A 72,089-nucleotide genomic window follows, 5' to 3' on the forward strand; every position below is an offset into this window, starting at 1 on the left:
ACGTATTTGTATTGGAAATACCATAAAAAGAGATAGAGAAGTATTTAAAGCACTTATGGCTGAGAAGTTTTAATAAGCAGTGACAAACCACAACGCTCAGGAAAGCCACAGATTCAGGAAACTTAGGGAAGACCAACAAGATAAATACTAAAAGTGTACAATTAGGCATATTATATTTGAATGGCAGAAAGTCAAAGACAAGTAAAAAAAATCTTGAAAGAAATCAGGTGCTATGATCTGAGTATTTGTGTACCTCTCCCAAAATTCATATGTTGAAACTTAACCACCAACATGATAGTGTTATGAGGCGAGACTGTAGATGATTAGGTCATAAGGGTAGAGACCCCATGGATTAAGAAACTTATAAAACAGACCCAGAGAGAGCATTTTTTACCCTTCTACCATGTGAGAACGTAGCAAGAAGTTGCCGTCTGTGAACCAGAAAGTAGGCTCTCACCAAACACTGAATCTGATGGCTCCTTTGATATGGGGATTCCCAGGCCCTAGAACTATAAAAAATAAATTTCTGTTGTTCATAAGCCACTCTGTATTTTATAATTCCAGCCTGAACAAACTAAGGCACTAGAAATGGGAACTTTGCCTACAGATGAACAAAAATGTTTAAAGAAGTTTTTCATAAAGAAAAAATATAGTAAAGTCCAAAACTCACATCTCTGTTTAAAAAGAGCATTAGAAAAGGAATAAAGGAAAGTAAATTAATCCTAATGGATGTAATAGAAAATCATTTGTCAAAATAATAGCAACAATTAGGTTATTATAACTCATGGACAAATGAAATAAATGACAGCAATATGATAAGGGACAGGTTGGAGGGAGGAATTTAAATATTCTGTTATAAGGAACTTGCACTACTCATGAAGTGGTATGTTATATGAAAGTTGACTTGGATTGGTTGTAAACATATATTGCAAACTATAGGGCAAATAATAAAAATAAATGAGGAAGTACAATCAGTATACTAATACAGGAGAAAAAAATGAAATCAGCTAAGTATATAGTTGAACTGAACAGTGCCATTTTATGAGTCAGAGTTCTCTAGAGAAACAACAAATATATGTCTATATGTACACACACAAAATCATGTGCTGTATAACGACATTTTGGTCAATGACAGATAACAGATCACACACATATATGACAGTGATCCTATAAGATTATAATGGAGCTGAAAAATTCCTATCACCTCATGTCCTCATATTCATTGTAATGAAGTAGTGAAACACATGACATAACTCACATGTTTGTGATGATGCTGGCGTAAACAAACCTAATGTGCCTCCAGTTATATAATATAAAAGTATAACACATACACTTATGTGTAGTATGGTAATATTAACAATAATACATGAATATGTTACTGGTTTATGTACAGTTGACCCTTGAACAATATGAGGGTCAGGGACTCCAGCCTCTCTTTTTCATAGTTGAAAATGTATGTATAACTTTTGACTACCCCCAAACTTAATGACTAATAGCTTGCTGTTCACCACAAGCCTGCTGATAATGTAAGCAATTGATTAGCAAATATTTTTGTTATATGTATTATATGCTATATTCTTAAGACCAGCTGGAGAAAAAATGTTATTAAGAAAATAATAATGTACATTTGGAATCTTCACAGAAAAATTCATAAAGGAAAAGAAAATATATTTAATATTCATTAAGAGGAAGTAGATCATCACAAAAACTTCTCATTGACCTCAAGTTTTGTAAGTTGAGGAGGAGGAGGAAGAGGTCTTGCTCTCTCACCGGTAGCAAAGATTAAGGTGGGAGAGATAGAAGAGGCTGAAGGGGAGGCAGGAGAGGCAGGCGTGCTCTGTGTAATTTCATGCAAATACATTGTAAATTTTGATCTTTTTGTTTTTCAATTGTTTAAAAATATTTCTATATAGTGCCAACCCTTCTTCCACCATCAGATTCAGTGGCAGTATCCATAAAAGTGTGCATGTTATTTAAAAAAGGCAAAAAGAATCTTGAATAATCAGGACCTTCATGCCAGATTGTCTAATGTCAGTTTGTTTTCTGGCACTGCTTCTCCTGTGTTTTTTCCTCCTCATCCAGCACTGGTTCAGAAGCACTCATCTCTTTCAAGTTGTCTTCTATCTTTTTCTTCTGATCTACTAGCTTCTGATTTTCTGCAAGATATGTATTTTGAAACCTTTCATATAACCCCTCACATAGTTAATTTGGCCATATCCACAAACTCTTTTAAAATTTCTTTGATTGGCCCTGCTATAATGCACAATGTCTGGACACAGTTTTCTCCAGCAGGAATTTGTTGTTTGGAGCTTGATGGCTTCCATGGCTGTTTCTACAACAATGATGACATCTTCAATAGTGTAATCCTATTAGACTTGCTTGATTCTGTCTCTATTGGGGTCATTTTTCATGGAAATGTCAATCTTTTTTCATAGAGTATCATGTGTAATGAGCCTTAAAGCCTTGTTATCCTTATTATCTCATTATCTAGAGACTGAATTAGAGATGTTGTGTTTGGCAGCAAGCAGACCATGTTGACATCCACTCAAAGGCTTATGGTGGCTAGGGTCGTTTTCCAATATCAAAAGAACTTAAAAGACAGTTTCTTACTGGAAAGATGCTTCTTGGCTACAGGGACAAAGCATCAATTGAACTAATCCAGAAAAAGGATTATTGCCCTGACATTCTTGGTGTACAACCAAGAGAGTGTCAGCCGGTATTTATGTTTTCCGTTTAAGTCTCTGAGGCTAGCAGCTTTGTAGATAAGAGCAGTCTTGGTTATAAATCTGACTATCTGCACAAGATAGGAGTTAGCTTATTTCTTCCTGCCTTAAATCTTTGTGCTTTCCTCTTCTCCTTATTAATATGTCTTTTCCGGCCTTCCCCTCCCCCCAGAATAGAGGACTTTCGTTTATAGACAAATATCCTTTCTCCTCAATGATTTTCTCAATGGCATCTGAGAAATTATCTACTGCCTCTTAGTCAGCAGAATCTGCTTCTCCTGTTATCTTGACATTTTTTAAAGCCAAGTCTCTTTTCAAAATTATCAAACCATCCTTTGCTAATATTAAATTCTCCCAGATTCGATCTTTCACCTTCTTTTAGCTTTATGTTGTCATATAATGACGTTGCTTTTTCTCAAAATTATGAGTTGATAGGCACGTCTTTCTTACAGCAATCCTGCAACCACATAAAAATTACATTTTTAATACAAGATTAAAAGATATTTTGCAAAAAGTGCAAGATATTTAATACTTATGCCTGCTGGCATATCTGCAGCTACAGATGTGTGAATTTCCTTTTTATTTTTTGCAATGGTCCTTATGCTGGATTCATTTGCCTTGAAATGGTAGGCAGTTGCAACTGCAGATCTCAATCTACAGTACATATGAAGGAATTAAACTTATTCTTGTCATGTTATGACTTTTTTCTGCTTCTTAGGAGCACTTCCAGCATCATTAATGCCACTTCATATGGGTCCTATGGTGTTATTGAAGGTTTACGGTATTGTACTAAATATGATGAGAAATAGGCAAGAGCTGCCAGAAATCAATTATTTTACTGCAATACAGAACTTACTGAGGAGACAAACTGTTCATTTGGAGATGATAAGCATCATAGGACATTTGAATTGAATGTTGGCAACACTTGAGCTCACTGCAATAGCATCAAGAGGTAGTTATGAAATGTTTACAGTAGTATACTACAGACTAGACTTAATGTTACCCAGTTACGATTTAATACTGCATCTTTATGTTTGTTTACATTTTTCTTGACTGTGAATGGAACATTTCTCTTGATTGCGAATGGCAGTATGTATATCTGTGCACAGTTTTTTTTGTTTTGTTTTGTTTTGTTTTTTGAGACAGGGTCTTGCTCTGTCACCCAGGCTGGAGTGCAGTGGCAAAATTTTGGCTCACTGCAAACTCTGCCTCCCTGGTTCAAGTGTTTCTCTCACCCTAGCCTCCTGACTATAGGAAGTGTAGGTGTGCTGAGACTATGGGTGTGCACTACCATGCCTGGCTAATTTTTGTATTATTATTTTTTTTTTGTAGAGACAGGGTTTCACCAAGTTGGGCAGGCTGGTCTTGAACTACTAACCTCAGGTGATCCACCCAACTCGGCCTCCCAAAGTGCTGGGATTATAGGTGTGAGCCACCATGCCCGGCCGTAAGTTTTGATAAATTTTAACTTTAATATATTTGTGTACATTTTATGGTAACAAAAAATAAAATAGACTAATATCTACTTATATTTTATGCATTTATAGCATATTAAACTTTTAAAAAATTTTTGATATATCTAAGCCGTGCCTTAAAAATTTTTGCCTTAAAATTTTTTCAATATATTTACTACAAATGTCTGTGTATAAACGAACCTGCACAGTTTAAACCTATGCTATGCAAGGGTCAACTGTATTTACTACAATCTACTTTTCAAAATTATATAACCATATACTCCTTCTACTTTAAAATAGTAGTTAACTGTAAAATAGCCGCAGGCAGATCCTTCAGAAGGTATTCCAGAAGAAGGTATTGTTATCATAGGTTTTAACAGCTCCATGCTTGTTACCGCCCTCAAAGACCTTCCGGTGGGACAGGATGTGGAAGAGGCAGACAGTGATTTCGACAGGTTTTACCTTATGTTGGCCTATATCAATGTGTGTGTTTGTGCCTTAGTTTATAACTACAATTTCAAAAATTAAAAGACTAATTGTAAAAATAGAAAAAAGCTTATACAATAAGAATATAAAGAAAATAATTGCTTTATTTAAAAAAAAATTTATGAGTACATAGTAGGTGTATGTATTTATGGGTTACGTGAAATATTTTGATACAGGCATGTAATTCGTATTAATTTCATCAGAGTAAGTATTCATTACTTCAAGTATTTATCCCTCATGTTTAAAACAATCTTGTTATAGTCTTTTAATTATTTTAAAATGTACAGTTGGATTATCTTTTTACCATAGTCACCCAGGTTGTGCTATCAAATACTAGGCATTTATTCTTTCTATTCATTGTACTCATTCACAATCTTTCCTTCACCCCCACCCCTCCAGATACCCTTCTAAGCCCCTGATAACCATCCTATTCTGTCTCCATGAGTTCAATTATTTTTATTTTTACCTGGCACAGATAATGTGAGAAAATGTGATGTTTAGCTTTATGTGCCTGGCTGATTTCACTTAACATAATGACCTCAATTTCTATCCATGTTGTTGAAAACATCAGGATCTCATGCTTTTTTATGGCTGAATAGTACTCCATTGTATATATGTACCACATTTTCTTTATTCATTTGTCTGTTGATTTATAAGCACTAAGGTTGCTTATAAATTTTGACTATTGTGAATAGTGCTGTAAAAACAAAGGAGTAGAAATATCTCTGTAATATACTAATTTTCTTTATTTTGGGTATATACATAGAACTGGGAGTGCTGGATCCTATGGTAGCTGTATTTTTAATCTTTTGAGGAATCTTCAAATTGTTTTATATAGTGGTTGTATAATTTTCATTCCCACCAACAATGTATGAGGGTTCCCTTCTCTCCACATCCTCACCAGGATTTTTTGTTATGTGTCTTTTGGATAAAACCCACTTTAACTGGCGTAAAATGATACCTCAGTTTAGTTTGTGATTTACATTTTTCTGATGATCAACGATGTTGGGCACCTTTTCATATACCTGTTTGTCATTGATATGTCTCCTTTTGAGGTATGTCTATTTAGATTGTTTATTCATTTTTATTTATTTATTTATTTATTTATTTATTTATTTATTTATTTATTTTGGTGTAAAATTCTTTTATTTATTTATTTATTTATTTATTTATTTATGTTTATTATACTTCAAGTTCTAGGGTACATGTGCATAACGTGCAGGTTTGTTACATATGTATACTTGTGCCATGTTGGTGTGCTGCACCCATCAACTCGTCAGCACCCATCAATTCATCATTTATATCATGTATAACTCCCCAATGCAATCCCTCCCCCCTACCCCCTCCCCATGATAGGCCCCAGTGGGTGATGTTCCCCATCCCGAGTCCAAGTGATCTCACTGTTCAGTTCCCACCTATGAGTGAGAACATGCGGTGTTTGGTTTTCTGTTCTTGTGATAGTTTGCTAAGAATGATGGTTTCCAGCTGCATCCATGTCCCTACAAAGGACGCAAACTCATCCTTTTTTATGGCTGCATAGTATTCCATGGTGTATATGTGCCACATTTTCTTAATCCAGTCTGTCACAGATGGACATTTGGGTTGATTCCAAGTCTTCGCTACTGTGAATAGTGCCGCAATAAACATACGTGTGCATGTGTCTTTGTAGTAGAATAATTTATAATCCTTTGGGTATATACCCAGTAGTGGGATGGCTGGGTCATATGGTACATCTAGTTCTAGATCCTTGAGGAATTGCCATACTGTTTTCCATAATGGTTGAACTAGTTTACAATCCCACCAACAGTGTAAAAGTGTTCCTATTTCTCCACATCCTCTCCAACACCTGTTGTTTCCTGACTTTTTAATGATTGCCGTTCTAAATGGTGTGAGATGGTATCTCATTGTGGTTTTGATTTGCATTTCTCTGATGGCGAGTGATGATGAGCATTTTTTCATGTGTCTGTTGGCTGTATGAATGTCTTCTTTTGAGAAATGTCTGTTCATATCCTTTGGCCACTTTTTGATGGGGTTGTTTGTTTTTTTCTTCTATATTTGTTTGAGTTCTTTGTAGATTCTGGATATTACCCCTTTGTCAGATGAGTAGATTGCAAAAACTTTCTCCCATTCTGTAGGTTGCCTGTTCACTCTGATGGTAGTTTCTTTTGCTGTGCAAAAGCTCTTTAGTTTAATTAGATCCCATTTGTCAATTTTGGCTTTTGCTGCCGTTGCTTTTGGTGTTTTAGACATGAAGTCCTTGCCCGTGCCTATGTCCTGAATGGTACTACTTAGATTTTCTTCTAGGGTTTTTATGGTATTAGGTCTAACATTTAAGTCTCTAATCCATCTTGAATTAATCTTCGAATAAGGAGTAAGGAAAGGATCCAGTTTCAGCTTTCTACTTATGGCTAGCCAATTTTCCCAGCACCATTTATTAAATAGGGAATCCTTTCCCCATTTCTTATTTCCCTCAGGTTGGTCAAAGATCAGATGGCTGTAGATGTATGGTATTACTTCTGACGACTCTGTTCTGTTCCATTGGTCTATCTTTCTGTTTTGGTACCAGTACCATGCTCTTTTGGTTACTGTAGCCTTGTAGTATAGTTTGAAGTCAGGTAGTGTGACGCCTCCAGCTTTGTCCTTTTGACTTAGGATTGCCTTGGCAATGCGGGCTCTTTTTTGGTTCCATATGAACTTTAAAGCAGTTTTTTCCAATTCTGTGAAGAAACTCATTGGTAGCTTGATGGGGATGGCATTGAATCTATAAATAACCTTGGGCAGCATGGCCATTTTCACGATATTGATTCTTCCTATCCATGAGCATGGTATGTTCTTCCATTTGTTTGTGTCCTCTTTGATTTCACTGAGCAGTGGTTTGTAGTTCTCCTTGAAGAGGTCCTTTACATCCCTTGTAAGTTGGATTCCTAGGTATTTTATTCTCTTTGAAGCAATTGGGAATGTAAGTTCATTCATGATTTGGCTCTCTGTTTGTCTGTTACTGGTGTATAAGAATGCTTGTGATTTTTGCACATTAATTTTGTATCCTGAGACTTTGCTGAAGTTGCTTATCAGCTTAAGGAGATTCTGGGCTGAGACGATGGGGTTTTCTAAATATACAATCATGTCATCTGCAAACAGGGACAATTTGACTTCTTCCTTCCCTAACTGAATACCCTTGATTTCTTTCTCTTGCCTGATTGCCCTAGCCAGACCTTTCAACACTTGTTGAATAGGAGTGGTGAGAGAGGGCATCCCCATCTTGTGCCAGTTTTCAAAGGGAATTTTTCCAGTTTTTGCCCATTCAGTATGATATTAGCTGTGGGTTTGTCATAAATAGCTCTTATTATTTTGAGGTACGTTCCATCAATACCGTATTTATTGAGCATTTTTAGCATGAAGGGCTGTTGAATTTTGTCAAAAGCCTTTTCTGCATCTATTGAGATAATCATGTGGTTCTTGTCTTTGGTTCTGTTTATATGCTGGATTACGTGTATTGATTTGCGAATGTTGAACCAGCCTTGCATCCCAGGGATGAAGCCCACTTGATCATGGTGGATAAGCTTTTTGATGTGCTGCTGAATCCGGTTTGCCAGTATTTTATTGAGGATTTTTGCATCGATGTTCATCAGGGATATTGGTCTAAAATTCTCTTTTGTTGTTGTGTCTCTGCCAGGCTTTGGTATCAGGATGATGTTGGCCTCATAAAATGAGTTAGGGAGGATTCCCTCTTTTTCTATTGATTGGAATAGTTTCAGAAGGAATGGTACCAGCTCCTCCTTGTACCTCTGGTAGAATTCAGCTGTGAATCCATCTGGTCCTGGACTTTTTTTGGTGGGTAGGCTATTGATTGTTGCCTCAATTTCAGAGCCTGCTATTGGTCTATTCAGGGATTCAACTTCTTCCTGGTTTACTCTTGGGAGAGTGTAAGTGTCCAGGAAATTATCCATTTCTTCTAGATTTTCTAGTTGATTTGCGTAGAGGTGTTTATAGTATTCTCTGATGGTAGTTTGTATTTCTGTGGGGTCGGTGGTGATATCCCCTTTATCATTTTTTATTGCATCTATTTGATTCCTCTCTCTTTTCTTCTTTATTAGTCTTGCTAGCGGTCTGCAATTTTGTTGATCTTTTCAAAAAACCAACTCCTGGATTCATTGATTTTTTGGAGGGTTTTTTGTGTCTCTATCTCCTTCAGTTCGGCTCTGATCTTAGTCATTTCTTGCCTTCTGCTAGTTTTTGAATGTGTTTGCTCTTGCCTCTCTAGTCTTTTAATTGTGATGTTAAAGTGTCAATTGTAGATCTTTCCTGCTTTCTCTTGTGAGCATTTAGTGCTATAAATTTCCCTCTACACACTGCTTTAAATGTGTCCCAGAGATTCTGCTATGTTGTATCTTTGTTCTCATTGGTTTCAAAGAACATCTTTACTTCTGCTTTCATTTCGTTATGTACCCAGTAGTCATTCAGGAGCAGGTTGTTCAGTTTCCATGTAGTTGAGCGGTTTTGATTGAGTTTCTTAGTCCTGAGTTCTAGTTTGATTGCACTGTGGTCTGAGAGACAGTTTGTTATAATTTCTGTTCTTTTACATTTGCTGAGGAGTGCTTTACTTCCAATTATGTGGTCAATTTTGGAATAAGTATGATGTGGTGCTGAGAAGAATGTATATTCTGTTGATTTGGGGTGGAGAGTTCTATAGATGTCTATTAGGTCCGCTTGGTGCAGAGATGAGTTCAATTCCTGGATATCCTTGTTAACTTTCTGTCTCGTTGATCTGTCTAATGTTGACAGTGGAGTGTTGAAGTCTCCCATTAGTATTGTATGGGAGTCTAAGTCTCTTTGTAAGTCTCTAAGGACTTGCTTTATGAACTGGGTGCTCCTGTATTGGGTGCATATATATTTAGGATAGTTAGCTCTTCCTGTTGAATTGATCCCTTTACCATTATGTAATGGCCTTCTTTGTCTCTTTTGATCTTTGATGGTTTAAATTCTGTTTTATCAGAGACTAGGATTGCTACCCCTGCTTTTTTTTGTTCTCCATTTGCTTGGTAGATCTTCCTCCATCCCTTTATTTTGAGCCTATGTATGTCTCTTCATTTGAGATGGGTCTCCTGAATACAGCAGACTGATGGGTCTTGACTCTTTATCCAGTTTGCCAGTCTGTGTCTTTTAATTGGAGCATTTAGTCCATTGACATTTAAGGTTAATATTGTTATGTGTGAACTTGATCCTGCCATTATGATATTAACTGGTTATTTTGCTCGTTAGTTGATGCAGTTTCTTCGTAGCCTCGATGGTCTTTACATTTTGGCATGTTTTTGCGATGGCTGGTACCGGTTGTTCCTTTCCATGTTTAGGGCTTCCTTCAGGGTCTCTTGTAAGGCAGGACTGGTGGTGACAAAATCTCTAAGCATTTACTTATCTGTAAAGGATTTTATTTCTCCTTCACTTATGAAACTTAGTTTGGCTGGATATGAAATTCTGGGTTGAAAATTCTTTTCTTTAAGGACGTTGAATATTGGCCCCCACTCTCTTCTGGCTTGTAGAGTTTCTGCCGAGAGATCTGCTGTTAGTCTGATGGGCTTCCCTTTGTGGGTAACCCGACCTTTCTCTCTGGCTGCCCTTAAGATTTTTTCCTTCATTTCAACTTTGGTGAATCTGGCAATTATGTGTCTTGGAGTTGCTCTTCTGGAGGAGTATCTTTGTGGCGTTCTCTGTATTTCCTGAATTTGAATGTTGGCCTGCCCTACTAGGTTGGGGAAGTTCTCCTGGATGATATCCTGAAGAGTGTTTTCCAACTTGGTTCCATTTTCCCCCTCACTTTCAGGCACGCCAATCAGACGTAGATTTGGTCTTTTTACATAATCCCATACTTCTTGCAGGCTTTGTTCATTTCTTTTTCTTCTTTTTTCTTTTGGTTTCTCTTCTCGCTTCATTTCATTCATTTGATCCTCAATCGCTGATACTCTTTCTTCCAGTTGATCGAGTCGGTTACTGAAGCTTGTGCATTTGTCACGTATTTCTCGTGTCATGGTTTTCATCTCTGTCATTTCGTTTATGACTTTCTCTGCATTAATTAGTCTAGCTGTCAATTCTTCCACTCTTTTTTCAAGATTTTTAGTTTCTTTGCGCTGGGTACGTAATTCCTCCTTTAGCTCTGAGAAGTTTGATGGACTGAAGCCTTCTTCTCTCATCTCGTCAAAGTCATTCTCTGACCAGCTTTGATCTGTTGCTGGTGATGGGCTGCGCTCCTTTGCAGGGAGAGATGCGCTGTTATTTTTTGAATTTCCAGCTTTTGTGCCCTGCTTTTTCCCCATCTTTGTGGTTTTTATCTGTCTCTGGTCTTTGATGATGGTGATGTACTGATGGGGTTTTGGTATAGGTGTCCTTCCTGTTTGATAGTTTTCCTTCTAACAGTCAGGACCCTCAGCTGCAGGTCTGTTGGAGATTGCTTGAGGTCCACTCCAGACCCTGTTTGCCTGGGTATCAGCAGCAGAGGTTGCAAAAGACAGAATATTGCTGAACAGCGAGTGTACCTGTCTGTTTCTTACTTTGGAAGCTTCCTCTCAGGGGTGTACTCCACCCTGTGAGGTGTGGGGTGTCAGACTGCCCCTAGTGGGGGATGTCTCCCAGTTAGGCTACTCAGGGGTCAGGGACCCACTTGAGCAGGCAGTCTGTCCATTCTCAGATCTCAACCTCCATGTTGGGAGATCCACTGCTCTCTTCAAAGCTGTCAGACAGACTCGTTCGCGTCTGCACAGGCCTCTGCTGCTTCCCCTTTTGTTTTTTAGCTCTGCCCTGTCCCCAGAGGTGGAGTCTACAGAGACTGGCAGGTTTCGTTGAGTTGCTGTGAGCTCCACCCAGTTCGAGCTTCCCAGCGGCTTTGTTTACCTACTTAAGCCTCAGCAATGGCGGGCGCCTCTCCCCCAGCCTCGCTGCTGCCTTGCGTTTAGATCGCCGCAGACTGCTGTGTTAGCAATGTGGGAGGCTCTGTGGGTGTGGGACCCTCCCAGCCAGGTGTGGGATATATTCTCCTGGTGTGCCCGTTTGCTTAAAGCGCAGTATTGGGGTGGGAGTTACCCGATTTTCCAGGTGTTGTGTGTCTCAGTTCCTCTGGCTAGGAAAAGGGATTCCCTTCCCCCTTGCACTTCCCAGGTGAGGCGATGCCTCGCCCTGCTTCAGCTCTCGCTGGTCCGGCTGCAGCAGCTGACCAGCACCGATTGTCCGGCACTCCCCAGTGAGATGACCCCAGTTCCTCAGTTGAAAATGCAGAAATCACCAGTCTTCTGTTTCGCTCACGCTGGGTGTTGGAGACTGGAGCTGTTCCTATTCAGCCGTCTTGCTCCGCCCCTGTTTATTCATTTTTAAATCAGATTATTAGATTTTTTCTTATAGAGTTGTTTGACCTACTTATATATTCTGGTTATAAGCCCCTTGTCAGATGGGTAGTTTGCAAATATTTTCTCTTTCTGTGGGTTGTCTCTTCACTTTGTTGATTGTTTCATTTGCTGTGCAGAAGCTCTTTAACTTGAGGTGATCTCATTTGTCTATTTTTGCTTTAGTTCCCCGTGCCTGTGGGGTATTACTCCAGAAATCTTTGCCCAGTCTAATGTCCAGGAGAATTTCCCTAATATTTTATTTTAGTTGTTTTATAATTTGAGGCCTTAGGTTTATGTCTTAAATTCATTTAGATTTTATCTTTTTGTATATGGTGAGAGATAGGTTTCTAGTTTCATTCTTCTGCATATGAATATCCAGTTTTCCCAGCACCACTTATTGAAGAGACTGTCCTTTTCCCAGTGAATTTTCTTGAAACTGTTTTTGAAAATGAGTTTACTGTAGATGGATGGATTTATTACTGGGTCCTCTGTTCTGTTTCACTGGTCTTTGTGTCTGTTATTATGCCAGATCCATGCCCTTTGGTTTACTAAAGTTCTGTAGTATAATTTGAACTCAGGAAATGTGATTCCTCGACTTTTTCTTTTTGTTTAGGATAGTTTTGGCTATCCAGGGTGTTTTGTGGTTCCGTATGAATTTTACGATAGTTTTTTTCCTATTTTTGTGAAGAATGTCGTTAATATTTTTATAGAAATTGCATTGAATCTATAGATTGCTTTGGGTAGTAGGAAAATTTTAACAATATTGATTCTTCCAATCTGTAAGCATGGAATATCCTTTTTTTGGTATCCTTTTCAACTTTTTTCATCAATAATTTATAGTTTTCTTTGTAGAGATCTTTCACTTATTTGGTTAATTCCTAGGTATTTTATTTATGTCTAGCCACTATAAATGGATTATTATTTTTTTTCAGATTGTGTGATGTTGGCATATACAAATGCTACCAGTTTTTCTATGTTGATATTTTATATTTCAACTTTACTGAATGTATCAGTTCTAATAGTTTTTTGGTGGAATCTTTAGGTTTTTCCAAATTTAAGATAATATCATCTGCAAACAATTTGGCTTCTTCCTTTCCAGTTTGGACATCCTTTATTTCTTTCTCTTTTCTGATTGCTCTAGCTAGGACTTTCACTAATATATTGAATAACAAAAGTGAAAGTGGGCATCCTTGTTGTGTTCCAGATCTCAGAAGAAAGGCTTTCAGTTTTTCCCCATTCAGTATGATACTAGCTGTAGGTCTGTCATATATGACTTTTATTACATAAAGGCATGTTCCTCCTATCTCAAGTTTTTAAGTGTTTTTATTATGAAGGGACATTGAATATTATTAAATGCATTTTCAGCATCAATTGAAATGATCATATGATTTTTGTCCTTCCTTCTGTTGATATAATGCACAATGTATCATATTAACTGATTAGTGTACTTTGAACCATCCTTGCATCCCTGGGATAAGTTCCACTTGGTCATGTTGAATGATCTTTTTAATGTGTTATTGAATTTGGTTTGTCAGTTTTTTTTTTGCTGAGAATTTTTTATTAATATTTATTGGAAATATTGTCCTGTAGTTTTCTTTTGTTCATGTGTCTTTGTCTGGTTTTGTAATTGGAGTAGTATAGAATTAGTTTGGAAGTATTTTGTGTTCATATATTTTATGGAATATTTTCAGTTGGATTGGCACTACTTCTTTAAATGTTTGGCCAAATTCAGTAGTGAAGTCATTGAGTCCTTGGCTTTTGTTTTTTTAGAAGACTTTTTATTTTGGCTTCAACCTTATTACTTGTTATTAGTGTCTTCCTTATGTTTTGGATTTCTCCATGGTTCAATATTGGTAGACTTTATGTGTCTAGGAACTTGTACCTGCCTTCTAAATTTTCTAGTTTGTTGGCATGTAGTTGCTCATAATAGCCTCTAGTGATCCTTTGAATATCTGTGGTATCAGTTATGATATCTCTTTTTTCTTCTCTAATTTTATTTGTACCTTCTCTCTGTGTTTCTCAGTCTGGTTAAAGGTTTGTCAATTATGTTTATCTTTTCAAAAAAAAAAAACCAAGCTTGCTGTTTCATTGATCTTTTGTATTTTTATTTCATTTCAATTGCATTTATTTCCACTCCAATCTTTATTATTTCTTTTCTTCTACTCATTTTCAGTTTGGTTTGCTTTTGCTTTTCTAGGTATTTAAGGTGCATCGTTAGGATGAATATTTGAAGTTTTTATTCTTTTTTGATGTAGACACTGATAGCTGTGAACTTCCCACTTAGTATTGCTTTTGCTCTATACTATAGCTTTTGGATGTTATGTTTCTATTATCATTTGTTTCAAGAAATTTTGCAATTTTCTTCTTAATATCTTCATTGACCCTCTGGTTATCTAGCAGTATATTATCTAATTTATGTGTGTTCATATAGTTTTAAAATTTCCTCTTGCTATTGATTTCTAGCATTATTACATTGTGCTCTGAGATGATCTTTTATATTATTTCAATTTTTTCAATGTTTTAAGACTTCTTATGTGATCTAACATATGGTCTAACCTTGATCATGGTCTGTTTGCTAAGAAACAGAATGTGTATTCTGCAGCCATTGTTTGAAATGTTCTGTAAATATCTATTAGGGCCATAGTGTGAATTAAGTCTGATGTTCCTTCATTTGTTTTGTGTCTGGAAGATATGTCCAGTGCTGCAAATTGGGTGTTGAAGTCTCTAACTATTATTGTATTGGGGGCTATCTCTCTCTTTAGCTCTAATAATATTTGCTTCATGTGTCAGGGTGCTCCAATTTTGGGTGCTGATATATTGAAAATTGTCTCTTTATATAGTTTTTGTCTTGAAATATATTTTGTCTCATGTAGGTATAACTACTTCTGCTCCTTTTTAGTTTCCATTGGCATGGAATATCTTTTTTCCATACATTTATTTTCAGTCTATGCATGCATTTACAGGTGAAATGTGTTTTTTGTTGGCAACAGGTCTTTTTTTTTTTTTTTTTTTTTTTTTTTTTTTTTTTTTTGCTATTCAGCCACTCAGTGTCTTTTGATTGGGAAGTTTAGTTCACTTACATTCCATGTTATTGATAAGCAAGGACTTCCTTTTACCATTTTGTTATTTGTTTTCTGGTGATTTTGTGGTCTTCACTTTCTTCTTTCTTTCCTTCCTGTCTCTTTTTAGTGAAGGTGGTTTTCTCTGGTGATATGATTTAATTCTTTGACTTTTATTTGTTGTGAATCCGTTGTATGTTTTCGATTTGAAGGTACCATGAGACTTGCAAACAGTATCTTATAACCCATTATTTTAAGCTGATAACAACTTGACACTGCATAAACAAAGAAACAAACAAGGAAAAAAAAAACTAATAAACACCTTATGTGTTAATTTCATCCCCCTTTTAACTTTTTGTTGTTTCCAATTATATTTTATTTTACTGTCTTTGTCTTGAAAAGTTATTGAAGTTATTGTTTTTATTATATCATAATTCAGCCTTTCTACTTAAGAGTGTTTTACACACCACAGTTACAGTGGTATAATATTCTGTATTTCTCTGTGTACTTACTATTACCAGTGAATTTTGTATCTTCAGGTGATGAGTTATTGCTCATTAATATTCTTTTCTTTCTGATTGAAGTACTTCCTTTGGTGTTTCTTGTAGATTGAATCTGGTATTGATGATATCCCTCAGCTTTTGTTTGTCTGGGGGATAACTTTATTTTTACTAATAATAATTTTAATAGATGTATTATTTATTTATTTACGAGTCTTTATTTTTCCTTCCTGTTTGAAAGACATTTTCACTGAATAGACTATTCTATGCTAAAGGTTTTTTGTTTGTTTGTTTGTTTGTTTTGGTTTCTTTAACGCTTTAAATATGTCATACTACTCTCCTCGATCTGTAAGGTTTCCACTGAAAAGTCTGCTGCCAGACATATGACAGCTACATTGTGTTATTTATTTTTATTCTCTTTGTGACTTTAGGGCATTTCTTTATCTTTGTCCTTTGAGAGTTTTATTAAATGCCTTGAGGTAGTCTTCTATGGGTTACATCTGCTTGGTGTTCTAAAATCACCTTGTACTTGGTTGTTATCTTTCCCCAGGTTTGGAATGCTCTCTGTTATTATTTATTTGAATAAATTTTATACCTCCAAGCTCCTCTTGAAGGTCAGTAACTCATAGATTTGCCTTTTTGAGGCTGTTTTCTAGATCTCGTAGGTGTATTTAATTGAATTTTATAATGTTTTTGTCTCCTGTATTAGGTCCTTCTTGCGTTGTTATAAAGAAATTTCTGAGACTGGGTAATTCATAAAGAAAAGAAGTTTAATTGGCTCATGGTTTTGCAGACTCTACAGGAAGCACAGATCTACCATTTGTTCAGTTTCTGAGGAGGTCTCAGGAAGCTTACAATCTCAGTAGGAAGGTAAAGCAGGAGCAGGCACTTTATATGGCAAAATCAGGAGCAAGAGAGAGAGAGAGTGAGGTGGGAAGTGCCACACACATTTCTATGACCATGTCTCATGAGAACTCCTTACACAAAGACAGCACCAAGTCATAAGGGATTAGCCCCAATGATCCAAACACCTCTCACCAGCCCCACCTCCAGCATTGGGAATTAAAATTCAACATGAGATTTGGGTGGGAACAAATATCCAAACTGTATTATTACACCCCTGACTCCTCCCAAATCTCATTTCCTTCTCATATTGGAAACTACAAGCATGCCTTCCCAACTGTCCTCCAATGCCTTAACTCATTCCAACATTAACTCAAAATTTCAAAGTCCCATTTGAGACAAGATAAATCTCTTCCGCTTTTTAGTCTATTAAAAAAAAAGTTACTGACTTTCAAGATATGATGGGAATATACACATTGAGTAAACTTTTTCATTCCTAAAGGGAGAAATCAGCCAAAAGATAGGGGATACAGGCTCCATGCAAGTTCAAAACCCAGCAGACAAGTTATCTGAAAGCTCTAAATTAATCTCTTTTGACTCCATGTCCCACATCCAAGGCTTATTGCTCGCACCCTTTGAAGCAGCAGCCCGAACTGTACCTGGGCACCATTGAGCCACAGCTGGAGCCAGAGTAGCTAGTATATGGGAAGCAATGTCTCAAGACTGTACAAGGCCATGGAATCCTGGGTCAGGTCCCCCAAAACCATTATTTCCTTCTAGGCCTCTGGGCCTGTGATGAAAGGGGCTCTCACAAAGGTCTGTGAAATGCCTTTGAGGCCTTTTTCTCATTGTCTTAGATATTAACACTTGGCTCCCTTTTAGTTGTGCAAATATTTCTAGTAAGTAGTTCCTCCACAGTCCACTTGAGTTTCTTTCCCAAGGAAGCATTCTCTTTCTCTGCCATGTGGCCAGCCTTCAAATTTTTCAAACTTTTATGCTCTGCTTCCCTTTTAAATATATATTTTAACTTTAAATCATTTATTTGCTCCTGCATTTGAGTTTAGGTTGTTAGAAGCAGCCAAGGGACATCTTGAATAGTCTGCTGCTTAGAAATTTCTTCCACCATACACCCTGGGTCATCAATCTCAAGTTCAAACTTCCACAGAACCCTAGGGTATGGACACAATTCAGCCAAGTTATTTGTTACTGCATGGTACTCATGACCTTTTCTCCAGTTCTCAGCAAGTTCCTCATTTCCATCTGAGACCTCCTTAGCCTGGATTTTGCTGTCCATGTCACTAACAGCATTTTTTGTCAAAAGCATTTATCTAGTCTCTAAGAAATTCTAAAAATTCCCTTGTCTTCATTTCTTCTTCTGAGCCTCTGAGACACTTCCAGTCTCTGCCCATTACCCAATTCCAAAGCTGCTTCCACATTTTCAGGTATCTTTGTAGCAATGCCTCACTTCTTAGAATGAACTTTCTGTGTTAGGCCATTCTTGTTTTTCTATAAAGAAATACCTGAAACTGGATAATTTTGTTTTAAAAGGAGGTTTAATTGGCTCATGATTCTGAAGGCTTTAAAGGAAGAAGGGGGCTGGCATTTGTTTGACTCCTAGGTAGGACACAGAAGGCTTACAATCATTACTGAAAGTTATGCAGTAGCAGACACTTTACATTGTGAAATCAGGAATGAGAGAGAGAGTGGGGGGTTTGGGGGGGAGGTGGCACACCCTTTTAAATGACCAGATCTCATGAAAAGTCACCATCACAAAAACAGCACCAAGCCATGAGGGTTTCATGCCCGTTATCCAAATACCTCCCACTGGGTCCCGTCTCCAGCATTGGGAACTACAATTCAATACGAGTTTTGGAGTGGGACATATATACAAACTATAACATCTTCTCTGACTGTGTATCTTTCAAATAGCTTACCAACAAGCTCACTAATTCTTTCTTCTGCTTGATTAATTCTGCTATTAAGACACTAATGCATTCTTCAGTATGCCAATTACATTTTTGAACTCCAGAATTTAGGCTTGATTTTTTAAAAAAATTATTGTAATCCCTTTGTTGAATGTACCTAAAATAATTTTAAATTCCTTCTCCATGTTATCTTGAAATTCTCTGAGTTTCCTCAAAACAGCTACTTTGAATTACCTGCCTGAAAGATCACATATATCTATTTTTCTTTTTTCAGTATTGGTCCTTGGTGCTTTATTTAGTTTACTTGGTGAGGTCATATTTTCCTGAATGGTCTTGATACCTGTGGATGTTCATCTGTGTCTAGGTATTGAAGAGTTAGGTATTTATTCCAGTCTCTTCTCAGTCTGGGCTTGTTTGTACCCATCCTTCTTGGAAAGACTTTCCAGATATTCAAAAGTACTTGGGTGTTGTGATCTAAGCTCTATCTGCACTAGGGGGAACCCTAAACTTAGTAACACTGTGGTTCTTGCAGACTAGAGTTACCACCCTAATAGTCTTGGACAAGATCTGGGATAATTCTCTGGATTACCAGGCAGAAAGTCTTGTTCTCTTACTTTCTCCCAAACTAATGGAATCTATCTTCGTTCCGAACTGCCTTGGAGCTGGGGGTGGAATGACACAAGCACTCCTGTGTCCACCACAACTAGAACTGTGCTAGGTTAGACCTGGAGCTGGACACAGCACCGAGTCTCACCCAAGGCCCATTGTAACCACTCTCTGACTACTGCCTGTGTTCAAGGTCTTGGGGCTCTACAATTATCCTGTTTTGAAGCCAACCAGGATGGTGTCCTTCCCTTCTGGATGGCAAGTTCCCCCAGGCCCAGGGCAGATCCAGAGGTTCCATCAGGGAGCCTGAGACTAGAGACAAAAACCTTAGAAGTCTACCTTCCGTTCTGTTGTACTGTCATTGCACTGGCACTCAAACTACCAGATTCAATACTTTTGACTCTTCCCTTTCCAAAGGCAAAGGAGTCTCATCTTTGGCTGCCACCTTATAGCCTAGGTGTGTAGTAGGCTATACCATTTGAGTTTATATAAGTACACTCTGTAATATTTTTATAACAAAATCACCTAGCAAGGAAATTTTTAGAATGTATTTTTGTCATTAAATGATGCATGACTCTGCGTGTGTGTGTGTGTGTGTGTGTGTGTGTGTGTGTCGAGAAAGAGATAAAGAGAGGAAGATAGATTTATTCAAAGGAAGTGATTTACATAATTATGCAAGCTGGCAAGACCTATGATCTGCTATTGGCATGCTGGAGGCCCAGGAGAGTCAATGTTATAGTTCCAGTGTGAAGGTTGACAGGCTCCAGACTCCTGAAGTTTCAATATTTCAGTTTGAGTCTAGAAGCGGGAAAAAATGATGTTTCAGGATAAAGACAGTCAGGCAGGAATAATTCATTCTTTTCAGAGGAAAATCATCTGTTTTATTCTATCTAGGCTTTCAACTGATAGAATGAAACCCACCCACATTAGGAAGGACAATCTTCTCCACTAAGTCTAACAATTAAAATATTAATCTTATCCCAAAACATTCTCACAGAAACACCCAGAATGTTTGGCCAAATATCTAAGCACCTCCTGTTCATGTTAAGTTGACACATAAAATTAACCATCACAAGTCCACGCCTTGTCAACTTGGCATCTATATGCATCTCCTCAAACCAAACCTAATCTCTAAATGATGATAACAAGGTCATAATTACAGCTAATCTGATATAGTCATCTTGTGTACAACTGAAACTGCACTAACCACTTCCACAAAAAAAGTAAAATACTGGAGTGATGGTCCTCCTCCTTGATATCTCATAATCTAAATAGTATGATGTAAAATGAACAATGCTTTAAAACTGTTTTATAAAGTCCATGCATTATATGTTAGGGGGAAATAAGAGCAAGATGTTATTTACTTAGTATATATTAAACATATATATGTTAATATATAATATATAATTCTTATATGTAAACATTTTTATGACAAAATAAAAAGGGAATTCTCATGAAAATTAGAGTCCTTATTTCTTTAACTGGTCACTTGTAATGCTGATATTTATCGTTATCTTCTTCCACTACCCGTTTTACACCCCCTTTGCCTTAAGCAAGCACCTCAGCTCATCCTGGTTCTTAACCCGGTGGTCGAAACCTTCGATCCTGAAGAGTTTGAGCTCTTAAGAATCCTGTCTGGATTGAGCTGTTGTGGTTTTACATTGAACTTAATTACAGGACATGGTACTATTGAGATGTCCTGAGGGATCTCCTGTATTATCCTCTACCTCACCTCCACTGTAAAGTAGTCTTTACAGTCACTATATACTCTTCCTCACGTCCATTGTAAAGTAGTCTAATTTCCCCCTTAGTAGTCAGGATCCATCCCCCAACCAGCACAGTAACTCCCATATTTGCCTGTTGATTCAGAGGCCTGAGGAGCCCAAGGAGACTGGTTGGCTCTCTTAGCTTAAGTTCAATAGAATCGTTGTTAAGTTTTTAGTGGAAGCGTTCTCCTTTCTGGAACTAAGCCCTCTGTGCCAGCAGAGTATAAAGGCAGGGGAACAGGAATTTAAAAAAAAAATGTACTGGGTCACTTAGGAGTAATATTAAGTGGTGCCACACCTACTTTCTCTTTTTAAATTATAACTTTTAGTTTCAGGAGTACATGTGCAGTTTTGTTACAAATGTGTACTGTGTGTCATGGGGATTCCGTGTACAAATTATTTTGTCACCCAGATAAGAAAAGTAGCCAGTAGATATTTTTTTCTGATCCTCTCCCTCCTCCTACCTTCTCCCTCAAGTAGACCCTGGTGTCTGTTGTTCCCCTCTCTGGGTTCATGTGTTTTTGTTGTTTAGCTCCCATTATTAAGTTAGAACATGTAGTATTTCATTATCTCTTCCTGCCCTAGTATGCTAATATTAATGACCTCAAATTCCATCTATGTTGCAGCAAAGAATATGATCTTGTTCATTTTCATGGCAGTATAGTATTCCATGTTGTATATGTATCATATGTTCTTTATTCAGTCTACCATTGATGCACATTTAAGTTGATTCCATGTCTTTGCTGTCATGAATAGTGCTGCAGTGAACATTCGCATGCTTATGTCTTTATGCTAGAGTCATTTGTATTATTTTTGGTATGTACTCAATAAAGAGATTACTGGGTCAAATGGTAATTTTGTTTCAAGTTTTTTGAGGAGTTACCACACTGCTTTGCAAAATGACTGAACTAATTTACACTCCCACCAGCAGTGTAAAAGTGTTTCATTTTCTCTGCAACCTTGCTAGCATGTATAATTTTTTGACTTTTTAATAACAGCCATTCTGACTGGTGTGAGATGGTAACTCATTGTGGTTTTCATTCATGTTTCTCTAATGATTAGTGATGTTGAGAGTTATTTTCATATGTGTTTTGGCCACATGTATGTCTTTTTTTTGTAAAGTGTCTGCTCCTGTCCTTTGCCCCCTTCTTAATGACTTTGTTGTTTCTTTTTTGCTTATAAATTTGTTTATGTTCCTTAAAGATGCTAGATATTAGACCTTTGTTGGATGCGTAGTTTGCAAATATTTTCTTCCATTCTGTAGGTTTTCTGATTACACTGTTGATAGTTCATTTTGCTTTGCAGAAGCACTTTAGTTTAATTATGTCCCATTTGTCAGTTTTTGTTTTTGTTACAATTGCTTTCGGAGTCTTTGTCATTAAATCTGTGCCACGTTCTATATCCAGAATGCTATTTCCTAGGTTATTTTTCCAGGGTTTTTGTGGTTTTAGGTTTTACATTTGTCTTTAATCTATCTTCAGTTAATTTTTGTATATGATGTAAGGAAAGGGTCCAGTTTTAATCTTCTGCAGATGGCTAGCCAGGTATCTCAACACCATTTATTGAAGAAGTAGTCTTTTCTCACTTGTTCCTTTTTGTCATCCTTGTAATAGATCAGATGGTTTGAGGTGTGAAGCATAATTTCTGGGCTCTCTGTTCTGTTCCATTGGTCTATGTGTTTGTTTTTGCACCAGTACCATGCTGTTCTGGTTATTGTGGCCTTGTGATATAGTTAGAAGTCAGGTAATGTGATGCCTCCAGTTTCGTTCTTTTTCCTTAGGATTGGTTTGGATATTCAATCCTTTTGAGTTCCACATAAATTTTAAAATAGATTTTCTAATTCTATGAAGAATGTCATTGCTAGTTTGATAGGCATAGCATTGAATCTGTAAATCACTTTATGCGACATGGCTATTTTAATGATATTGATTCTTCTTGTCCATGAGCCTGGAATATTTTTCCATTTGTCTGTGTCATCTCTGATTTGAGTAGTGTTTTGTAATTCTCATTGTAAAGATCTTTCACTACCTTGGATAGCTATATTCCTAGTTATTTTATTCTTTGTGTTGCAATTTTGAGTGGAATTGCATTCTTGATTTGGCTCTCAGCTTAGATGTTCTTGGTGTGTAGGAACGCTACTGAGTTTTGTACTTTGATTTTGTATCCTGAAAATTTGCTGGTTATTCATCAAATTAAGGAGTGTTGGGACGGACTATGGGGTTTTCGAGATATAATATCATGTCATCTGCAAACAGGGATACTTTGACTTCTTCTCTTCCTATGTTGATGTCTTTTATTAACTCTCTTTCCCTGATTGCCCTGGCCAGAACTTCCAGTACTATATTGACTAGTACTTGTTTTATTTTGGTTTTCATGGGGAATGCTTTCAGCTTTTGCCCATTCAGTATGATCTTGGCTGTGGGTTTGTCAGAGATTGCTCTTACTAGTTTGAAGCATGCCCTTTCGATTCCTAGTTTATTGAGGTTTCTTGAATGAATAGTCTTTAAGTTTTTTGAAGAATATTTAGATACAGAATTGTATCAATCTATATCTTTTCTAGACAGAGAATTATGTCATCTGCAGAGAGAAATAGCTTGACTTCTTCTCTTTCTATTTGGATGCTCTTTATGTCTTTCTCTTGCCTGACTGCCCTGGCCAGCACTTCCGATGCTAAACCGAATAAGAATGGTGAGGGAGGGCATCCTTGTCTTGTTCTGGTTTTCAAGGGGACTGCTTCCAGCTTTTAGCTATTCAGTATGATGTTTCCGTGGCTTTGTCATAGATGGCTCTTATTACTTAGAGATATGTTCCTTTAATTCCTAGTTTGTTGAGAGTTGTTGATGTGAAAGGATGATGAATTGTATTGAAAGCTTTTAATGCATCTATTGAGATGATCATATGGTTTTTTCCTTAGTTCAGTGTATGTGATGAGTCACATTTATTGATTTTCAAATGTTGAAACAACATTGCATTGCAAGAATATAGCCCACTTGATCTTGCAGAGTAGCTTTTTTATATGCTGCTGGATTCAGTTTGTTAGTATTTTATTGAAGATATTTGCATCTTTGTTCATCAGGGATATTGACTTAAATTTATCTCTTTTCTTTGTCTCTGCCAGGTTTTGGTACCAGAATGATGCTGGCCTGATTGAATAAGTTGTGGAAGAGTCCCTCCTTATCAATTTTTCTGGAATAGTTTTATTAGGAATGTTTTTAGCTCTTCTTTATATATCTGATAGAATTCAGCTGTGAATCCATCTGGTCCTGGGCTTTTTTTGGTTGGTAGTCTTTTTATTACTGATTCAATTTTGGAACTCATTATTTGTCTGTTCAGGGATTTAATTTCTTCCTGATTTAGTCTTGGTAGATTTTATGTGTCTGAGAATTTATCCATGTCTTCTAGATTTTCTAGTTTGTATGCACAGATGCATAGATATATTCACAGTTGTCTCTGAGAGATTTTTGTTGTTGTCATTTTTCTGCAGGGTCAGTGGTAACATTTCCTTTGTCATTTCTAATTGTATTTGTGTAGATCCTCTCTCTTTTTTATTCGGGTAGTTAGTGGTCTATCTTTCTGTTTATTTTAGTTTTTCAGAAAATATTCTCCTGGAGATGCTGACCTTTTCTGTTGTTTTTCACATCTCAATTTTCTTCAGGTTAGCTCTGATTTGGTTATTTCTTTTCTTCTGCTATCTTTGGCATTGGTTTGCCTTGTTGCTCTCATTCCTCTAGTTGTAATGTTAGGTTGTTAATTTGAGATCTTTCTAACTTTTTAATGTGGACATTAAGTGTTACAAACTTCCTACTTAATGCTGCCTTAGCTACATTCCAGACATTTTGGTATCTGGTATTTTTGTTTTCCTTCATTTCAGAGAAGTTCTTGATTTCTGCCTTAACTTAATTATTTACCCAAAAGTTATTCAAGAACACATTGTTTAGTTTCCTTTTAAGTGCATGCTTTTGAGTGATTTTCTTAGTGCTTATTTCTATTTTTATTGTTTTGTCATCCAAGACTATGGATTGTATGATTTCAGGTTTTTGAATTTGCTGAGGATTTATTTTATATTTGATTGTGTGGTCAATTTTAGATTATGTGTCATGTGGTGATGAGAAGAATGTGTATTCTATTGTTTTGGGGTGGATATGTCTATTAGGTCCACTTGCTCAAGTGTTGAGTGCAGGTTCTGACTGTTTTTGTTAATTTTCTGTTTTCTGTCTTGAGGATTTGTCTAATACTGTCTGTCAGGTGTTAAAGTCACTCACTATTATTATGTGGGAATCTAAGTCTCTTTGTACATCTCTAAGAACTTGCTTTATGAATCTGGTTGCTCCTGTATTGTGTGTGTATATATTTAGGATACTTAGGTCTTCTTGTTGAATTGAACCCTTTATGATTATGTGATGTTCTTCTTTTTTCCTTTTTGTTTTTTGTTGGTTTAAAATTTGTTTTGTCTGAAATTCAGATAGCAACCCCTGCTTTTTGTGTTTTCCATTTACTTGGTAAATTTTTTTCCATTCCTTTATTTTGAGCCTATGGGTGCCAATGCATGTGTGATGAATCTCTTAAAGACAACATACCCTTAGGTCTTGCTTCTTAATCCAGTTCTCCACTCTTTGCTGTTTAATTGGGCATTTAATTCATTTATATTAGAAGTTAGTATTAATGTGTGCAGATTTGATCCTGCCATCATGTTGTTAGCTGGTTATTATGCAGACATGTTTGTGTTGTTGCTTTATAGTGTCACTGGTCTGTGTAATTAAGTGTGTTTTTGTAGTGGATGGTAGTGATATTTCCTTTCCATATTTAGTGCTCCTTTTAGGACCTCTTGCAGTTCAGGTCTGGTAGTAACAAATCTTTTCTCCATTTGCTGAAAAGGATCTTATTTTGATCTTATTTCTCCTTCACTTGCGTTGCTTAGTTTGGTTGGAAATGATATTCTTGGTTGGAAATTCTTTTCTTTAAGAATGCTGAATATAGGCCTAGAGTCTCTCTTGGCTTACAGAGTTACTATTGAATGTCCATTGTTAGTCTGGTTAGGTTCCCTTTGTAGGTAATGTGTCCCTTCTCTCTAGTGGCCTTTAACATTTTTTCTTTCATTCCAACCTGGGAGAATCTGATGATTATGTATCTTGGAGATGGTATTCTTGTCTAGTATCTCACAGTGGTTCTCTACATTTCCTAAATTTGAATGTTGGCTTCTCTAGTGAGGTTGGAGAAGAATTCATGAATGATATCCTCAAATATGTTTTCCAAATTGCTTGGTTTCACCTCATCTCTTTCAAGGAAACTAGTGAGTTGTAAATTTGGTCTCCTTGCATAATCCCATATTTCTTGGAGTTGCTCTTCGTTCTTTATTTTTCTTTATTTATATCTTACTGAGTAATTTCAGAGAGCCAGTCTTGGAGCACTGACCTTTTTTCCTTAGCCTGGTCTATTCAGCTGTTAACACTTGTGATTGCATTATGAAATTCTGTTTTTAAATTTATTTTTGTTTTTATTTTTTGTGGGTACATTGATAGTAGGTATATATATTTATGAGGTACATGAGATGTTTTGGTATAAGCATGCAATGTGAAATAAGCACATCATGAAGAATAAGGTATCCATCACGTCAAGCATTTATCCATTGAATTGCAAACAAATCCCATTACACTCCTTAAGTTATTAAAAAATACAGTTATTATTGATGATAGTTACCCTGCTGTGCTATCAAATAGTAGGCCTTACTCATTCTTTCAAACTTTATTTTTGTATCCATTAGCCATCTCCACCTCTCCTCAACCCCCCACTACCCTTCCCAGCATCTGGTAACCATCCCACTATTCTCTATGTCCCTGAGTTCCATTACTTTGATTTTGAGATTCCATAAGTAAGTAAAAACATGTGATGTTTGTCTTTATGTGCTGGGTTTATTTAACTTAAGATAGTTATCTCCAGTTCCTCCCATGTTGTTGCAAATGACGGCATCTCATTATTTTTTATGGTTGATTAGTACTCGATTGTATATATTACTACTTTTTTAATCCATTCATCTGCTAATGGACTGTTAGGTTGCTTCCAAATTTTACCTGTTGTAAACAGTGATGCAACAAACATAGGAGTGCAGATATCTCTTTGATATACTGATTTCCTTTCTTTTGGTTATATATCCTGCAGTGGGATTGGTGGGTCATATGGTAGCTCCATTTATAGATATATGATTATAGGTATATTATGAAATTCTTAGAGCATGTTTTTCAGCTTTATCAGATCAGTTTAGATTTTTTTTTTATAATGGCTATTTTGTCTATCGTATCATTTATCATTTTATTATAATCCGTAGATTCCTTGAATTGGGTGTCAACTTTCTCCTGAATCTCAGTGATTTTTGCTCCTATCCATATTCTGTATTCTAGCTGTATTCTAGTTTTATTTTATTTTTTTTTCTTTTCCTGTCATTTCAGCCCAGTTAAGAACCCTTGCCGGGGAACTAGTGCACTAATTTAGAGGAAAGAAACCACTATGGCTTTTTCAGTTGCCAGATTTCTTTTGATAGTTCTTTGTCATCTATGTAGGCTGTTGTTCTTTTACCTGTGGTATAACTGGAGTACAGCCAGTAGACTTATTTTCTGGATGTTTTCAGATGGTGAAGGCTTTGTGTGGAGTCTTTAATGTTACCTGAATTTTTGTCCTTGTTTCACAGGGCCTATATTAGGAAAGTGTTTTTGGTGTTGAAGTTTTGATCTGTGATCCAATAGTTGGTACTTACGTGCAATGGCAAGTAGGTAGCCTCTTGCTTATCCAGGGAGCTCCTCCGTGTTTCCTCATGATTTCAGCCATTCTCCTTCTCAGTACTTTGAAAGTGTGGAACCTTCTCCCTCTTGAGTGCTGGCTGCAGATATTGGCTTGGCATGCCAAGGCATCACACCACAGCTCTGGAAGCAAGCTCAGGATTTATGTTTCCTCTTCAGCATGGAGGCAGCAGGGGAAGGGAACATAGCAATGGTTGTGGCAGTGGGCCTTTCACTTGTCTCTGGAAGCTTCACATGACAAGGATGCAGGGCTGCTATCAATCAGTGCAATCTGCCTGGAATGGGGCAGCTGTTCTGTGAGCCCAAACCAGGGAGCCCTGACTGGTAATGAGCAGGGGTTTGGGTGGGTCACCAGGGAGACAGACTGGCCTCTTAAGACAACTGCAGCTTTCTGGAGGTCCTGTTAACCTATCCAGGGTCTTTGGTCCTTCTCTATTCCGAGGGTAGCAAGGACGGTATAACTGCAATGGCAGTGGGAAAGGGGCTTTCGGTTGCCTCTGGGGGCTCCACCTCAGAGAAACTTGGAGTTGCCGCTACTGCGAATATTCAGTTAAGGGTTGTGGTGGCCGCACTGCTGGCCTGAGCTGACAGCTCTGCTTGTTGAGGAGCAGGGGTTCAGTGGCTTACAGGGAGGGGAGACTGAGTTCCTCTCCATATGGTGACTGTAGGTGTGTGGGTGAGGTCTTCAGGATCTTTATTGCCTCACCTGACCAAGGGCAGCAGGGGCAGAATCACTGCTGTGGAAGTGGCAGAGGGGCTGTCAGTTACCTGTGGGAGCCCCTTCCCAGGGAAACTCAGAGCCACTACCAGTGGTTGTGCTCAGCGGTGGGTGAGATGGCTGATCTGTATTCCTGAGCCAGGGGCGCTGTCTGTTGATGAGTGGGAAATGGGGGCTCACAGAGAAGAGGGACTGGATTTGTTTCTGTGTGGTGACTGTGGTGTGCTAGATTTGTCAAGTTAGTGACTAGTCCCTTTGTTCCTTCCACAGTCCTACGGCATCAGGGTGGCACTACTGCAGTTGCAGTGGTGAACTGGTTGTGGGTTGTCTTTGAGATTTCCTCCTCACAGAACTGCAGAGCCTCTCCAAAGTAAGTGTTCAGGTAGGGGCAAGGTAGTCGTGCTCTTTATTATGGTAAACATGCCTACCTTGCCTTTGACAGTTGGGTGCTGCCACTTGCCTCCTGCCACATTGCTATCCAATTACTTCCATTGCATCTAGGTTTCCCAATTTGGTTACTGCATTATCCTCTGTAAGGTCTGGCCTACAGAGAAGAGTGATCAAAATTCTTCAGGGATCCTGGGACTTCCTGTAATCAATTTATTTTTCTCAGTTTTGGTGAAAGGTACATCTCCTGGACCCTCCCAGTGTGAATAATTTGGTCTTAATATTAAAGTAGACAAATCTACTCTAATATTCCAGATTCTTTAAGCCTTTAAATACTTTTCTCTACATTGAGCCGAAGCAGGTGGACAATTTCCAATTCACTCACTTTGGACCTCCTTTGGGTTCATATTTTGGGCAACCAGCCAAATAAATGCAAATCATATCACAATGGAATTAAATGGAAAAAGTAACTAAAAGATAGCCAGAAGATTTTTTAGAATTAGAAATTAAACAATAAACTTCTAAATAGCTGATGGGTCAAAGAAGAAGTCTCAAGGGAAATTAAAAAAAAAATATTTTGAACTGAACGAAAATGAAAACACAACTTATTAAAATATGTGAGATTCAGTGATAGCAATGATTAACACAAAACTTATAGCATTGAATTTGTATATTAGAAAAAAAGAAAAACCTAAAATGAATGGTGTAAGCTTCCTTTTCATGATACTGTAGAAAGAAAAACAACATAAACTGAAAGCAAAGAGAAGAAAAAAGTAAAATTTAGGGTAGAATTCAATGAAATTGAAATAGGAAAACAATAAAGAAAAATAATAAAATCAAAAGCTGGTTTTTTCAGAAGGTCAATAAAATTGATAAACCTCTAGCTAGGCTAATCAAGAAAAAATAGAGGAAATACAGATTAATATTAACCTCTGAAATGATAAACACTCCATCATTACTGACTCCAATGAATATTAAAAGGGTAATAAATGAATATTATTAATAACTGTACACTTAAAAATTTGACGATTTAGATTTAATTTTAAAAATTCCTTGAAAGGTACAATCTATACAGCTAGCACAAAAGGAAAAAGATAATCTATATATTCCTTCATCTATTAAAGAAAATACATCACGAATTAACAACTCTCTAAAATAGAAAGCACCAGACCAGATGAGTTTACTGCAGAATTCTACCAACCATTTAAGGAAGAAATTGTACCAATTCCCTACAATCTTGTCCAGAAGATGGAAACTGAGGGTACACTTCCTAACTCATTGTGAGTTCAGAATAAAACCAGATAAAAGCATTACAAGAGAGAAAAACTACAGATTAGTGTCTCTCATGAACATAGAGAAATCCTCAACATAATATCAGTTAATGAAATTCAGCAATGTATAAAAATGTATATGCTATGTCTATGTGGGATTTATTCTAGATATTTATGCTAGTTCAACATTTAAATATCACTTATTTGTAGTCCTTCATATAAACATGCTAAAAATACATGATAATATCAATAGATGCAAAAAAAGCATATGATAAAATCTAAAACCCATTAACGATAAAAGCTCTTCAAAAATAAAGAATAGAGGGGAACTTCCATATTAATAAAGGAGATGTACACAAAGCCTACAGTGAACATCATACTTTATGATGATACTGTGAACAAAGCAAGTCTGTCCTCTGTCAGCATTCCTATTCACAATTATACTGAAAGTCCTAGCTAATGCAGTAAACCAAAAAAAGAAAATACAAGGTATACAAACTGGGAAGAAAAATAAATTTGTATTTGTTTACAAATGACATTATTTTTAATATAGAAAGTTTCGAAGGAAGCCTGCCTGTCTCTGTAGTCTCCACCTCTGGGGACAGCGCACAGCTGAAGACCAACAGGGGAAGTAGCAGGAGCCGGTGCAGACGCAAACGACTCTGTCTGACAGCTTTGGGGAGAGCCGTGGATCTCCCAACGCGGAGGTTGAGATCTGAGAACGGACAGACTGCCTGCTCAGGTGTGTCCCTGACCCCTGAGTAGCCTAGCTGGGAGAAATCCCCCACTAGGGGCAGTCTGACACCCCACACTTCACAGGGTGGAGTACACCCCTGAGAGGAAACTTCCAAAGGAAGAATCAGACAGGTACACTCGCTGTTCAGCAATATTCTATCTTCGGCAACCTCTGCTGCTGATACCCAGGCAAACAGGGTCTGGAGTGGACCTCAAGCAATCTCCAACAGACCAACAGACAGTCCTTCTGACTGTCAGAAGGAAAACTATCAAACAGGAAGGACACCTATACCAAAACCGCATCAGTACGTCACCACCATCAAAGACCAGAGACAGATAAAACCACAAAGATGGGGAAGAAGCAGGGCAGAAAAGCTGGAAATTCAAAAAATAAGAGCGCATCTCCCCCTGCAAAGGAGCGCAGCCCATCGCCAGCAACGGATCAAAGCTGGTCAGAGAATGACTTGGACGAGAGGAGAGAAGAAGGCTTCAGTCTATCAAACTTATCAGAGCTAAAGGAGGAATTACGTACCCAGCGCAAAGAAACTAAAAATCTTGAAAAAAGAGTGGAAGAATTGACAGCTAGACTAATTAATGCAGAGAAGATCATAAACGAAATGACAGAGATGAAAACCATGACACGAGAAATATGTGACAAATGCACAAGCTTCAGTAACCGACTCGATCAACTGGAAGAAAGAGTATCAGCGATTGAAGATCAAATGAATGAAATGAAGCGAGAAGAGAAACCAAAAGAAAAAAGAAGAAAAAGAAATGAGCAAAGCCTGCAAGAAGTATGGGATTACGTAAAAAGACCAAATCTACGCCTGATTGGGGTGCCTGAAAGTGAGGGGGAAAATGGAACCAAGTTGGAAAACACTCTTCAGGAAATCATCCAGGAGAACTTCCCCAACCTAGTAGGGCAGGCCAACATTCAAATTCAGGAAATACAGAGAACGCCACAAAGATACTCCTCCAGAAGAGCAACTCCAAGACACATAATTGCCAGATTCACCAAAGTTGAAATGAAGGAAAAAATCTTAAGGGCAGCCAGAGAGAAAGGTCGGGTTACCCACAAAGGGAAGCCCATCAGACTAACAGCAGATCTCTCGGCAGAAACTCTACAAGCCAGAAGAGAGTGGGGGCCAATATTCAACATTCTTAAAGAAAAGAATTTTAAACCCAGAATTTCATATCCAGCCCAACTAAGTTTCATAAGTGAAGGAGAAATAAAATCCTTTACAGATAAGCAAATGCTTAGAGATTGTGTCACCACCAGGCCTGCCTTACAAGAGACCCTGAAGGAAGCCCTAAACATGGAAAGGAACAACCGGTACCAGCCATCGCAAAAACATGCCAAAATGTAAAGACCATCGAGGCTAGGAAGAAACTGCATCAACTAACGAGCAAAATAACCAGTTAATATCTAATGGCAGGATCAAGTTAACACATAACAATATTAACCTTAAATGTTAATGGACTAAATGCTCCAATTAAAAGACACAGACTGGCAAACTGGATAAAGAGTCAAGACCCATCAGTCTGCTGTATTCAGGAGACTGTATTCACTGTATTCAGGAGGAAGATCTACCAAGCAAATGGAGAACAAAAAAAGCAGGGGTTGCAATCCTTGTCTCTGATAAAACAGACTTTAAACCATCAAAGATCAAAAGAGACAAAGAAGGCCATTACATAATGGTAAAGGGATCAATTCAACAGGAAGAGCTAACTCTCCTAAATATATATGCACCCAATACAGGAGCACCCAGATTCATAAAGCAAGTCCTTAGGGACTTACAAAGAGACTTAGACTCCCATACAATAATAATGGGAGACTTCAACATGCCGCTGTCAACATTAGACAGTTCAACGAGACAGAAAGTTAACAAGGATATCCAGGAATTGAACTCATCTCTGCACCAAGCGGACCTAATAGACATCTATAGAACTCTCCACCCCAAATCAACAGAATATACATTCTTCTCAGCACCACATCGCACTTATTCCAAAATTGACCACATAATTGGAAGTAAAGCACTCCTCAACAAATGTAAAAGAACAGAAATTATAACAAACTGTCTCTCAGACCACAGTGCAATCAAACTAGAACTCAGGACTAAGAAACTCAATCAAAACCGCTCAACTACATGGAAACTGAACAACCTGCTCCTGAATGACTAATGGGTACATAACGAAATGAAAGCGGAAATAAAGATGTTCTTTGAAACCAATGAGAACAAAGATACAACATACCAGAATCTCTGGGACACATTTAAAGCAGTGTGTAGAGGGAAATTTATAGCACTAAATGCCCACAAGAGAAAGCAGGAAAGATCTAAAATTGACACTCTAACATCACAATTAAAAGAACTAGAGAGGCAAGAGCAAACACATTCAAAAGCTAGCAGAAGGCAAGAAATAACTAAGATCAGAGCCGAACTGAAGGAGATAGAGACACAAAAAACCCTCCAAAAAATCAATGAATCCAGGAGTTGGTTTTTTGAAAAGATCAACAAAATTGACAGACCGCTAGCAAGACTAATAAAGAAGAAAAGAGAGAGGAATCAAATAGATGCAATAAAAAATGATAAAGGGGATATCACCACTGACCCCACAGAAATACAAACTACCATCAGAGAATACTATAAATGCCTCTACGCAAATCAACTAGAAAATCTAGAAGAAATGGATAATTTCCTGGACACTTACACTCTCCCAAGGCTAAACCAGGAAGAAGTTGAATCCCTGAATAGACCAATAGCAGGCTCTGAAATTGAGGCAACAATTAATAGCCTACCCACCAAAAAAAGTCCAGGACCAGATGGATTCACAGCTGAATTCTACCAGAGGTACAAGGAGGAGCTGGTACCATTCCTTCTGAAACTATTCCAATCAATAGAAAAAGAGGGAATCCTCCCAAACTCATTTTATGAGGCCAACACCATCCTGATACCAAAGCCTGGCAGAGACACAACAAAAAAAGAGAATTTTAGACCAATATCCCTGATGAACATTGATGCAAAAATTCTCAATAAAATACTGGCAAACCGGATTCAACAGCACATCAAAAAGCTTATCCACCATGATCAAGTGGGCTTAATCCCTGGGATGCAAGGCTGGTTCAACATTCGCAAATCAATAAACGTAATCCAGCATATAAACAGAACCAAAGACAAGAACCACATGATTGTCTCAATGGATGCAGAAAAGGCTTTTGACAAAATTCAACAGCCCTTCATGCTAAAAACGCTCAATAAATTCGGTATTGATGGAACGTATCTCAAAATAATAAGAGCCATTTATGACAAACCCACAGCTAATATCATACTGAATGGGCAAAAACTGGAAAAATTCCCTTTGAAAACTGGCACAAGACAGGGATGCCCTCTCTCACCACTCCTATTCAACATAGTGTTGGAAGTTCTGGCTAGGGCAATCAGGCAAGAGAAAGAAATCAAGGGTATCCAGTTAGGAAAAGAAGAAGTCAAATTGTCCCTGTTTGCAGATGACATGATTGTATATTTAGAAAACCCCATCGTCTCAGCCCAAAATCTCCTTAAGCTGATAAGCAACTTCAGCAAAGTCTCAGGATACAAAATTAATGTGCAAAAATCACAAGCATTCTTATACACCAGTAACAGACAAGCAGAGAGCCAAATCAGGAATGAACTTCCATTCACAATTGCTTCAAAGAGAATCAAATACCTAGGAATCCAGCTTACAAGGGATGTAAAGGACCTCTTCAAGGAGAACTACAAACCACTGCTCAGTGAAATCAAAGAGGACACAAACAAATGGAAGAACATACCATGCTCATGGATAGGAAGAATCAATATCGTGAAAATGGCCATACTGCCCAAGGTTATTTATAGATTCAATGCCATCCCCATCAAGCTACCAATGAGTTTCTTCACAGAATTGGAAAAAAACTGCTTTAAAGTTCATATGGAACCAAAAAAGAGCCCGCATTGCCAAGACAATCCTAAGTCAAAAGGACAAAGCTGGAGGCATCACGCTACCTGACTTCAAACTATACTACAAGGCTACAGTAACCAAAACAGCATGGTACTGGTACCAAAACAGAGCTATAGACCAATGCAACAGAACAGAGTCCTCAGAAATAATACCACACATCTACAGCCATCTGATCTTTGACAAACCTGAGAGAAACAAGAAATGGGGAAAGGATTCCCTATTTAATAAATGGTGCTGGGAAAATTGGCTAGCCATAAGTAGAAAGCTGAAACTGGATCCTTTCCTTACCCCTTATACGAAGATTAATTCAAGATGGATTAGAGACTTAAATGTTAGACCTAATACCATAAAAACCCTAGAAGAAAATCTAGGTAGTACCATTCAGGACATAGGCATGGGCAAGGACTTCATGTCTAAAACGCCAAAAGCAACGGCAGCAAAAGCCAAAATTGACAAATGGGATCTAATTAAACTAAAGAGCTTTTGCACAGCAAAAGAAACTACCATCAGAGTGAACAGGCAACCTACAGAATGGGAGAAAATTTTTGCAACCTACTCATCTGACAAAGGGCTAATATCCAGAATCTACAAAGAACTCAAACAAATATACGAGAAAAAAACAAACAACCCCATCAAAAAGTGGGGAAAGGATATGAACAGACATTTCTCAAAAGAAGATATTCATACAGCCAACAGACACATGAAAAAATGCTCATCGTCACTCGCCATCAGAGAAATGCAAATCAAAACCACAATGAGATACCATCTCACACCAGTTAGAATGGCAATCATTAAGAAGTCAGGAAACAACAGGTGTTGGAGAGGATGTGGAGAAATAGGAACACTTTTACACTGTTGGTGGGATTGTAAACTAGTTCAACCATTATGGAAAACAGTATGGCAATTCCTCAAGGATCTAGAACTAGATGTACCATATGACCCAGCCATCCCACTACTGGGTATATACCCAAAGGATTATAAATTATTCTACTACAAAGACACATGCACACGTATGTTTATTGCGGCACTATTCACAATAGCAAAGACTTGGAATCAACCCAAATGTCCATCTGTGACAGACTGGATTAAGAAAATGTGGCACATATACACCATGGAATACTATGCAGCCATAAAAAAGGATGAGTTTGCGTCCTTTGTAGGGACATGGATGCAGCTGGAAACAATCATTCTTAGCAAACTATCACAAGAACAGAAAAGCAAACACCGCATGTTCTCACTCATAGGTGGGAACTGAACAATGAGATCACTTGGACTCGGGAAGGGGAACGTCACGCACTGGGGCCTATCATGGGGAGGGGGGAGGGGGGAGGAGGGAGGGATTGCATTGGGGAGTTATACATGATATAAATGATGAATTGATAAAAAAAATAAAATAAAATAAAAAATAATAAAAAAAAAAATAATAATAATCTTAGAAAAAAAAAAAAAAGAAAGTTTCAAATAATTTGCAAAAGACTCTTGGAATTAGTAAAAGATTATTACAAGGATGCAGCACAGAAAGTTAATATACAAAATGCAATTGCTTTCTTATATTCCAGAAATAAATAATTTTAATGTAAAATTAAAAACACAATGCAATTTACATCAGCACTTAAATATGAAGTAATTGGGGAAAAATTTAATAAAATATGCACAAGATCTTTATGAGAATAACTACAAAACTTATGAAAAAATGTAAGAAAGATCTAAATTCATGGAGACCTTTTATTAACATTTTGTAAATAAGAAGGCTCAATATTGTTAAGAAACTAGTTCTTCCTAACTTGATCTATAGATTCAATGCAATCCCAATCAAAATCCCAGCAAGTGTCTATGGAATGAGAAAATAATTAGAATAGCCAACCCAATAATGAAGAAGGACAAAGTTAAAGGATGGACCGTACTTAACTTGAAGACAAACTATAAAGTTTTGATAATTAAAACAATGTCATATTGGAAAAATAGTAGATGAAGAGATTTAAATGAACAGTATAAGGAACTAAGGAAGCAGACACACAAATCTAGTCCACTGATTATTCCACAAAGGGGCAAAGGCAATTCAATGGTAGAAATATAGTATTTTCCAGAAATGTCTTGAAAAATTGGGCATCCACATACCAAAAAAGTGAATCTAGATACTGATTTTTTATCTTTTACAAAAGTTAATTTAAAAAAGATTATAAATCTGAATGTAAAATGCAAAACTATAAAAGTTCTAGTAGATAACAAGACAAAACATAGGTGACATTGAATTTGTTGATGACTTTTTAGATAAAACAACAAAAGCATAGTTTTTGAAAGAAAAATGTGATAATTTGGACTTCATTAAAATTAAAAGCCTTTTTATCTGCTGAATAAATTGTTGAGAGATTATAGCGATAATCCCCAGATTTGGAGAAAATATCTGCAAAACACATAACTGGTAAATGACTTGTATCCAAAATATATGAAGAACTCTTAGAAACTCAACATCACAACAACAACAAAAAACAACCCAACTGAAAAATAGGCAAAAGATCTAACCAGACCCTTATCAAAAATACACAGACGACAAATAAGCTTGTGAATGCTCAACATCACTTGTCATTAAAAAAGTTGTAAATTAAAGCAATGAGATACCACCACATGGCTTTTAGAATGGCTACAATCCAAAAACTTGACAATAACAAATGCTGACAAGGATGTGGACCAACAGAAAGTCTCATTCATTGCCAGGGGGAATGAAAAATGCTGTAGTCACTTTAGAAGACAGTTTGGCAGTTTCATACAAAGGTAAATAATCCAGCCACTTTGTTCCTATATACTGACTCAATTTATTTGAAAGCTTATGTGTATACAAATACCTGAACACAAATATTTATGGCAGTTTTATTTATAATTGCCAAAAACTGGGAGCAACCTAGATGCCTTTGAAAAGGTGAATGAATAAATAAACCTTGGTACATTGATACAATGGGATATTATCCAATAAACAAAAATGCTATTAAGCCTGAAAGACAAAGCAGAACCTTACATGGATGTTACAATTTTTGGCATTCTCCTACCAGTCTCCTCAATTTTGGAGGCAGTGGTTTGCTGTAATCCTGCCTCCCTGATGGATCTAAGATTTGTTGATTTTTCAGTTTGTCCATCTTTTTACATATTGTTAGAATGGAGTAATGACTTCCACATTTTTATAGGTCAGACCCAAACCCAGAATTCCAACACTCATTTCCAATAAATAAAATACATTAGCAAAATGTAGTATGAGGGAAACCACTCAGTTTGATAACAGAAATCCACACAAAACCTATACCTTAATTACTCCACCAGAGATTTGGAATGAAAAATAGATGGACACTATCTCCACCTTTATTCAATGTTGTATTGGAAAACCTAACTACTAAAATATGGCTGGAAATAACAATGCAATAAGTACTGGAAACGAAGAAAGAAAATCTTTGTATTTGTAAATGCATGGAAAGTGTGTAACAAACTACTAAGAAAATATTACAATTAATTAAGGAAATATACATTGTATACAAAGTAAATAGACAAGATGAATTTATTTACATGAAGTAAATAAAATAAAGTTTAAAAATCATAGCAATTACATCATTAAAAATATCAAATACTCTTATAAGTAAATCTAATTAAGTTTATAATCTCCAAAATAAAGAAAAAACACTGCAAAACATGTTTGTATGCAAATTGTATCTCACTAAAGCTGTTAAAAAATAAATGCAGTGCAGCCAAGATTGTGGATATAGGTTTATGCTAGAATGTACACATTCAACTAAGAACAGAAGAAATTCCTTTTCCTTGCAACTATTTATCTGGTGTCTTAGTCAGCTCAAAGGGCTACAACAGAATACCATAGACTGGGTGGCTTAAAAAACAAACATTTATTTCTCACAGTTTTTATGTATGGGAAGTCCAAAATCAAGGCACTGGCGGATCTGGTGTGTGATGAGAGCATTCTTCCTGGCTTGCAGATAGTGGTCTCCTCATTGTGTTCTCACATGGCCTGGAAAAAAATAATCTTTCTTGTCTTTCTTTTTATAAGGAGACTACACACATTCATTAGTGCTCCCTCCTCATGATCTAATTATTTCCAAAATGCCATCACATTGGCAGTTAGGATTTTGTTATGGGATGAATGTTTCTGTATTCCCACCACCATCCCAAATTTATATTTTGAAATCCTAGTCTTAGATGTAATGGTATTAAGAGAGGAGGCATTTGGGAGATAATTATTTCATGAGGGTGGAGCCTTCAGAATTGGGTTAGTGCATGTATAAAAGAACTACAGATCTAATCAGCCATCTCTACGGGAGCCAGGCACTAGCTATTTTTTGAGACCAGGGAGGAATTATTTCTTCAAGGTGGTTCAGAGATCATTAGTGTGGACACTCTCACTATAGGCCCAGAGTACATGGTGAGAGGGGGCATGGGAACAGCAGAGCTAGTGGCTTTCTGTTTCAAGTGGGCCAGGATGCCTCTGCCCAGTGCCTCAAGTATGGGACCCATCAGAGAACTGTAGTGTGGGCTGTATCCAGCGAGCTGTGGGGATGGGGACACTCAGATTCTCTATCTTCAAGTTGGGCATGGCCAATAAGAGACATTATCAATAGCTCAAAAAATTGTAGAGTGCAATGTCAGGGCAACAATTGCTTTTGATCCTTCCTTATAAGATTGTATGTTATCAGGAGCACTGTACCATCATGTAAAGGGCCACATCTTTTGTTGGATGGCCCCATCCAACAACCAGAGTTTGCATTCTCACCAAGTCTCTGTATCTAATACCTCCTGTTACCCCTTCAGAATTAAACGTGGTAATATCTTTGCTGTTGTTAATATCAGTGCACTTTATCATGCTGCATTGTTTTCACATTTTGGTAAATGGTAATTTTTATTAAACTCTCTTTAACTATACTGATTTAGTGTTCCATCTGTTTTCTGTCAAGAATTACACTAATTTAGGGATTCATCTGCCTTTTATTCCCAAGACTCTGACTCAGTGCTACACAATGCATTTATTGCAAAGTACACTTTGAACACTAAATGTATTCCTAAACAAATAATATTTGTCCACATACAATAATGGAGAGGCAGCTTGAGATAAAAAATATTTGCAAATATTTAATATTCCTTGAGCATGATGAAATGCCAACATCATTAAAACAATAAATAAACCTTATTTTACAAAAAAAGAAAATGATTTAGCTCTCACTTCCTATTGAAACTATCATTTTGTAAAAAATACACTTATGAGTATAGACAACATTGAAATGGATGTTTGCTTTTCAATATAGATCATTATGTTCATACATTGAAATACAATAAACCACTGAATGTTACCTCTTGTAGATCTATATTAAACAAGGAGAATAATAACATCTTGGGGTTCATTAGGGCATGTATTCCTAAACTAGATTTCTTCATAACTGAAGTGTCTTAGTGAATGGAAAATAATTAGTAATGATCCTTCTTCCCTAATTAAAAATAAATTGCACTCTAACACATTTCAAAATGTATCTGAGGAAATTAATACTATAATCTCTGACTTTAGTAATAAAAGATAAATAAAATAAAATAATTACTCTTTACCACTTGATTGATAAAGTATGTTTTTTTTTTATTTTTGTTGTTGCATCTTTATGAATATTTTACTCTCTGGCAAAATTACGTAAGTATTTAATTATTCCTGTAGGTTTCTATACACTACCAATAGTCAAGATCAAAGAAGATGGTAAGAAGCAAGCAAAACTTGGAATGTTCTTAAAAAGTTAAGCTTGAGTTTCTTGAGTCCTTGTATTAATAAGCATTTGTATTTGTACAAAGCCAATTGAAAGTAATTTCCCCTAACTGTTGTAGTAGCTATTTTTTAAAATATAATTTAATTTTCTTTCTTTTTTTTTTTTTTTTTTCTGAGACAGAGTCTTGCTCTGTGGCCCAGGCTGGAGTGCAGTGGCCAGATCTCAGCTCACTGCAAGCTCCGCCTCCCGGGTTCACACCATTCTCCTGCCTCAGCCTCCCGAGTAGCTGGGACTATAGGCGCCCGCCACTGAGCCCGGCTAGTTTTTTATATTTTTTTTAGCAGAGACGGGGTTTCACCGCATTAGCCAGGATGGTCTCGATCTCCTGACCTCGGGATCCGCCCGTTTCGGCCTCCCAAAGTGCTGGGATTACAGGCTTGAGCCACCGCGCCCGGCCAATATAATTTAATTTTCTTTACATAAACTTCTTGCTCTCAAAGAGGATTTCTAAAAATATGGGTAGCATAGTGTTAAAATTATGAATAATCTAAGATTTTACTCTATTTGCAAGATGGCAAGTTAATCTGCCACAGTTTCATTGATGCTGGCAGAAGGCATGAGACTCTTCAATCAGAAACAAGTTGTAGTTTACTGCTTGCAATAATGCAGTGGTCAAAATACTAGAAATTTTGCAAGCTTCCTGGGCCCCAGTTTACACAGGGCGTCGAGAGGAGGGTAAGGTGATACCTGCACAAATAATAGGTTCTATTACTGGAGAGGAAGCTCAAGCACAGGGAATCCAAACCTTTATAATAGTAAGATCACCTGATCTTTTCCCTGGAGAAAGGATTTTTTTAAACTTTTATTTTAGGTTCAGGTATACATGTGCAGGTTTGTTATACAGGTAAATTGCATGTCACAGGGGCTTGGTGTACGGGTTATTTCATCACCTAGGTCATAAGCATATTACTTGATAAGTCGTATTTTTTGTTGTTTGTTTGTGTGTGTGTTTTTTTTTTTTTTTTTTTTGAGATGGAGTCTTACACTGTTGCCCTGGCTGGAGTGCAGTGGTGCTATCTTGGCTCAATGCAACCTCTGCTGCCCAGGTTCAAGCGATTCTCCTGCCTCAGCCTTCCAAGTAGCTGGGATTACAGGTGCCCGCCACCATGCCCAGCTAATTTTTTGTATTTTTAGTAGAGATGGGGTTTCACTATGTTGGCCAGGCTGGTCTGAAACTCCTGGTCTTGTGATCCGCCTGCCTCAACCTCCCAAAGTGCTGGACTTACAGGTGTAAGCCACCGCACCCAACCGATAAGTCATTTTTTGATCCTCTCCCTGCTCACTCCCTCCACCCTCAAGTAGGCCCTGGTGTCTTTTGCTCACTTGTGTCCATTTGTTCTCAGTGTTTAGCTCCCACTTATAAGTGAGAACACGCAGTATTTGTTTTTCTGTTCCCGCGTTAGTTCTTGTAGGATAATGGAAGAGAGGCCTTTTTATTATTTTCAAAGAAACAAATGTGCCCTTGATTTCAGAAGATCTCAGGTTCATGTTTCCAGTCGCATATTTTATGCCCCACTTGTCATGGAGCTAAGTCTGGGTATGTAACTGGTTAAATGAGCCTTAAAACACCAACCTACACATTCCTAAACAATGTAAACAAGTTGTTTCTGGCTATTGCCAAATGAGTTTCAAACTTTAAAGGCCACATTACGAATTAATACCTAGCTTATATGGGCCCTGTCTTAATAGAGAGCCAATCCAAGCTTCCTGTTATCTACTCTCTATTTGATGTTGTGTATGGTGCTCTAGCAATGGAATAAGAGTAAGAAAACAAGGTGTAGGGGGAAGAACTAGAATGAAAAATATAAAACTATCCTTGTCAGGAGCATTTGTAGTGCATAATGGGTACAAATATACAGTTAGATAGGAGGAATAAGATCTAGTGTGAGGAAGCACAGTAGAGGAACATTAGTTAACAGAAATTTATCATATATTTAAAAATAACTAAAAGAGTGGAACTGGGATGTGTCTAACACAAAAATGATAAATGCTTGTGGTGATGGATACACCAATTACCATTATTTGACATTACACGTTGTATGCTTGTATCAAAATGTATCCCATATGTATCCCATAAATATGTACAACTATTATGTATCCATAATAATTAAAAATAAGAAATAAAGTGAAAATCTAAAATATCCTACAACAAATAATTAAGATTAATATGTAAATTTAGCAAGGTCACTCTATATTAGATCAATAGTTAAAAATGAACTTTATTTCTATATACAAACAAAAACAAAATTGAAAAATTAAGACTAATGATTTATAACAGCAAAACCCAGAAAATATAAATAAAACCACAAGACACATGCAACCGTTTCATTCTGAAAATGACAAACATTAATGAGATAAATTAAAGAATACATACATAAATTAAACGATTTACTGTATTCATGGATTTAACACAAATATTTTTACGATGTCAACTCTCCCAAAATTGATCTGTAGATTAAATGGAAATTATACTCAAAATCCCACATGATTATGTTATTAAAACTGAAGAGATAATTTCAAAATTGAAATGAAATTACTAAGGCCAAGATTAGACAAGGCAATCTCAAACAAGAAATAACAGTTGGAAAACTTATACTACAAGGTATCAAAATTTATTATAAAGCTATAGCTGATTTTTTAAAAAATATATGTTTGCTGGCAGTTCATGGAACAATTAAGCAGAAAATATAGAGAATTACCATATCCCTTCTGACACCCATCCCCAAGAAGACTTCCCCATTATCAACATCTTACCTCACAGTGGTATATTTGTTACAATCAATAAATCTGCATTGACACATCATTATCATCCAAAGTCCATAGTTGCTTATATTAGGGTTCAACTTAGTATTATATATTTTGTTGGTTTTTTGAAAGGAAAATAAATCTCCCCAAAATCACTAAGCCAAAGGGAAAAGTCAAGCTGTTAACTGTGTTAGGCAAACCTACCTCCCATTCTATTCCTAAATAAGATAGCATAAAGATTGAAAAAATCTACATACCTCCCTCGCAATTTTCCCACAAGGAAATTCCGTGGGCAAACGTGAAAAATGGACAGGCAGAACTCAGTGTCATCCCTCTGCTCACATGAGACAACTGCGTATATGATTGTTTCTGTTGCCCTGTTGCTTCACTAAGCCAGACTAATACATAATTGACTATTCCTGTAAATTGCACATTCAGTGAAAGCCTAATCAGGAGCTCAAAAGAATGCAACCGTTTTTCTCTCATCTACCTATAATGTGGAAGTACCCTCCCCTCTTTGAGTTGTCTCGCCTTTCCAGACAGAATCATTGTACATATTACATATATGGATTGATGTCTCATGTCTCCCTAAAATGTATAAAGCCAAGCTGTGGCTCTATCACCTTGGAAGCATGGCATCAGGACCTCCTGAGGCTGTGCCATGCGGATATTCTTAACCTTGGCAAAATAAACTTTCTAGATTGAGAACTGTCTAGATATTTGGGGTTCACTTTTAGTGATCATGAGTGGACACTGAGTGGAGGTGGCCTCGACCTTTGACAAATCTTCTATCAGGGCTTGCTAGCAGCTTGAGCTATCTTTATGGCTCAAACCCAATAGGACAATTTTCTGAGGCCTGGGAGCTCCTCTCCCTCCAGATAATCCCTGATCTTCCAAAATTTGGTTGAGATCTAAAATTATTTTGCTGTACAACTCCTTTTCTGGAGTTTTACTTGCTTGCAACTAGGAAGGCAAGTTTTCCTGCTTCCATGACAATGGAAGGCAAGTAACACCTTTCTGTAGTTCGAGCTCACTTCCAACAGGTAAGGAAGGTGAGTTTGAGTTTTTTCCTGCTTCTACAATGGTAGAAAGCAGTCTTCAGCCTGAGACACACTCCTAGGTAAGTAGTTGAACTGGGGTTTCATATTGGCTAAAGTTACAATTATTAGTTATCTTATTACAGTAGATAGCTACGCGGGTATGAGTAGGGCAGAGGAGAACTACCCCCACACACATCAGGAGTGTTAGGTGACCATCAGGTGATGGTCAGGTGGTTTTTAACTGTTTCTCTAAAGTAATAATTGGTCACAGCCAGTGCCAGGGAAAGGCAGTCTCCTAGCAGATAGAACACACCTGAAACACACCTGAAACTGATCAGAAGCTTCCCAGTAAGATTTCAGGAGTGCGGAGAAGTAATCTAAGATCCCAGGTGTATGACAATGTATAAAACCCCAAGTGAAGAGGTCAGGCTGAGCACTTGGTTTCTCCATTCAGCTGCTTCAAAGTTATACTTTTCTTCTTTTCTTTCCTTTCTTTCCTTTAATAAACTTCTACTCCTGCTCTGAAACTTGCCTAGGTCTCTTCTTCTGCCTTATGCCCCTCAGTCATATTCTGTCTTCTGAGGAGGCAAGAATTGAGGCTGCAGTCGATCTATACGGATTCACCCCTGATAACACGGATTTCTTCCACTGGTAATGTAGCCTACTTTCTCCCTGCCATTAGAGTGCTTGTAATCATATTGTTGTTTTTTTTGTTGTTGCTTTTTCAGGTCTTTCTCCCATCAGATTTGACCAACTCTACTTTAATTGGTCAAATCCGAATGATAACTCAAAATTATGGGAAACAAGGCCTTTCTGAATTGGCTAAAATTCCTTCAGCTGCAAAAGGGAAAAAAGAAAACAAAAACAAAATAACAAAACCATGTGTTTGGCTTCTGTGTTTGCTTCCCATCTTTAAAAACATAATCTTTCGTTTACTTTTCTTCCACCCTATTCTTCCTTCCCCCTTCACCATCTTCGGTACCAAGAAAAACCTAGAGAAGGTTTCAAATGACTAAACCCCCTTAAAGAACTCAGGGCAAATATGCCACTCACTCTGTTTTGGGGGTTCTGTTTTTTTTTATCTAAATTGACTACCCGTAGAGACCAGCAGTTACACTGTAGAAGGTCTTTTCTTTTGCCTCTGAGTAATTGTCCTAATAAAGAGATTTTTCACTTTACCGAAATAATTCCTATGTCATTAATACTAAGTTTGGGTTTGCTTAGAAAAAGAAGATTTAAGGCCGGGCGCGGTGGCTCAAGCCTGTAATCCCAGCACTTTGGGAGGCCGAGACGGGCGGATCACGAGGTCAGGAGATCGTAGACCATCCTGGCTAACACGCTGAAACCCCGTCTCTACTAAAAAATGCAAAAAAACTAGCCGGGCGAGGTGGTGGGCGCCTGTAGTCCCAGCTACTCGGGAGGCTGAGGCAGGAGAATGGCGTAAACCCGGGAGGCGGAGCTTGCAGTGAGCTGAGATCCGGCCACTGCACTCCAGCCCGGGTGACAGAGCGAGACTCTGTCTTAAACAAAAAAAAAAAAAAGAAAGAAATGCTACTGAAACTTTCTTTAATTCATTTTTCAGTTCTAGTAACCTTTTGATAGAATCTTTAGGATTCATACCGTCAGCAAAGGGAGATAGTTTGAATTCTTCTCTTCCTATTTGAACATCTTTTCTTTCTTTCTCTTGCTAGCTTGTGTTGAATAGTACCTCTGAGCCTGAAATTTACTTTATTTATTTAATTAATTTATTTATTTTGAGGGAAGGTCTCACTGTTTTCTTCCAGGTGTGAGGGCCGTGCATGATCACAACTCACCGAAACCTTGACCACCTGGGCTCAAGAAGTCCTCTTGCCCCAGTCTCCCAAGTAGCTGTGACTACAGGCACTTGCCACCATGTGTGGTTAGTTTTTAAATTTTTTGTAGAGATGGGATTTTGTTATGTTTCCCAGATTCATCTCAATCTCTTAGGCTCAAGTGATTCTCGTGCCTTGACCTCCCAAACTGTTGTGAGTACAAGCTTGCACAACTATACACAGCCCCAGCCTGACATTTTAATGACAAATGTTAACAAATTGTACAGCATTATTCTGATATCAGACTAAAATTTTAAATAGGTAACTCTATATTATGACAGTCTAAATACAGGCCGGGTGTGGTGGCTCATGCCTGTAATCCTAGCACTTTGAGAGGCCGAGGCAGGCGGATCACTTGACAGGAGTTCATAACCAGCCTGGCAAACATGGTGACACCTCATCTCTACTAAAAATACAAAAAATTAGCCAGGCATGGTGGCGAGTGCCTGTAATCCCAGCTACTCGGGAGGCTGAGGCAGGAGAATTGCTTGAACCCGGGAGGCTGAGGTTTCAGTGAGCCAAGATCGTGCCACTGTACTCCAGCCTGGGCAACAGAATGAGACTCTATTGCAAAAATAAATAAATAAATACATGTGCATGTATGTGTACACTAAATGAATGGCACATTCAAAATTATTTTATAATGCAGAATATTCATAGTCTGTGGTTCTTAATTTCAGATAGTTTGTTACATAGGGAGATGCTTAGTTACTGTTTCAAAGCATGACATAATAATATTCCTTTGAAACCAGAATAAGCTTTCATTTTAATGAATAGATGCTGGTACAATTTAAAAACTAAATTTTGGGGTGGTAATAAGATAAATTCAGGGTTTCTTTTATGCATATTATTAGCAAAAGAGAATGTCTAATGTAAAACATATTGTTTTGGGTTCAGATGGGATTTAGTACATCTAATCATTACACTGATTTTACATAATTCAAACCCCTTTATCTTACAAGATTTATCTCCTTAAGATCTTTGCATGTGCTAAAGAGAAAGGAAAACCCACTGGCAAAATTTCACAAAATGTAAAAATAGAAGTCAATGCAATGTCTTACTCTATTGCATATGCTAATAAACCAGAAGGCAGATGGTAGCATGGCTTAATGAAAATGCTCTACTCACGGTGCTTCAGCTCTCAAATGAATGATACCAAGTTGGACAAGCTAGCACAATTTAAAAACAACCTTGGGAAAAATATTTGGGATCAATTTTTAAAGAGAAAAATACTTGGGACAATCTAAACAGGGAAGTAAAAGCAAACAAACATAAAAAGCTTCTAGTAGAAAAATAGAGAGCCTAAGCAAAATATGCTAGGCAAAAGACCTTACAAATAATAGGAGATCAAGAAAAATTAAAAAAAGAAAACATTCTGAATTGAGAATGGAATTATCCTATATATTCTAGAAAATAAAAGTTAATATAAATACCAAAATAATTGAGTAATGTTAAGCTTGTGGAAAATTAAATTTTTTCACTGTATGGAATTGGAGTTTTCAATAATTGTTACAAAACACATTCATGGATATCAGCAAGATGGCAGACTAGAGACCCCTGGCATATTTCTCCCCCACAGGAAAAAAAAAGTCAAAACAATAAATAAACAGCTAACATTTCACTGGAGTGTTGAAGGGAGAGCACCAGAGTGCAGTGAGAAAGTGGAGACACTCCTGTGGTAACTGAAAGTCAAGGAGGACAGCATGGTGGCATGGTGGCATCCAGCCTCTGCAACCTTTTCTCCTTGACCAAGGTTGGATCTGCCTGAAGTTAGGAGGAACTTCTTGTTGTGAAGGAAATATCAAAAGATCCTGTATTAGTCAGCGTTCTCTAAAGGGACAGACTAATAATGTATATGTATATATGAAGGGGAGTTTATTAGGAGAATTGACTCACAGGATCACAAGGTGAAGTTCCACAATAGGCCCTCTGCCAGCTGAGGAGCAAGAAAGCCAGCCCCAGTCCTAAAACCTCAAAAGTATGGAAGCTGACAGTGTAGTCTTCAGTCTGTGTTCAAAGGCCTGAGAGCCTCTGGCAAATCACTGGTGTAAGTTCAAGGGTCCAAAAGCTGAAAAACTTGGAGTCTTATGTTTGAGGGCAGGAAGCATCCAGCATGGGAGAAAGATGAAGGTTGGACGACTCAGGAAGTCTCCTCATTATATTTTCTTCTGCCTGCATTATTCTAGTCACACTGGCAGCTAATTAGATGGTCCCCACCTAGATTGAGGGTGGGTCTGCCTCTCCCAGTCCACTGACTCAAATGTTAATGTCCTTTTGCAGCACCCTCACAGACACACCCAGGAACAATCCTTTGTATCCTTCAATCTAATCAAGTTGACACCCAATATTAATGATCACAAGTTCACCCCTTGTCAACTTGAACCGAAACACCATCTCCTGAAATCATACATCATCTAAAAATAAAGACAATGATAAGGTCATAATTATGCCTAACATAATACAGCTATCCTTTCTGCAAACGGAAACACACTAATCCTTAACCTAAATGCTATTACATAAAGTTAACACTTAAATGCTGATATGAAGTCAATAAATCTTATGTCACATTATAAAGGAAAAAGAAAGGAAATAAGATGAAGATATAATATTTTCTTACAAGTATAAAATACGGGATCTAATACAGGTTCTTACTAATACGGGATCTTTTGATGATATTTTTGTAGTGCAAGTGTATACATGCACGAATATGTTCTTAACAAAATAAGGAGGAAATACTTATGACATTTACAGTCCCCGTTTCTGCAACTGGTCACATGGTCGTAATGTATTGATGACTACCTTCTTCTACGGCCCATTCTGAATTCCCTGTGCCTTCAATAAGCACCTCAGTGGGGTCGTGTTTTTTTTTTTAACCTGGTGGAGTGACCCAAACCTTCATTCCTGAAGGGTTTGTGCCATTTGTAGTCCTACCTGGATTGGGTTGTTTCAGTTTCCCATTGACCTTAATCACAGGGCTTGGTTATACTAAGAGATGCCCTAAGGAATTTCCTCTATTCCACGGATAGTCTTCCATACCTCCATTGTGGAGTAGTAGGCTGATTTCATTTTGATATTCTGGGTCAATCAACCCGGCCAACACTGGATAACTCCCTTCTTAGCCTGTTGACTTAGAGGTAGGAGGAGCTCAAAGTGGACAGGTGGTAATCTTAGCATCAAATTTAATGGCATCATTGTTGTGTGTCCTGGTGGCAGTATTCCTCCCTCTGGAACTAAGACCTCTAGGCCAGCAGAATGTAATGTCCCAGGAACAGGAAGCAAGAATTTTGCTAGTGGGTCACTAGGGGAGATGATGAGTGGTACCACTTCCACCCTTTGATTCCTTTACCTGTGAATCCTGGCTATGGAGGAAACAGTACCATATATTGGACACTAGTTCAGAGAATACACAGTCTTCTTGAGAACTTTGCCCCAGTCCTGCAAGGTGTTGTCACCTAGTTGGCTTTGTAATTGTGATTTAAAAAGGTCATTTCACCATTCTATCAATCCAGCTGCTTCAGGATGATAGGAAACAAAGTAAAACCAGTGAATTCCATGAGCATGAGCCCACTACTGTACCTCTTTTTTTTTTTTTTTTTTTATACTTTACTTTCTAGGGTACATGTGCACAACATGCAGGTTTGTTACATATGTATACATGTGCCATGTTGGTGTGCTGCACTGATTAACTCGTCATTTACATTAGATATATCTCCTAATGCTATCCCTTCACCCTCCTCCCACCCCATGACAGGCCCTAGTGTATGATGTTCCCCTTCTTGTGCCCAAGTGTTCTCATTGTTCAATTCCCACCTATGAGTGACAACATGCGGTGTTTGGTTTTCTGTCCTTGTGATAGTTTGCTGAGAATGATGGTTTCCAGCTGCATCCATGTCCCTACAAAACACAAGAACTCATCCTTTTTTATGGCTGCATGGTATTCCATGGTGTATATGTGCCACATTTTCTTAATCCAGTCTGTCATTGATGGACATTTGGGTTGGTTCCAAGTCTTTGCTATTGTGAATAGCGCCACAATAAACATACATGTGCATGTGTCTTTATAGCAACATGATTTATAATTCTGTGGGTATATACCCAGTAATGGGATGGCTGGGTCAAATGGTATTTTTAGATCTAGATCCTTGAGGAATCGCCACATGGTCTTCCACAATGGTTGAACTAGTTTACAGTCCCACCAACAGTGTAAAAGTGTTTCTATTTCTCCACATCCTCTCCAGCACCTGTTGTTTCCTGACTTTTTAATGATCGCCATTCTAACTGGTGTGAGATGGCATCTCATTGTGGTTTTGATTGGCATTTCTCTGATGGTGAGTGATGATGAGCATTTTTTCATGTGTCTGTTGGCTGCATAAATGTCTTCTTTTGAAAAGTGTCTGTTCATATCCTTCGTCCACTTTTTGATGGGGTTGTTTTTTCTCATAAATTTGTTTGAGTTCTTTGTCGGTTCTGGATATTAGCCCTTTGTCAGATGAGTAGATTGCAAACATTTTCTCCCATTCTGTAGGTTGCCTGTTCACTCTGATGGTAGTTTTTTTTTTTTTTTTTTTTTTTTTTTTTTTTTTTTTTTTGCTGTGCAGAAACTCTTTAGTTTAATTAGATCCCATTTGTCAATTTTGGCTTTTGTTGCCATTGCTTTTGGTGTTTTAGACATGAAGTCCTTGCCCATGCCTATGTCCTGAATGGTACTGCCTAGGTTTTCTTCTAGGGTTTTTATGGTTTTAGGTCTAACATTTAAGTCTCTAATCCATCTCGAATTAATTTTTGTATAAGATGTAAGGAAGGGATCCAATTTCAGCTTTCTACATGTGGTTAGCCAGTTTTCCCAGGACCATTTATTAAATAGGGAATCCTTTCCCCATTTCTTGTTTCTCTCAGGTTTGTCAAAGATCAGACAGTTTTAGATGTGTGGTATTGATTCTGAGGGCTGTGTTCTGTTCCCTTGGTCTATATGTCTGTTTTGGTACCAGTACCATGCTGTTTTGGTTACTGTAGCCTTGTAGTATAGTTTGAAGTCAGGTAGCATGATGCCCCCAGCTTTGTTCTTTTGACTTAGGATTGTCTTGGTAATGCGGGCTCTTTTTTGGTTCCACATGAACTTTAAAATCGTTTTTTTCCAATTATATGAAGAATTTCATTGGTAGCTTAATGGAGATGGCATTGAATCTATAAATTACCTTAGGCAGTATTTTCACGATATTGATTCTTCCTATTCATGAGCATGGAATGCTCTTCCATTTGTTTGTGTCCTCTTTTATTTCATCGAGCAGTGGTTTGTAGTTCTCCTTGAAGAGGTCCTTCACATCCATTGTTAGTTGGATTCCTAGGTATCTCTTTGAAGCAATTGTGAATGGGAGTTTACTCATGATTTGGCTCTCAGTTTGTTATTGATGTATAAGAATGCTTGTGATTTTTGCACATTGATTTTGTATCCTGAGACTTTGCTGAAGTTTCTTATCAGCTTAAGGAGATTTTGGGCTGAGACAATGGGGTTTTCTAAATATACAATCATGTCATCTGCAAACAGGGACTATTTGACTACCTCTTTTCCTAATTGAATACCCTTTATTTCTTTCTTCTACCTGATTGCCCTGGCCAGAGCTTCCAACACTATGTTGAATAGCAGTGGTGAGAAAGGGCATCCCTGTCTTGTGCCAGTTTTCAAAGGGAATGCTTCCATTTTTTGCCCATTCAGTATGATATTGGCTGTGTGTTTCTCATAAATAGCTCTTATTATTTTGATATATGTTCCATCAATACTGAATTTACTGAGAGTTTTTAGCATGAAGGGATGTTGAATTTTGTCAAAGGACTTTTCTGCATCTATTGAGATAATCATGTGGTTTTTGTCTTTGGTTCTGTTTGTATGCTGGATTACGTTTATTGATTTGCGTATGTTGAACCAGCCTTGCATCCTAGGGATGAAGCCCACTTGATCATGGTGGATAACCTTTTGGATGTGCTGCTGGATTCAGATTGCCAGTATTTTATCAAGGATTTTTGCATCAATATTCATCAGGGATATTGGTCTAAAATTCTCTTTTTTTGTGTGTGTGTCTCTGCCAAGCTTTGGTATCAGGATGAAGTTGGCATCATAAAATGAGTTAGGGAGGACTCCCTCTTTTTCTGTTGATTGGAATAGTTTCAGAAGGAATGGTGCCAGCTCCTCTTTGTACCTCTGGTAGAATTCAGCTGTGAATCCATCTGGTCCTGGTTTTTTTTTTTTTTTTTTTTGGTTGGTAGGCTATTAATTATTGCCTCAACTTCAGAGCCTGCTATTGGTCTATCCAGGGATTCAACTTCTTCCTGGTTTAGTCTTGGGAGAGTGTATGTGTTCAGGAATTTATCCATTTCTTCTAGGTTTTATAGTTTATTTGCATAGAGGTGTTTGTAATATTCACTTATGGTAGTTTGTATTTCTGTGGGGTCGGTGGTGATATCCCCTTTATCATTTTTATTGCATCTATTTGATTCTTCTCTCTTTTCTTCTTTATTAGTCTTGCTAGCAGTCTATCAGTTTTGTTGATGTTTTCAGAAAACCAGCTCCTGGATTCATTGATTTTTTGAAGGGTTTTTGTGTCTCTATCTCCTTCAATTCTGCTCTGATCTTAGTTATTTCTTACCTTCTGCTAGCTTTTGAATGTGTTTGCTCTTGCTTCTCTAGTTCTTTTAATGGGGATGTTACGCTGTCAGTTTTAGATCTTTCCAGCTTTCTCTTGTGGGCATTTAGTGCTATAAATTTCCCTCTACACACTGCTTTAAATGTGTCCCAGAGATTCTGGTATATTGTGTCTTTGTTCTTATTGGTTTCAAAGAACATCTTTATTTCTGCCTTCATTTTATTATGTTCCCAGTAGTCATTCAGGAGCAGGTTGTTCAGTTTCCATGTAGTTGAGTGGTTTTGAGTGAGTTTCTTAATCCTGAGTTCTAGAGTGATTGCACTGTGTTCTGAGAGACAGTTTGTTATAATATCTGTTTTTTACATTTACTGAGGAGTGCTTTACTTCCAACTATGTGTTCAATTTTGGAATAAGTGTGATGTGGTGCTGAGAAAATGTATATTCCATTGATTTGGGGTGGAGAGTTCTGTGATGTCTATTAGGTCTGCTTGTTGTAGAGCTGAGTTCAATTCCTGGATATACTTGGGAACTTTCTGTATGGTTGATCTGTCTAATGTTGACAGTGGGGTGTTAAAGTCTCCCATTATTATTGTATGGGAGTCTAAGTCTCTTTGTAAGTCTCTAAGAACTTGCTTTATGAATCTGAGTGCTCCTGTATTGGGTGCATATATATTTAGGATAGTTAGCTCTTTTTGTTGAATTGATCCCCTTACCATTATGTAATGGCCTTGTCTCTTTTTTATCTTTGTTGGTTTAAAGTCTGTTTTATCAGAGACTAAGATTGTAACCCCTGCCTTTTTTTGTTTTCCATTTGCTTTGTTGATCTTCCTCCATCCCTTTATTTTGAGCCTATATGTGTCTCTGCACGTGAGATGGGTCTCCTGAATACAGCACACTGATGAGTCTTGACTCTTTATCCAATTTGCCAGTCTGTGTCTTTTAATTGGACCATTTAGCCCATTTACATTTAATGTTAATATTGTTATGTGTGAATTTGATCCTGTCATTATGATGTTAAATGTTTATTTTGCTCGTTAGTTGATGCAGTTTCTTCCTAGCATCAATTGTCTTTACATTTTGGCATGTTTTTGCAGTGGCTGGTACTGGTTGTTCCTTTCCACATTTAGTGCTTCCTTCAGGAGCTCTTGTAGGGCAGGCCTGTTGGTGACAAAATCTCTCAGCATTTGCTTGTCTGTAAAGGATTTTATTTCTCTCTCACTTATGAAACTTAGTTTGGCTGGATATGAAATTCTGGGTTGAAAATTCTTTTCTTTAAGAATGTTGAATATTGGCCCCTACTCTCTTCTGGCTTATAGAGTTTCTGCTGAGAGATCTGCTGTTAGTCTGATGGGTTTTCCTTTGTAGGTAACCCGACCTTTCTCTCTGGCTGCCCTTAAGATTTTTTCCTTCATTTCAACTTTGGTGAATCTGACAATTATGTGTCTTGGAGTTGCTCTTCTCGAGGAGTATCTTTGTCGTGTTCTCTGTATTTCCTGAATTTGAATGTTGGCCTGCCTTGATATGTTGGGATAGTTCTGGATAATATCCTTCAGAGTGTTTTCCAACTTGGTTCCATTCTCCCCGTCACTTTCCGGTACAGCAATCAGATGTAGATTTGGTCTTTTAACATAGTCCCATATTTCTTGGAGGCTTTGTTCTTTTCTTTTTACTCTTTCTTCTGTAAACTTCTCTTCTCGCTTCATTTCATTAATTTGATCTTCAATCATTGATACCCTTTCTTCCAGTTGATAGAATCAGTTACTGAAGCTTGTGCATTTGTCACGTAGTTCTCGTGCCATGGTTTTCAGCTCTATCTGGTCATTTAAGGACTTCTCTACATTTGTTATTCTAGTTAGCCATTCACAAATATTTTTTCAAGGTTTTTAGCTTCTTTGCAATGGGTTCGAACTTCTTCCTTTAGCTTAGAGAAGTTTGATCATCTGAAGCCTTCTTCTCTCAACTCGTCAGAGTTGTTCTCCATCCAGCTTTGTTGCGTTGCTGGCAAGGAGCTGCTTTCCTTTGGAGGGGGAGAGGCGCTCCGATTTTTAGAATGTTCAGCTTTTCTGCTCTGTTTTTTCCCCATCTTTGTGGTTTTATCTCCCTTTGGTCTTTGATGATGGTGATGTACAGATGGGGTTTTGGTGTGGATGTCCTTTCTGTTTGTTAGTTTTCCTTCTAATAGTCAGGACCCTCAGCTGTAGGTCTGTTGGAGTTTGCTGGAGGTCCACTCCAGACCCTGTTTGCCTGGATATCAGCAGTGGAGGCTGCAGAAGATTGAATATTGCTGAACAGAAAAGGTTGCTGCCTGATCATTCCTCTGGAAGCTTCGTCTCAGAGGGTTACCCAGCTGTGTGAGGTGTCAGTCTGCCCCTACTGGGGAGTGTCTCCCAGTTAAGCTACTCGGGTGTCAGGGACCCACTTGAGGAGGCAGTCTGTCCATTCTCAGATCTCAAACTCTGTGCTGGGAGAACCACTACTCTCTTCAAAGCTGTCAGAGAGGGACATTTAAATCTGCAGAGGTTTCTGCTGCCTTTTGTTTGGCTATGCCCTATCCCCAGAGGTGGAGTCTATGGAGGCAGGTAGGCCTCCGTGAGCTGCAGTGGGCTCCACCCAGTTTGAGCTTCCCAGCCACTTTGTTTACCTACTCAAGCCTCAGCAAGCCTCAGCGGGCGCCCCTCCCCCAGCCTCACTGCCACCTTTCAGTTAGATCTCAGACTTCTGTGCTAGCAATGAGGGAGGCTCCATGGGTGTGGGACCCTCTGAGCTAGGAGTGGAATATAATCTTCTGGTGTGCCGTTTGCTAAGACCCTTGGAAAAGTGCAGTATTAGGGTGGGAGTGACCTGATTTTCCAGGTGCTGTGTGTCATAGTTTCCCTTGGATAGGAAAGGGAATTCCCTTACCCCTTGCGCTTCCCGGGTGAGGCAATGCCTCACCCTGCTTCGGCTCTCACTCGGTGGGCTGCACCCACTGTCCTGCACCCACTGATGGTGAATAAGGCATTTCATGGGTTTATGGATAGTAGTCTGGCAGAAGCATTGAGTGCAGGATATTCAAACCCATATCCAGATTAAGTGTCTATTTTATTGAGGACAAACCACTGCCCTTTCCGTGATGGAAGAGGTTCAATATAATCAACCTGCCACCAAGTAGCTGGCTGATCACCCTGAGGAATGGTACCATATTGAGGGCTCAGTGTTGGTATCTGCTCCTGACAAATGGTACTCAGTGGTGGCTGTAGCCAGGTCCACCTTGGTTAATTGAGGTTCATGTTGTTGAGCCAATGTGTAACCTCCATTCCAGCCACCATGGCCACTGTGTTCATGGGCCCATTGGGCAATGACAGATGTGGCTAAGGAAAGAGGCTGAGTGGTGTCCAAGAATGATTCATTCTATCAACTTGATGACTAAAATTATCTTCTGCTGAGGTCAACTTTTGTTGAGTACTCACATGGGATGCAAATATCTTCACAGTTTTTGACTACTCAGAAAGGTCCATCTACATACCTCTTCCCCAAATTTTTTGTTAGCAAATTTTCAATAATGCTTTTATACAAATCCCTGATTATCCAGCCAAATCATTGGCTACAGCCTATGAGTCAGTATATAATCACACATCTGGTCATTCCTCTTTCCAAGCAACGTGTACAACCAGGTGCACTTCTTGAAGTTCTGCCCACTGGGATAATTTCCCTTTGCCACTGTCCTTCAGGGATGTCCTAGAAAGTGGCTATTGGGCTGTAGCTTTCTACTTTCAAAGTGGTGCCTGCATATCATGCAGAACCATCTGTAAACCAGGCCCTGGTCTTCTCTTTCTCTGTCAGTTGATCATAGGAAACTCACCATGAGACCATTGGTGCAAGCTGAGTGAGAGAAGATAGGGTGGCAGGAATGGAGACCCATGGGCAGTTGAGCCACTTCCTCGTGTAACTTGCTTGTGCCTTCAGGATCTGCTTGAGCCCAGTTATGTATATACCACTTCCATTTGATGATGAAATGCTGCTGTGCCTGCCCCACTTTATGGCTAGATGGGTCAGAACGAACCCAGTTCATGATAGGCAGATCAACTTGCATGGTGACTTGATGACCCATAGTCAAAGTCTAGTTACTACCAAATCCCAGTAACAGGTCAAGAACTGTCTCTCAAAAGTAGAGTAGTTATCTGCAAAAGATGGCAGGACCTTGCTCCAAAATCCTAAAGGCCTCCACGGTGATTCATCTATGGGGGCCTGTGAAAGGCTCCAAACAGCATCCCTCTCTGCCACTGACACCTCAAGCACCATTGGATCTGCTGGGTTCCATTGCCCAAGTGGCAGAGCAGCTTGCACAACAGTGCAGACCTGTTGTAGACCCTCCTCCTATCTGGACACCACTCAAAACTGACAGTTTCTGAGCAGCTTATATACCTCTGGGCCAGAGGAGTGGCTACATGCTTATGCTCAGGGTCTGAGAAATAACCCTGCATTGTCATTGACCCCTGCAGACATGAGAAATAGTCCCACAGGCTTCCCCTAGTGAGCACATGTTCAGGGCAGCCAAGCACGCAAAAGCTCATGTCTCTGAACTATAAACCATCCCCATGGGCCACCCCTAGCTGATAAGCCCTAGGGTAGTCAAGCAGCCATGTGCCTGCAGACTGGGCCTGAGAAACAGCACCATGGGTTGCCCCAGGTGGGCATGCCCCTGAACCAGTCAAGCAGTAATGCACCAGTGTCCCAGACCTGAGAAACATCCCCTTGGGCCACACCCAGACAAGCCAAGCAGCTGTGCACCCATGTCCCAGGCCTACAAAATAGCCCTATGGGCCTTCTCCTGAAGACATGCCTCCCAGGCTAGTTGAGCAGTCTTACCTCCATGTCCTGAACCTGAGAAATAGCCCCATGGACCACCTCTAGCAGATTCCCCCGGGTCAGCCAAGCAACTGTGCTCTTGTGGCCCAAGATGGGGAAATAGCTCATGTAAGGCCTGAGAAACAGCCCTGCATGCTACCTCAGGTGGGCATATCATCAGGCTGTTCATGCAGTGTTACACCCAAATCCAAGGCTGGAGAAACAGCCCCGTGGGACCACCCATGGAAAATATGCCCCCAGATAAGCCAAGGAGCCTTGCATTTATATCCTGGGCCTAAGAAACAGCCCTATGGGCCACTTCTGGCAGGCATACCCCCAGACCGGCTGAGCAACCTTGTTCCCATGCTCTAAACTAGCATGACATCACTGTGGCTCCAGTCCCAGTGAGCCAGACCTCAAGTTGGCCAAACCACCTGGTATGGTTTGGCTCTGTGTCCCCACCCAAATCTCATCTTGTAGCTCCCATAATCCCCACGTGTTGTGGGAGGGACCTGGTGAAAGAGTACTGAATCATGGGACATGTCTCTCCCATGCTGTTCTTGTGAGAGTGAGTGGGTCTCATGAGATCTGATGGTTTTAAAAACAGGAGTCTTGGCTGGGAACGGTGGCTCATGCCTGTAATCCCAGCACTTTGGGAGACCAAGGCATGCAGATCACTTAAGGTTAGAAGTTTGAGACCAGCTTGGCCAACATGGTGAAACCTCATCTCCACTAAAAATACAAAAATTAGCCAGGCCTAGTGGCATGGGCCTGTAATCCCAGCTTCTTGGGAGTCTGAGGCAGGAGAATTGCTTGAACATGGGAGGCAGAGGCTGCAGTGAGCTGAAATCGCACCACTGCACCCCAGCCTGGGCGACAAAGCAAGACTCTGTCTCAACAAACAAAGAAACAAACAAACAAACCAGGAGTCACTTTTTTCCCTGCCACCCTCCACGTAAGATGTGACTTGCTCCTCCTTTTCTTCCACCATGATTGTGAGGCTTCCCCAGCCATGTGGAAATGTAAGTCTGATTAAACCTCTTTCTTTTGTAAATTGCCCAGTATCGGGTATGTATTTATCAGCAGTGTGAAAACAGATGAATATAGTAAATGGGTACCAGTAGAGTGGGGCACTGCTGAAAAGATACCCCAAAATGTGGAAGCGACTTTGGAACTGGAAAACAGGAAGAGGTTGGAACAGCTTGGACACTCAGATGAAAACAGGAAAATGTGGGAAGGTTTGGAACTTCATAGAGACTTGTTGAATGGCTTTGCCCACAATACTGATAGTGACATGGACAAAGTCCAGGCTGAGGTGGTCTCAAATGGAGATGAGGAGCTTTTTGGGAACTGGAGAAAAGGTGACTCTTGCTATGTTATAGTAAAGACACTGGTGGCATTTTGCCCCTGCCATAGAGATCTGTGGAACTTTGAACTACAGAGAGAGGACTTAGGTTACATGGCAGAATAAATTTCTAAGCAGCAAAATTCTCAAGAAGTGACTTGAGTGTGGTTAAAGACATTCAGTTTTACAAGGAAAGCAGAGAATAAAAGTTTGAAAAATTTGCAGCCTGACAATGCGACAGAAAAGAAAATTCCACTTTCTGAGGAGGAATCCAAGCCACCTGCAAACATTTTTTATAAGTAATGAGGAGCTGAATGTTAATCCCCAAGACAACGGAAAACATGTTTCCAGGGCATGTCAGAGGTTTTTAAGGCAGCCCCTCCTATCACAGGCCTGGAGAGCCAGGAGGAAAAAGTGGTTTCACGGACCAGGCCCAGGGTCTTTGTGCTGTGTGCAGTCTAGGGACTTGGTGCTCTGCATCCCAGCTGCTCCAGCCTTGGCTGAAAGGGGCCAACATAGAGCTTGGGCTATGGTTTCAGAGGGTACAAGCTGCAAGCCTTGTCAGCTTCCACATGGTATTGAGCCTGCCAATGCACAGAAGTAAAGAATTGGGGTTGGGAACCTCCACGTATATTTTGAAACATATATGGAAATATATCGGTGCCCAGGGAGAAGACTGCTGCAGAGGCGGGGCCCTAATGGAGAACCTCTGCTAGAGCAGTGAAGAAGGGAAATGTGGGGTCAGAGCCCCTACACAGAGCCCCTACTGGGACACCACCTAGTGGAGCTGTGACAAGAGGACCACCATTCTCCAGACCCCAGAATGACAGACCCACTGACAGCAAGTACTGTGCACCTGGAAAAGCCACAGACACTCAATGCCAGCCCATGAAAGTAGCCAGGAGGGAGGCTGTACCCTGCAAAGCAAACACAGGGGTAGAGCTGCCCAAGACCATGGGAACCTTCCTCTTGCATCAGTGTGACCTGTATGTGAGCCATGGAGTCAAAGGAGATCATTTTGGAACTCTAAGATTCAACTATCCTGATGGATTTCAGACTTGGATGGGACCTGTAGCCCCTCTGTTTTGGCCAATTTATCCTTTTCAGAACAGATGTATTTACCCAATTCCTGTAACCCCCTTGTATCTAGGAAGTAACTTGCTTTTGATTTTACAGGCTCATTGGTGGAAGAGACTTGCCTTGTCTCAGATAAGACTTTTGAGTTAATGCTGAAATGAGTTGAGACTTTGGGGGACTGTTAGGAAGGCATGGTTGGTTTTGAAATGTGAAAATATGAGATTTTGGAGGGGCCCAGGGTGGAATAAATGGTTTGGCTCTGTGTCCTCACCAAAATCTCATTGTGTAGCTCCAATACTTTCCATGTGTTGTTGGAGGGACCTGATGGGAGACTATTGAATCATGGGGATGGGCCTTTCCCATGCTGTTCTCATGAGAGTGAGTGGATCTCAAAAGATGTGTTGGTTTTAAAAACAGGAGTTTCTCTGCATAAGTTTTTTTTTTTTTTTTGCCTGCCACCATCCAAGTAAGATGTGACTTGCTCCTCCTTGCCTTCCACCATGATTGTGAGTCCTCCCCATTCATGTGGAAGTGTAAGTCCAATTAAACCTCATTCTTTTGTAAATTGTCCAGTATCAGGTATGTCTTTATCAGCAATGTGAAAAAGGATGAAAGCTCGACCTTTTGCCCACATGCACACTTTTGAGATGAGAAACAGCCTGGTGAGCCAACCACTAGCAAAGCCACAATACTATTACCACAAATTCTCAGTCTAAACCACTGAGAAACTCACAAATGTCAGTAATGCAGATTCCAGCTGAAGAAACCAAATAGAGATTTAAATATTGTATGTGCTTAAAACCAAGGCCAATGCACCCCACTGAATTGCCACCCTGAGATTTATGACTTATTGCAAATAATTTCTTCCCTATAAAAATAATTTGTATTCTGGACTATTTCTCAGGTAATTATTATTACAAATAATTCCTTTCCTATGATACCTACTAGATCAAATTGGAAGAGGCAACTTTTTTACCAGATGCATAGAAATCAACATAAAAACAGGACAACCAGGAAAAAGCAAGTGAAAAATGTCACCTCAGAAGGAACACAATTATTCTTTAGTAACAGAACTCAATCATCTAAAATGACAAAAAATAAATAAAATAAAAATCTCAAGGACAATTAATATCAATACCCTACTCTCAGCATTGGACAGATCATCTAGACAGAAAATCAAGAAAGTTCAGAGTTAAACTACACCATGGACCAAGCAGACCTAACTGACTTTTATAGAACATTTTACCCGACAGCAACAGAACACACATTCTTTTCATCAGCAGATAAAATATTCTCCAGAATTGTTCATATATTAGGACTCAGAATAACTCTCGAAAAGTTTTTGAAACACAAAATCAAAGGAAGTATTTTATCTGACCAAAATAGAATAAAATTAGACCTTAAGAAGAAGAGAAACATTAAAACTACAGATAAATAGAAGTTAAACAACAATATGCTCTTGAATAACCAATGGCTGATAAAAGAAATTAAGAATTAAATTTAAAAACGTCTTGAAACAAATGAAAATGGAAACACAACCTACCAAAACCTATGGGACACAGCAAAAACAGAATTAAAAGACTAGTTTATAGCAATAAATACTTGGACCAAAAAAATTAGACAGATTTCAAATAAGCAAGTTAATGACACATCTTAAGGAACCAGAAAAGCAAGAGCAAACCAAACCCAAAATTAGCAGAAGAAAAAAAAAAAAAATGAAGATCACAGCAGAAATAAACAAATTTGAAACTAAAAAGTCACACCAGAGCATGAAACAAAAAGTTGTTTCTTAAATAAGTAAACAAAGCCAACAAACCATTAGCTAGACTAAGATAAGAAATACCCATGTAAATAAAATTAGAAATGAAAAAGGAGACATCAAAATGGATACCACAGAAATACAAAGGATCATTACAAACTACTATGAAGAACTTTACACCAGTACATTCAAAACCAGAGTACATTGATAAATTCCTGGACACATACAACCTATGAAGTTTGATACAAGAAAAATTTAAAAACCTGAACAGACCAATAACAAGCAACAAAATTGAAGCAGCAATAAGACTTCCAACAAAGGAAAGTGCACTACCTGATGGCTTCACCACTGAATTCCATTGATATTTAAAATTTATTTTTAATTTTTAATTTTGGTGGGTACATAGTTGGTATATACATGATGTAAGAGTATGATTGGAGTATTTTAATAGATTTTAATTATTTTTAAATGTAAAATAAATTCTTGTTTACTAGATGTTATTCATTCTAACTTGCCTTTTCAAGTAAATATCAATGGTTCTTAAACTATTTATACAATTTAAGGACAGAGAATTTTTTTCGAACTCAATCTATGAGGCCAGCATAACCCTGACACAAAAACCAGACAAGAACTGAACCCTGTTAGATGTACATGCAAAAACCCTCAACAAAATGCTAGCAAACCAAATCCAACAACATAGCAAAAAGATAATACAACATGATCAATTGAGACTTTTCCTAGGGATACACAGATTGTTCAATATATACATATCAATAAATATCATACATTACATGAATAGAATGAAGGACAAATAACATGATCATCTCAATAGATGCAGAAAAGCTTTTGATAAAATTTAGCATCCCTTCATGATAAAAAACTCCTAATAAATTAGATATAGAAAGAAAGTACTTCAACATAATAAAGGCCACATATGACAGATGCATTGATAATATTGTAGTGAATGAGGAAAAGCTTTCAGTAAAGAAAATTGAGGAAAATAATTGAAATATAAGACAAGAATAACGACTCTTATCACTCTTACTCAACATAGTATTGGAAGTCTTAGCAAGAGCAATTAGGCAAGAGATGAAATAAGGGGTACCCAAACTGGAAAAGAGGAAATTAAATTGTTCCTGTTTGTGGGTGACATTGTCATATATATAAAACAGACTAAATACCAAAAACACTTAGAACTGATATATTAATTCAGTAAAGTTGTAGAATTCAAAATTAATATACACAAATTAGTAGAGTTTCTATACACAATCAGCTAGGTGAAAACAAAATCAAGAAGAAAATTCCATTTAAGATAACTTCCAAAAAATACCTAAAAATAATTTTAATCAAAGAGATGAAAGACCTCTGCAAGGAAAACTACAAAACACTGATGAAAGAAATTGAAGAGGACACAAACAAATTTTAAAAAGTCTCATATTCATAGATGAGTGAAATGGTTTGGCTGTGTCCCCACCCAAAGCTCATTGTGAATTGTAGTTTCCATACACCCTACACGTCGTGAGAGGAGGGACCAAGGGGAGAATAATGACAGTGGATTTCCCCATCCTGTTCTTATGATAGTAAGTTCTCACAAGATCTCATGGTTGTGTAAGGGGCTTCTCCCTTCACTGGGCACTCATTCTCTCTCCTGCCACTGTGTGAAGAGGATCTTTCCATCATGACTGTAAGTTTCCTGAGGCTTCCCCAGCCATGTGGAATGGTGAGTCTATTAAACCTCTTTTCTCTATAAATTACCCAGTCATGAGTATTCTTTCATAGCAGCATAAGAATGGACCAATACAGTATATTGGTACCACAGACAGTAGGGTGCTGCTATAAAGATACCTGAATGTGGAATTGACTTTGGAACTGGGTAACAGGCAGAAGTTGAAACCATTTGGAAGGCTAAGAAGAAGGCAGGGAAATGTGGGAAAGTTTGGAACTTCCCAGAGACTTGTTGAACGGCTTTCAACAAAATGCTGATAGTGATATGGACAATGAAGGCCAGGCTGAGGTGGTCTCAGATGGAGATGAGGAACTTGTTGGGAACTAGAATGAAGGTGATTCTTGCTATACTTTAGCAAATAGACTGGTGGCATTTGCTCCTGCCCCAGAGGTCTGTATAACTTTGATCTTGAGAGAGATGATTTAGGGCATCCGGTGGAGGAACTTTGTAAGCAGCAAGGCATTCAACAGGAAGCAAAGCATGAAAGTTGAGAAAATTTGTAGCCTGATGATGCAATAGAAAAGAAAATTCCATTTTCTGGGGAGAAATTCAAGTCTGTTATAGAAATTTGCATAAGTGATGAGGAACTGAATGTTAAGCACCAAGACAATGAGGAAAATGTCTCTAGGACATGTCAGAGACCTTTGTAGCAGTCCCTCCTATCACAGGCCTGAAGGCCTAGGAAAAACTGGTTTTGTGGGCTGGGTCCAGGGCCCCCTGCTCTGTGCAGCCTCAGATATGGTGCCTTGCTTCCCAGTTGCTTCAGATCCACCTGTGGCTAAAAGGGGTCAAAGTACAGTGTAGGCCATTATCTCAGAGGGTGCAAGCCCCATCCCTTCGTGGCTTTTATGTGATGTTAAGTCTGTTGGTGCACAGAAGTCAAGAACTGAGGTTTGGGAACCTTTGCCTAGATTTCAGAGGATGTATAGATGTGTGCCTGGATGTCCAGGCAGAAATTTGCTGCAGGGGCAGAGCCCTTATTGACAATCACTGCAAGGTCAGTGCAAAGGATCTGAACAGACATTTCTCAAAAGAAGACAAATATATGAAAAAATGCTCAACATCGCTAATCGGGGAAATGAAATTCAAAACCACAATGGATTATCATCTCACTTCATATAGAATGGCTATCATCAGAAGGGCAAAATAAGAAATCCTCATGAGGATGCAGAGATAATGAAACTCATATACACTGTTGGTGGGAATGTAAACTAGCACAGCCACTATGGAGAAGAATATACATATTCCTCAATAAACTATAACTGCGTGTGATTTAGCAATCCCACTAATGAGCATTTATCCAAGAAAGGAAATCATTATACCTAAGAGACATCTGCACCCCTGTGTTTATTGTAGCATTAATAGCCAAGAAATAGAATCGACCTAGGTTTCCAAGAACAAATTAATTTATAAATAACATATGGCATACATACTTTATAAAATATTAGACACAAAATAATAAAAGCCTATAATTTGTATCAACATTGATAGAACTGGAGGACATTATGTTAAGTGAAATAAGCCAGGAGCAGAAAGCGCTGCATATTCTCACTCATAAGTGGAACCTAAAACAAAAGTTGATCTCATAGATAGAAAAGAGGATACCAGAGCCTGAGGAGGGTAAAAGAAGGGAGAGATAGAGAGAGATTTGTTAAAGGAAATAAAATTACATCTAGATAGGTGGAATAAGTGCTAGTTATACTGCCATAGGTTGACTATAGTTAACAATAATATATAGTTTCAAATAGCAAGAAAGAGTATATTAAATATTTCCAACACAAAGAAATGAGTAATGTTTGACACGATGGATAGGCTAATTACCCTGATTGGATCACTATACATTATACGTATTGAAACAACACTGTGTACCCCATAAATATGTGCAATTATTATTTGTCAATTAAGAAAATAAATTATAAAAAACACATTGATGCTTTACTGATGAAAAAAAACTAATTTTTTAACCATGTGTATAAATCCAATCTACCGTGAAGAACTTGGAACAACCTTCTCTCACTTTTTATGAACTACACTTAATACAGAATATTAAATAATGATCATCATCTAACTCATTTTCATTGGTATGGTACCTTGTGTCTAAAGCATACTGGAAATAAAACCCCATGGTAATTTTGCATAATTTTTCAAAATTTGGAAGTCTTGTTATGAGCAACATTAAAAAATTGTATATGAGAACTTTTCTAATGTTAGTACCTCTGGCCAAAATTTAAGCTAGGAGAAAAAGGTCACACCTATCAGACTCAAAAGAGCAAAACTTAAAATAATACACAATTAAGCAGTGTAATTAACTCCTAAACTTATACAATAGCAAAGAAAGATGAGAGGTAAGCCAACCAGAGGAGGCAGGAGTTACAATTTCTCAAAGTCCATCAAGAAAAGGTAAATGCTAACAATATAGAATGTAGTGGATAGAGTTTTCCTACACTGTATGATGTCTCAGGGAAATTGGATCCTTATTGTCGTCAGAGGAGAAAAGGCATTTCTTCTATCCGTATTTACAACAGCAGTTACATGGACTGCATATGTCATGTTTTACCATACATTGTCCCAAAGAGATGGCCATTAGACTCTTTCTTCTATGGAATCAACTAGGTTATAGTTCTGATTTCTTTTCCTATACTGTTAGGCATTTAGGGCCTGGGCTGCTAATCATATCAAGGATGGCCAGATAAGTAGTTGCTAGATTACATAGGGAAAACGTATATACTAAACTTTTTAGAAGATCTAGCTGAAAACCAGTTATTCCATTAAGGTGAAATATAACATTTGCCCCTAAATTCAAATTTGCTGCACTCATAATAGGTTTCATCACCCAGCTTCATACGTAAGGTCTGTAGATTTCTACTATCTAAGTAGGCAGTTGGGTTGCAAAGTACAGTTTCCTGCAAGACACCAGGCCTCAAAAAAGGCATGAATTCAAGCAATCCTTATCAAGATAATTTCACCTTCTTCAATTCATTGAGAAAACTGATGCCATTTTGTGTGAGACTCGCTGTCTCCCAATTATTTTCATTGACATCTTCTGTTTACTTCTTATCATCAATTGAAGAGAATAGGCTATAAGTCCAGGTAAAGGTCAATTCCATTATAACTTTTGATTGCTACCTTTCTCATATTAGGAATCTCATCTAATAAATTATCTCTCTTTCTCTCTCGTGTTTTTTTTTTTTTTGGGGGGGGGGATCTTCCCTTTCTCCTAAAACTATGCCCAAGTCTTACTCACTTTAAGCAACAAAACAGCAAATAGGCCTAATTTAAAATGTGTCACTCTGATCACTGTCATCTCTGTGTTTGGTTTCTTAAAATATGCATCTTAGTATTTTCTACATTCACATTCTTTCTTATCTTTCATGCAATTCTCAGTACACTACAGTCTGATTTCTGCCACAACCACTCCACTAAAACTCTATTTATGAGAATATGATCATTTACATATTGTCAAGTCCATGAATATTCTATAAATTTGTAGTGTTTTTTGTTGTACTTCTCTTCCATATTTTACACTAATGTTATTGATTATTCTTAAAACAACATTTTTGTTTATCACATTTCTTTCTTCTGTCTCTTTTTAGTTTTGAATATCTTTTTTTGATTTCCTTCATTGCCTTTTGAACTGCTTACATCTTAAAATTTAAGGTTTTACTAAAACGTTATACTTGTCCTACTATTCATCTGTCCCTATTGTCTCCTTGGAAATGTTTGGTCACTTTATTGTTTCAACCAAGACTTTTTCTGTCATGTGTAACATATGTATATGTGTATGTTATACATATAATCATGTTGGTTTTCTTATTTACACCTACTTATATGTAACGTTCCTCATTTAGCCAGAGTGGAAATCTCTTTCTCAAAATGATACCCACTTAATAGTATCTCAATCCTTCTTTTGTCAATATTTTGATTGTCAAAGAAGGACTGCAAAAGGAAAAAGTCAATATTCAGTCTTTGAGTTCCAAAATATCATTTTCTCAGTCCACACCAAGACGATAGACTCAAAAGTCACTGTTTTTAAAATACAAAAATGTAAACACCAAAAGTTTTCCTTTTCATTTTAAAAATAATTTTACTGTAGAGTACAAGGTGGAAAAAGGATGAAATATATGATATAAATGAAATTCCCTTCAAAAAGAAAAAGGAAATAGGTAGGCTTCTCCAGTATGCGAGGAGGTTTATTCAGATTCCTGAAATTGGGATTAAAAAACTGACAGGACCTCAAAACCCAGTTTCAAAACCTCCTTGGTCTTGGCCAAAGAGATTCAGTGTAGTACAAACACTCGTAAATCACAGATACATTGAAGAATAATATAAGACTATCCAGGTTGTTATTGATGTTTGTTTTGTTGTCTTGGTTGTTCTCTTCCTATCAGTATGGCATATATCAAGAAGGGTAAAAGCGTTGCTGAAAAAAAGGGGTCTCAATTCTGACCCCAATAGAGGAATTCAAGGAAAGTGACAGAGTGCAGTAAAAAAGAGATATTTTATTGAAAGCTACTCAGTTACAGAGTAGGGATTCCTCATAAAGCAAGAGGAGAAATGTGCCAGCTTTGTATAAACATTTTTTATATAGGGGTCTTGTCCATGTAAGCTAAGCTAAGTTATGTCTGTGTGTAAGTTAGCTGACAGTATGACAAAATTTAGTACTTTGCTGACCTAAAGAAAGTCTTCTTTGGCCTTGTAGTGTATGAATACATCAAAGCATGACTATAACTATAGCATATATTGCTATACAGTATCAGAACATCTAGGCATTTTGCTTTTTTAGGAGTTCATCCTCACAGGCATTTCCAAACTACTTTGTTAGCTATCAGCATCTTATGACCCATGGGTCATGACTGGCAAGGAAATGCACCTTGCTAGTTTTAAGATGGAGTTGATTTTTAAATGGTGTCACCCTGGCTCCCCAATGCTCCTGTTTTCCTAACATAATCCCCTCTCTACTTACGAGAGAACTCTTAATCTTAGGGAGAGATGAAGGGCCAAGGTCATTCTGTACCTTCTTTCTGCTGACAGTGTACGTTGATCTTTGGGATAGGATTCTCTCATAAGGGTTTGTAATTAACCTCGGGGAGCCAGGGGAAGTCCTTGTGCATATGATGTCCTGATGATTCAATAGACATAGGACCTGCCTAGTACTGGAAGATTAAAAAATATCTGGTTGCCTGCTCTAAGCGACCTAAAGGCAGGATAACTTTATTTTCTGTGTCCGATGATGGGATGGATTGGAAGCTTTGTGCTGGCATTATCTTTATATATAATTGTTGTATTCTAGAAGACACAAACTTTACCAAGAGGTAAAGTAAGAGCCAAATATTAGTAATAACAAGATAGCTATTAATGGTCCTAGGAAGGGCAAAAACCAAATGAGACTTGGGAGGGTGTGTTTAATGGTTGATAAGATATAGTTGAGATTGGTGCCTAGGTTATGTATGTATACAACCAAGCAGTTTGTTCATATATTTTCTGTATACCTTCTTCTATTTGACCCGAGGTGTTTATAGAAGTGCAGCAGGTTTTAAAGATTATAGTGCATACTCCCCCTTTTTCAACCAATGAGTAATCTAGTGCTAATTTATTATTCGTTGCTGTATCTGCTAAGGAATCATGGGAAAGTTTTAATTCATCTAAAGTATCCCCATTTTATGAGACATTGTGTAGGATGAATAAATAAAGTTTTGAAGAGTTGCCTCATCATAGGCAAATTTTACCCATGGGACCAATAAACAAATGGCAGCCTCAATCCCAGGCAATATAAGGCTGATTGCCTACTTAACACCCAGATAAGTGATGTTATATAATTGTATATTGGAGGGCTTTGCTTGTTTTATTGTACATTAACCTCTGAACCAAATGTTATCAATACACTGGTAACCAGGGTTTTAATAATCCCAAATGAGAAACAAGTTATAGGCTGATTGAATAGGTGGCAACATTGCCATAGGTATCCATTGGGGGTGTAAACCTGTATGGGATGGGAGTTGTCAAGACAGTTGAGTACCTGTAAGAGGGATTAAGGGTGTTACTTATCTGTTTATTTGCAAAACAACAGATTTAGGTCTTCTAGGGGTTCACAAGTGTAGGTCGTGGTGTCTTTCTCAGGTACCTGTGAGTACTCATAAGAAACAGGCTTAATCTTGGGCAAGTATACTCAGCTAGTGGTTCCTCAAAGTTTAATAGCAGTGGAAGGGCTCTTCCATTTTGATTGATCTTCAGAGTATCCTTCTTTTCAAGATTTTTATAAGACTAAGTCTTCTGGTTGAACAGAGGAGCTGTGAATATTTATGGAGTTGGCCCTTATATATATTGAACAAACGTGCATGTAATATATTACTGTTTACCTTGGGGTGGAGACTTAACTTTGCCTGGCATGGTCTTGGATCCTGTTTGTAATCTGATATTTTGTTGAGATTGTCTGTTCTGTCAATCTTATGATTTCTGTTTTGATGTTAATGCTGGTCAGTTGTCCTTGAATTCCATGGTGGGGGAAAGGTATAGTGAGGCATGTCTGACATCCAGCTTCCTGCTATGGCCAGAACTAGTTTTTTAGGTGTTTATTGGGGATTTCTTTTGGCCAAGAGGAGGGTTTATTCTGTTGGGGGGGCAGAATTAGGATTTTTAAAAAATTGTTTTTATTTCAATAGGTTTTTGAGGGAACAGGGGGTGTTCAGCACCATTAATAATTTTTTATTGGTGATTTCTGAGATTTTGATGCACCCATTATGCAACCAGTGTCGACTGTATCCAATGTGTAGTCTTTTATCCTTTGCCATCCTCTACCCATTGAGTCCCCAAAGTCCAATGTATTATTCTTATGCCTTTGTGTCCTCATAGCTTAGCTCCCACATAAGAATGAGAACATAAAATGTTTTGTTTTCTATTCCTGAGTTACTTTACTCAGAATAATAGCTTCCAATTCCATCCCTGTTGCTGCAAATGCCATTATTCCATTCCTTTTTATGGCTGAGTAGTATCCCATGGTATGTATGTACCATATTTTCTTTATCCACTGATTGATTTGTGGACATTTGGGCTGGTTCTATATTTTTGCGATTGCAAATTGTGCCACTGTAAACATTTGTGTGTAAATATATTTTTTGTATAATGATTTCTTCTTTTCCTCTGGGTGGTTACCTAGTAGTGACATTGCCATCTTTGATAAGCCCACAGCCAACATACCATAAGGTATGTCCTTTCTGTGCCAGTTTTGCTAATGGTTTGAATTATAAAGGGATGCTAGATTTTTTCAAATGCTTTTCTGTGTCTACTGAGATGATCATGTTATTTTTGTTTTTAATTCTGTTTATGTGGTGTATCACATTTATTGACTATGTATGTTAAAATCATCCCTGCATTCCTGGTATGAAACCCACTTGATAATGGTGGATTATCTTTTTGATATGCTATTGGATTCAGTTTGGTAGTATTTTGTTGAGGAGTTTTGCATCTATGTTCATCAGGAATACTGGTGTGTACTTTTCTTTTTTGGTTATGTCCTTCCCTGGTTTTGGTATTAGGGTAATACTGGCTTTATAGAATGATTTAGGGAGGATTCTCTCTTTATCTTTTCTAATAGTGTCAATAGGATTGGTACCATTTCTTTTTTGAATGTTTGATAGAATTCAACTGTGAATCAGTTGTCCTCGACTTTGTGTTGTTGGCAATTTTTAATTGCTATTTAAATCTTACTGCTTGTTATTGGTCTGTTCAGAGATTCTATATATTCCTGGTTTAATCTAGGAGGGTTTTATATTTCCAAAAATTTATCTATCTCCTCTAAGTTTTCCAGTTTAAGCATGTAAAGGTGTTCACAGTGGCATTGATTTTTTTTTTTTTTTTTTTTTTTTTTTTTTTTTTTTTTTGTATTTCTGTGGTATTAATACAGGAGCTAGAAAGAAATTTTTTAGGCAGATAGTGAAAGTAAGAGAGTCCTCAGTAAGGATTCCTTTTAATAAAAAGCAGATCCCAAATTATTTCTTTTCTAACACAAAGCAGACTAAAATTCAAGCTTCAAGCACAGATAAACAAGCTAAAAGCTTGCATAGGTAAATACCGGCACCTGTGCCAATAGAAAAGGGATACCTGAAACGCAAGTGTATTCAACATGGGGGTTCTCTTTTTTTCTTTGTTGCCACATGTGCAGTAAAAAAGCAGGCAACATGGCACCGGTGAGGTAGAGACCCCATCTGCATAATAAAAGGTTACAGTGAGATGGCCAGCTTCTTTGCATGCTATGCAAATGGAACATTTAGTCCAACCAATCTCTTGTGCCCTATGTAAATCAGGTACTGACTCCACAAGCTCATTTATAAAACCTCATGCATTTCACCATGAACCAGAAGACCCACTCAGAAGTCTCTCTCTGCAGGAGAGAGAGATTTTCTCTTTTCTCTTGTATATTAAACCTTCTGTCTTAAACTCACTTCTTGTGTGTCCATGTCCTTGATTTTCTTGGCATGAGACAATGAACCTTGGATATTTACCTCAGACAATGAAGCCTCTTTAGTATCAGTTGTAACATCTCCCATTTTGTTTTTAATTGAGCTTATTTGGATCTTCTCTCTTCCTTTCTTCATTAAATTCATTAATGATCTTTCAGTTTTATATATATATTTTCAAAGAACCAGCTTTTTGTTTCATTTATCTTTTGTATGTTT

Source organism: Rhinopithecus roxellana, chromosome 7 (assembly GCF_007565055.1).
Source record: "Rhinopithecus roxellana isolate Shanxi Qingling chromosome 7, ASM756505v1, whole genome shotgun sequence".
Classification (NCBI taxonomy): domain Eukaryota; kingdom Metazoa; phylum Chordata; class Mammalia; order Primates; family Cercopithecidae; genus Rhinopithecus; species Rhinopithecus roxellana.